The sequence below is a fragment of the Chroicocephalus ridibundus genome, chromosome 1, assembly GCF_963924245.1.
Source record: "Chroicocephalus ridibundus chromosome 1, bChrRid1.1, whole genome shotgun sequence".
NCBI classification, from domain to species: domain Eukaryota; kingdom Metazoa; phylum Chordata; class Aves; order Charadriiformes; family Laridae; genus Chroicocephalus; species Chroicocephalus ridibundus.
In genome coordinates this window covers 40,096,830-40,159,404 of record NC_086284.1, presented here as the reverse complement: position 1 = coordinate 40,159,404, position 62,575 = coordinate 40,096,830, and the positions used below count along the sequence as shown (strand labels likewise).

At 37.8% G+C, this 62,575-nt stretch overlaps 1 long non-coding RNA gene across 2 annotated transcripts; it reads left to right on the top strand.

Annotated features, from left to right (window-relative positions):
• The first annotated feature begins 5,214 nt into the window (after positions 1-5,214).
• Positions 5,215-48,636, top strand: LOC134519407 (uncharacterized). Of its 2 annotated transcripts, XR_010072211.1 has the most exons (5): positions 5,215-5,301; positions 5,545-5,630; positions 17,574-17,648; positions 41,154-41,397; positions 48,292-48,636. It is a non-coding gene; the product is annotated as an uncharacterized LOC134519407 (long non-coding RNA). The 2 variants fall into 2 exon arrangements; XR_010072217.1 differs by lacking the exon at positions 17,574-17,648.
• Positions 48,637-62,575: the final 13,939 nt, after the last annotated feature.

Here is a 62,575-nt window from a genome sequence, read left to right as displayed (position 1 = left end):
GGATGGATTTGTGCTTACACATATAAAAGTTGAACGTGCCTATGAAGTGTACAACCTGACATCAGAAGATTGCCTGTCCTGTGATTTATTTTTTAAGTCACAGTTCCTTTCTAAAGCACAGCAAAAAGTAAGTAGTTAAACATAAAAACTTATTTTTTAGACGTCTCAACTGTTTATGTTGAGTTGTGTACTCTTATTGAGTTTCCTAGCCATCTACAAAAGATTGGAAGCAATGAAAAGCACAATTTCTGGTACTGTTTTTATTAAGGTATGCGAAAAGAGCTTTTTAAAGAGAGTTTATCTTTTATTTATGCCACCAAAATAGTAGCCAGATTTCAGAAGAGTTCAGCAGTGAATGTGCTGAGCTTTAGGAAAAAAATCTGTACATAATGCAGCTCTGGACAAAATGTTACAATGAGAGTCACCCACCCATTTCAAAATAAGGCTTATAATATATTACAGTAGGGACTTAATAAGTCTGAATGAAGCCTGCCCTAGTCAGATCAATGTTTGTTTTTATACGTTAGTTTTGCCACTGAATTCACCAGGATGAGGATTGTACCTACCATCTTTTGTTGTACTTGAATCAAAAGAATTTGTCTTTGATGCTTGATGACACAGAAATATTCAGTCAATGGGATATAGAGATCCTTCTTCCGACACATCGCTTACAAGTCTTTAGTAGAGGTGGTGCGTAAACGTCCTACAGTCTTTCATGCATTAGACACACACATGCTCTTTACTCGTTCAGACGTCATCTTCCTTGGAGGAGGTTCCTGAAAAAAGCATTGATGCAAAAGATATGTTAAAAAAGATCAATGACAAAATGTCACTGAGAGTCGAACTCATGTAAAGATCCTTGGAGTGGCAGAATATAAAGTGAGAGAGATGCTGTCACTCCGCTTTTATCTCTTTGATCCGATGTTCAAGACTAGCATAGGCCTGCAGCAGTGCTTAAACTGTAACACTGTTACAAGAGCAGCTATTGACTTTGGCATTATTGAGAACCTAATACCATTTATTGAAGTCAGGTTTTACTGATTTTTAACATTGGCAAGATTTCTGTAAGGGCAGATGTAGTAAAGGCTTCATTTTTATTTCTCAGGAACTTCCCCTAATTCTCAAAACAAAAAACCCCCCCAAAACCCCCAACCAACGAAACCAAAACCAAAACCCTACAACTGTGCAAAGAGTATACATAGGAGCTCGTAACAGACATGACAGAGAAGTGGAAAACATATTCACATTTTTTAATTTTTTTCATAACACGATTGGAAAGAGTACAGATGAATAATGCTAATTCACCTTCTGATGCATGGAGATATTCTTAATATAATACTGTCTGCAAATATGGTGTAGTTTTAAAGAAAATATTTTATTTTAAAAATACCTGGATTTTATTTTTTGCAAAACTCATTAAAAAGAAAAGGGATTGATTACTAAATATATAGATTGGACTTTCAGAGAGCTACTTTGTTCTCTGTTCTGTGGTTATAAATTACATCTATGATTTGGTTTCTAGGTCAGCTTCAAGTCAGTGGTAATACTCAAGTGTTAACGTGAACTCCTATCTTAAGTTCAGGAGAAACAAGCTGCCAAGTTTTGAGTTGCAGAATTTATCTCTTAACTGAAATTAACCCAAAGTTAACACATCATGGTGAAGTGGCCTTGCCAAAGCAGGAAGAAGCACCAGAATACCACATGCTGGAGCCAAGTTTTGCCTCGTACAGGGCTGGATTCACAAGCCACGTGGGGAAACCCAGACAAATTTCTGACTTCTTTTCCTAACCTTGCCTTAGTCTGAAATGAAATTTCCAACTATGCATTTGTGAGCTGAAAGGAGAGAAGAAGCATGAGGTGCTTCCCTGCCACATTTTTCTGTGAATTGTCTGCAATCAGCTTCCAATTTTATGCGCCTCAAGTATCCCTGCTTAAGAAGCGGCAAAGCAGAAATCTCTCCCCATTCAGAGGTACACCTTTATAAATTGTGGCTATATGTCTGCTTGTAGTGCATTGGAGGGGGAAGCCAATGGCTGGTTTTTTTACATATAAGAAATACCACATACAAATTGAATGACTAAATGCGTGGTGGCTAGGAGAAGTCCTGTGAAACATGAGCGATCCTTTAAAAAATATGTGTTTGACTAATTTTCTGCTCAGTACTGTGTTTACCATTTCTATTTATGTTCTGTGCTTCATGGTGTTAGATTATAAAATGTGGTGGAATAGCATGGGCTTGACTGAAACAATGAAAACTTCTGAAATTTTGTCATGTATCTCAAGTATTTCCTCTTTTTGATCCAATTTAGCATGGGAAAACACATATATTCCAAGGATACTGCACTTTTTTTAAAAAAAGTATATATTTCTCCATATAACATCAAAAGTAAAAGTAGCATAAGCTGTAGTCTACACAGACTCACACATGCAGAGAGATGCATATATATTCCACTCTGTAGTGCGTATATGTGTACTGTAGAAAGCACCACTGAAAATCACCAGTCACTTAAAATGTCATAGTCTGGAGTATGCCTGAGTTGTGCTGTCAGTATGGGAAATGAATTCAAATAATAGGTGCCATTACTGTAGCATGAAACTATTAGTTAAAGTTCACAGTGCTTGCCTAGATCATTTAAACCTTTATTAGAAAAAAACTGAATTTTTGAATGTTTGAATGTTCTTCTTTTCTTCCTTAATTTGAGCAGGCGCTCAAACTTTAACCAAAAGCATCTGGAAATAAGTTCCACTGCCATCTTTCTGGTTCAAGTTCCAAAGAACAGAAGGCAAAACTCCCTGTGCATGGTGCTAACTAATATCACGGGGGTGACTTGAAATGGATTGACGTGTCATTATTCCTCCCATTCTTGTTTCTTTTTTAATGATCTGCACCTGAGCTCCGGTGTGTATTTTGTGACACTTACTAGCAATCTACAGGTCTGAGAAAACTGTTGTTTATCCATCTCTCACCTGTGAAAATGTTAACAAGACGAGACGTGCAGCGGTGTCTGGTGCCAGCTGTAGGTCATGGATAGAGTGAAGAAGCGTCTGACATCTGTCTCTCGCGGAGGGCATTGCACCGTTGTTTCACTGAAAGCAGCAGGCTGAGCGATCTCACACCATTAATATCAATGGGACCTGAGTGCATGCTACCTGCCTTCGTTCCTCCGTTCCAGGAGTGGAAGCGCGGAGCTATTAGCGCACCTCGTTCACATCCTAGATAAGAATGTTGAAATAGTTCCACATGGCAGATGAACAAAAGAAGTCATTAGGCTTTTTCTTGTCCACATGCACTCAAGGGCCTGACGGCAACTGCCCTTGCTATTTTAAATCAAGACTGAGAGACTGAAGGCTGCTGATTTACTGAATTTCAATCAACCTGGATTCATCTTTTCGTCCTCTTATTTTTCTTTTGTGAGGGGCTCCTTCAGAACAACTAAGTCTCATTGACTAAAACAGTTACTTTGGCTTCCAATCCTGCACTATTTTCACAATAGGCTAATATTAATGGTATTTGCATTTTGGAAAATTGGCATACTTCTTCAATTAGAAGTTTTTTAGGATGGGATAGATGCCTTACATGCAATAGTTTTAAATAAGCTTTCCTCTCCCTTTTTGTGTCTGTAACTGAATGGTTGCAAGTGAAAATATGCACCTATTTGTGAATATTCATGTGTGTGTGAATTACCTGTGGAGACAGATAGAAGCCAAAATAACTATGCAAATATCATAGAACATATATCTATATGTATACATTAGTGAACAGAAATTGATCTCTTACTGAAGTACACATAAAACAGTTTTGCAGGGGTACATATGAAAGTGATATCTCCTTTCCCTTTCTGTCTCTCCCCCTTCCTCTTCCCCTTCACGACCCCCTTTCCCTTCCCCCTCCCACCACCCCTCCCCTTCCTACCTTCTTCCCTCTGCCCCCATCCACTCCCCCTCTAACACTCAGTCTCCCTTCCCGCTTCCCGGGTCTCTTTCCTCTCCCCTTCTCTCTCCTTTTCTTCCCTCCTTCTTTCCCTCCTTTTTTTTTTTTTTTTTTTTTGTTTTTCTGTGCAGTGGCTTGCTTTCTTTTTTCCCCTTGTAACATTTTCTTTCTTTTGCAAATCATTCAGACACTTCAGCCCATGCTGGGCTGGCACAGCCACTAACAACTGCTCGAAAAACCCTTCCATTTCTTGTACAGCACATGAAACGATGCTGTTAGGCAGACAGACAATGGAAGCAAGGTGTTCAGCCCTTTCAATTTTTATTTATGGCAATGGGGAGCATATTGCTGGAGGTACTAAGAACAGGCTTACTTTCTGAAGGAGCCAAATTTGTCTCAATTGTCTCTGGATGGAAAACTATCTGTCCCAACAGTCAGTGGAAACAGCTCTCCTGATCTCCCTTTACCTTTTCCTCTGAATTATAAGGATGTTTTGTGAATGGTTAAACAGCTTCCCTCTTAATCTTATTAGTGTAAGACTCTCACTCAGGACCCACTGAAAATGGCAGAAATACATTCACAAATTTAAGTAGACTTTAGTCCCGACACTTACAAGTGTCCCATGGGCTTAGCCTTTCGTAAGTCGGACAAATTTAAAATAATGTTAAGCACTTCTATCAAAAATAAATACCAGTTGTATTCTGAGGTCTTTTTCTCAGCACTTCCCATTGATGCAGGCTATAGAGGGCTTTGGAATATGACCTTCTTTTATTGGCTTGTTCCTTTTGAAGCAAACTTCAAATCATTGTTTTATTTTGTTTTGTTTTGGGGGCTCACAAGCTCTTAAAAGGATCTCCCAATGTCTTGCAAGTTACAATTGTACTCATAAGTAGAGTAGTGGGCAATAAATAAGAAAGATAAGCATTGTGTAGCCAGGTTATAGTGGCACAACAACCAAAAAAAGAGCCTGCTGCATTCCTTCTAAACAAACAAAAAAGCATAATTGGAAAAAATCATTTTTATGTTCTCTTACATTAGATGGGACCACTGAGTGAAACATTCACTGATGAATTACTCCTCTAATCTGTGGAGGAAAAACAGCTACTGGCTAATTAAAGAGTCCTGGAACAGAGCCATGAGAACTAAATGGCTAAAAATGAAAACAGGCAAACATTTGAAGAGTATTCTACAGAACACAGATCTTTCAACACCTCCCCCTTTTCCATGGCTAATTCATTGTCATGGAAACTGAATTTATCAAAATGTTCTTGTTCACTCCTAGTGACCCAGTGAGTCGACTTACAGAGCTGGTGAAAGGTAACTCAGGCTGAAGCAATTTTTACAAATGATATGCAGCAGTTCATAAATCGGTAAATTTTGAATGGTACCATTGTGCTTCCCGAATAGTTTCCCCTAGTCTCAAAAGACTCTTTTTGTCTGCAAGCTAGAGGTGTCTGAAACCCTTACTAATAAGTTAGCATGGGAGGCATGTATGAGTTTAGCTTCTTTCTTCCCCTCTGCTCTCCTTTAATTTGTTTTTCGCCTTACCCTGTGAATTTATGCTAAAATCCTGTTATTTGTGTCTTTTTTTTTACTTCATGCATTTTCCACAGCATTTTCCTTTGCTGATCTGTAGCCCAAGGATGCAAAAATCCTTCATCACCTCATCACAAACATCTCTTCTTATCTGCTGCTGAAGGTAGGTGTTGACTATCAAGTGTAATACACAATGACTACTGTATGCAGCCAGCTTTGCCAAATCTGAAATAACCCTGGAACTCTGAGTGCTTTCATCCTGTCTCAGAAGGTGGGGTTGCTTGTATTTCTTCATCGTACAGGAAAATTGTCATATAATTATTTTGAAGGTTTTTCAGCTTCCATGTCACTGCCAAATTCCGTCAAGGTTGATTTTTACTTTATTTTATGTTAGCAATTAGCGACTTGTTGTCATGGAAACCACACTTCACATGATTCTTGAACTTAAATGGCTGAATGTGATCACACAGCAGCACTTCCTTCTTTAGCCTCAGTAGTTAAAGTCTTGCTTTTTGTGTGTGTGTCATCTTGATTACAGAATCACATAAAATATCTATAAACACACAAAATAATAGCAGAGGGCTACATCAATTAAAATGGAGTATTCAATAATTCATTCTTTAATTAAAGCTCTTCCATTTCCTATTGCTGTAACCTTTCAAGTGTTAAAGCAGACATAAGAGCTAATCATTTGTATGAAATATCTTTTCTAATTAGCTGTCTGTGAAACAATAATGAAGGAAAACAGAAAATGGGGATTTCAAATACTTTTGCTTTTATGCTTAATGCAAAGAATGACAACAAAAACACTTTAGAGAAAATATTTTCTAGGGGGTAAGTCTGTGAGGTTATAGATGGTATGTACTTAAGTAGACAGAAAGGGATGCATTCAGTTCAGCTTTTTGTTGGTAAACAGATGAAATGACACAGGACATAAGAGTCAAAGGATATGTCCCATGATACTGTGAATAACAGACACATTTGAATTTGGTCATCCACTAAATATGTTGTATCTGTGAATCTAAATCTTAAAACTTTACTTCAGAGGCTACATTTTTCAATAGCAGTCACACTGAAGGATTAGTATATTGCATTTTTTTCATTTCAATGATGTCTTTACCATTTAGAAATATTCCAGAAATATTCCTGCATCATAAAGATCTGTTTCCATTGAAGATTTTTTAGATTATATTGCTGTAATAATAGTGGCAGACTAAGATGAAATAGACAAGTATAAAGACCTGTGTGGAGTCTCCTATTCCAGAGTATGATACTTTGGGTTTGGTTAATCTGCTTCCAAACTATCTGGAGATTTTTATTTATGTGTGTATACACGTGTGTTTGTGTGCCTACTTGTGTGTGTATGTATGTATATACATACTTTATTTAGAAAAAAAGTTTTGCATGCAAGAGTTATGCAGATATGACTACAATATTTTAAATTCACAGCATGTACCATTTTAATTTTATTGTCTAGATAAATGGTTCGTGTGGTCGCATGTTCATGTCCCTCTCTGTCTGATTCTTGAAAAATGCTGAATGGCCTGTAATCAATAAGAGTTCAAGGTACTTGAACCTCATAGGAAATGATAAGAATCAGCCCTGGGCACATACAATTATAAATGTCACTCTAATGAATGCTAACCAGTAGACACAGTGATTTTTGAAGACTTTCCTGGTGCTTGAAGCATGAGAAGGCTCAGTCTTGAAAGGACACTGCATTTTTTATTAAACTTTTCAAAAGTCTGTTTGGAATATTAGAACTAAACTAAAATATAGGTTAGGTAGCTCTCAGAGATGTTGAATCATAGAATCATAGAAGCATTTGGGTTGGAAAAGACCCTTGGGATCATTGAGTCCAACCATCAACTCCACTCTACAAAGTTCTCCCTTACACATTATCCCTTAACACCACATCTAAACGAGTCTTAAACACATTCAGGGATGGTGACTCCACCACCTCCCTGGGCAGCCTATTCCAGTGTCTGACCACTCTGTCTGTGAAGAATTTTTTCCTAATGTCCAGCCTAAACCTACCCTGCTGCAGCTTGAACCCATTCCCTCTTGTTCTATCGCTAATTACCTGTGAGAAGAGACCAGCACCAACATCTCTACAATGTCCTTTCAAGTAGTTGTAGAGAGTGATGAGGCCTCCCCTCAGCCTCCTCTTCCTCAAACTAAACAGTCCCAGCTCCTCCAATCGCTCCTCATAAGATTTATTCTCCAGGCCCTTCACCAGCTTCGTTGCCCTCCCCTGCACTTGCTCCAGCACCTCGATATCTCTCCCATATTGAGGTGCCCAGAACTGGACACAATACTCAAGGTGTGGCCTCACCAGTGCTGAGTACAGGGGGACAATCACCTCCCTCCTTCTGCTGGTCACACTATTTCTAATACAAGCCAGGATGACATTGGCCCTCTTGGCCACCTGGGCACACTGCTGGCTCATGTTCAGCCGCTTGTCAATTAGAACTCCCAGGCCCTTTTCTGCCAGGCAGCTCTCCAGCCACACTTCCCCAAGCCTGTAGCGATGCATGGGGTTGTTGTGGCCCCAGTGCAGGACCTGGCACTTGGCCTTGTTGAAGCACATTCCATTAGCGTTGGCCCATCGATCCAATCTATCCAAGTCTCTCTGTGGAGCCTCCCTATCCTCATGTAGATCAACACTCCCGCTTAACATGGTGTCATCTGCAAACTTACTGATGATACACTGTATGTCCTTATCAAGGTCATCAATAAAGATGTTAAACAGAAATGGTCCCAACACCGAGCCCTGAGGGACACCACTTGTGACCAGCCACCGGCTGGATTTAACTCCATTGACCACCACTCTTTGGGACCCCCCATCCAGCCAGTGCTTGATCCAGCAGATTGTATGCTCATCCAGGCCATGAGCCGCCAGTTTTTCCATGAAAATTCTATGGGGGACAGTGTCAAATGCTTTTCAAAAGTCTAGGTAGACAATGTCCATAGCCTTTCTCTCTTCCAATAATCGGGTCATCTTGTTATAGAAGGAGATCGGGTTCGTCAGGCAGGACCTGCCTTTCCTAAACCCATGCTGACTAGGCCTGATCCCCTGCTTGTCCATTATATGACTTGTAATGGCACTCAAGATGATCTGCTCCATGACCTTCCCTGCTACCGAGGTCAGACTGACAGGCCTATAGTTTCCCGGATCCTCCTTTCTGCCTTTCTTGTAGATGGGCGCTACATTTGCTACCTTCCAGTCCATTGGGACCTCCCCAGTTAGCCATGACTTCAGGTAGATAATGGAAAGTGGCTTGGCGAGCACGTCTGCCAACTCTTTCAGCACTCTTGGATGTAACCCATCCGGTCCCATAGACTTGTGCGCATCCAAGCACAAGTAGTTCATCCAAGCACATGTAGTTCAAAGGCACAAAAAGAAAAATTCTTCCCTGAACTAACACATCTGAATTCAGTGTCATTTTCCCTTATACCTCCTCCCATGTGTTGGAGACTCATTAATTGGACTCATTAACTTTACATAGTAAAGATAGCTGTTTGCTTTCAGTGACACAAAAGCAAATATAATATGATTTCAGCATGTGTTTCCTGTGTTCACAGGTTGCCTACAAAGAAGCAATTTTGAAGTATTTTAGTGGAAAATTCAGTATGCTATATTAACGTCAAGCATTTGATTGAACACATCTTTTTTTTTTAAAAAAAAAAGGGAAGAAAAAACCAGGTAAAATTGTGGTAGTAAATATATCTGCCAGAAGGTAACATCGTTATGAAATTTAATGTATTTACTGGATGTTTTTATTTACCATTAAGAGAACAGGTACGTATTTCACTATTTGCTGTATGTTTCCGTGCTCACTCAAGTCCTAGGAAATCAAAGCAATTATTCTGAAAACCATGTAGAAAGCAGTGAGGCCAGAATTTGCCTCGTTTTAAGATAAGTTGAATTCCATGTTATCAGACTAAGTGTGGTATTTCCTGGTAAATTGTGAATTTGGGTTTTAGGCTCTTTTCCAACTGTTACCCTTTGTCAATGTGTGAGGTTACTCTTGCTTCCTATTTCTTTAGAATTACTTCAAATGTATCTTTCCAGCACTAACTTCTCCTAAAAAGTCTATACTTAAAACTTCTAAAATCACAAATCTAGTATCAATAATTGCACTGGTCCCATGGTAGCTACGACACGTATAGAATCTTTCTTGAACACTTCCAGTGTATGTTGTTGGTGTACTTTTATTGTTTTAAAGAGTTGTGTTAAATGAACACTTCTTACTAATTGTGCTCTGTATTTGTTTTCACAAATATGTGAAATTTTATCTTTTGTTTCATTAAAAATGCAGAGAATGAAAAGGATCAACTTATTAATTCAAGTTTATAATGCAGTGAAGCATTTGACCTTGCATATGTATTCCACAGAACTAATGCTATTATTACAGCAATTTTAAAGAAAATATTACGAAAATAAAAATACAGAATAGTATTCTTCAATATGCACATTAGGCAAACAAATACTCCTTGGAATAAGATGTAAGTATAATTTCAAAATAAGAAGCCATAAACCAGCTGATTTTCTTCATTGTGTGGGATTTCTTGGGGTATTATTTCAGTCTTGTAATCTGTTTAACATTTTTGTACTTGGAAAGACAATAGAATATGACAGGTTCTTTGACAGTTTGCTAACACAAATTAACCTCATTTATGGGAAAACTGACTGTGTGTGAACATCTACTTTTGCAGTGCTTTGTAAGACAATCTCTAAATTGCTGACTTTCTGGGAGGTCTGCTTCCTAAATTTTAGGCATTCTGATGAGTAATAACACCTATAATATAAAATGTATCTTATCATAGGCTTGCATATAGATGACCTTATGATATTTGTAGGGGAAAAGAAAGAAAAAAGACATGCTTGATACCTTCATTCAAGCTGATCGAAATTCCCAGCATTGCACCTGTAAAACACTACTGCTTTCCATAGGGTTTCACTGGAGTAACAGAGAGGGGTATTTGGCCATGGTTTATTCCTTAATTCATAAAGAAACCATTCAAACCAAGTTTAATAGCAAATATTTCATGACAGGAATTTATCACATAGAAATAATATTAGCCTAAGGGAAATGCTTAGGTTTATATTTGTTTCTTAATTTCTATCTAGTCTGACAAATGAATAATGATTGTCCTCTAGGAACATTGAGAAGAATACAGGAGAATCTGATGTCAGTGTAAACCCCTTACAAAATGATGGTAACCAAAATAACTATTAGACTTTTCTTATTTTGCCAAATTTCACATTGATTGTGGCTTAGAATTCTTTTATATATAGGTAAGAGGTAATATATAAGTTGGGTGAGCATGATGAAGAATATCTATGAAGTAAAATCAAACACCAGTGGACTTTACAAATAATTTTACAAATGAAAAGGTCTGAAGATCCTGCCTATCCACCTTATAAAAGCATGTTTATATCTTCTTTCAGTTTAAGATATACTGTTGAATAAAATTTTCACATAGCTAAACAACAGAATAAAATACAAAAAGTTATACAAAACCCCGTGTTTCTCATCAGTAGTTATTTTGTTGTGTAGAACTCCTAGTGCTGAAGGAAGGACCAAGAAACTTTCATTGGAGGGGAGGAAGGGGTAAATGGCATTTTTTAGTCTGAAATCTGCAATGAAAAAAAGCTGTATCTTTAAAGAGAAATATTTACTTTGTGAAATAAAAGGCTGACTTCTTCTTTAGTACTCTAAGGCCGGACTGAAAATTTTCGCTTTAGGCTACCTTTTCTGAAAGTCTTTGCTATCAGTTGTATTTGTTCTGGATGACCTACATTTATGGTGATAAAACCTTTAATGTATAATCATATCATCATATTTTCTGTACATGCCACATATGTTAGAAATAAACTATTTTAGGTACATTTCAAAGCCTTAAACTATGTTTATGGATAATCTCTTGTACTGTTAATATAGAGTTATATCCCTTGGTTACTGTAGGTCCACTTGTGTGCAAGTTTCAGAGGGAACCTTTGAAACCTCTAAATATAGCTTAAAAGAGTTTCTATATATCTAAAATGTCATGACATTAACATCCAGTATCTTGGGATACTCCAAAGTTAGAAACTGGGAAACTGATCCTTTCCAGTACCATAAAGCTCCAATTTCTAGCCTTAAAAGTCTTCAAAGAGATGGACTTACCTTCTGACATTTTAGATATAAAAAAAGGTTTTGTGAGTTTTGGTCATCCTGTATATTAGAAAGTCATATTTTCTAAGTAAAATTCACTGATTTGAAAAGACAAAGAAGTAATGCCTCCCTGTTATATTTAATTTAAAATAATTAAAAAAAATCTGTCCTGGTTCTTTACGGTTATTCTATAGTTCTGATTTCTATAGGAGGGGAACGAAGTCATAAAAGCTTTGCTAATTAATCACAAAAATATACAAATTATCTTACAATTAACTGCATATTTATGAATACATACTTGTGTAGCTCTGTGTGAAACTAGAGTTTGAAGATGCAGAAAGATATGCTTTTTATGAGCAAAGAAAGAAGATTTTATTTGCTGCTATTAAGAAGGAAGTTAAATTAAAGGGAAAAATACAGATGTAGTGTGTGCTTAGCTTTTCTTTGACCCAGTGCTCATCAGTGGTGATTGTCTATTCTGGGCTTTTTTGGTGGTGAGACTGAATCTGTAATTAATTGCAGACATGAATATGAAAAGAAATTTACTACCTCAGTTCTCTTCAGTAAAGCATTTCGTTGAGCTGGATGACAAATCAGCGTCTGAAGTTGTATGTCACGGTCAGACTACTTTTCCATTTAGGGCCTATTGCGCAGTGACTGAAAAATGGTAGAGTGGTTCAGCTCCATTTGCTGAATAACCTGGAGGTCCTTAGGGGAAAAGGGGAAAAATCTACTGTGTCTCAGAGACTGTTGGATCTAACCTGAATTCTTGACATGCAAGCAGCGTATTTCTCTTGCTTGCAATACCTTGTGTTAAGCCTGGCTTTGACGAGAGTGATGGGAATATCAGACATCTCCCCAGAGTAACATTTTGCAATACAGCAAAAATAATATGCAGTTATCTGTATGTTTGCACAGGAAATTATATATAAGTTTCTGAGCTGGATCAGTAATGCTCCTTGATATCACGGAATCACGGAATCTTCAGAGTTGGAAGGGACCTCTAGAGATCATCTAGTCCAACTCCCCTGCTAGAGCAGGATTGCCTAAAGCACATCCCTCAGGGCTGCATCCAGGCGGGTCTTGAAAATCTCCAGAGAAGGGGACTCCACAACCTCCCTGGGCAGCCTGTTCCAGTGCTCTGTCACCCTCACCGTAAAGAAGTTTTTCCGTGTATTTGAACGGAACTTCCTATGTTCTAGCTTGTGCCCATTGCCCCTTGTCCTGTCGCTGGGAACCATTGAAAAGAGCCTGGCTCCGTCCTCCTTAAACCCACCCTTTAGATACTTGTAAACATTAATCAGGTCCCCCCTCAACCTTCTCTTCTCCAGGCTAAAGAGTCCCAGCTCTTTCAGCCTTTCCTCATAAGGGAGGTGCTCCAGTCCCATAATCATCTTGGTTGCCCTACGCTGGACTCGCTCCAGTAGTTCCCTGTCCCTCTTGAACTGGGGAGCCCAAAACTGGACACAGTACTCCAGTTGTGGCCTCACCAGTGCAGAGTAGAGGGGGAGAATGACCTCCCTCGACCTACTGGCCACAGTCTTCCCTATGCAGCCCAGGATGCCATTGGCCTTCTTGGCGACAAGGGCACACTGCTGGCTCATGGATAATTTGCTGTCTACCAGGACCCCCAGGTCCTTCTCCTCAGAGCTGCTTCCCAGCATGTCCGCCCCTAACATATACTGGTGTTTGGCATTCTTCCTTCCCAGGTGCAGGACCCTACACTTGCTTTTGTTGAACCTCATTAGGTTCTTCTCTGCCCAGCTCTCCAGCCTGTCCAGGTCACGCTGGATGGCAGCACGGCCCTCTGGAGTGTCGGCCACCCCTCCCAGCTTGGTATCATCAGCGAACTTGCTGAGGATACACTCTGTCCCCTCATCTAGGTCATTAATGAATATATTGAACAAAATTGGTCCAAGTATTGACCCCTGAGGGACACCACTCGTTACAGGCCTCCAACTGGACTCTGTGCCGCTGATCACAACCCTCTGAGTTCTGTCACTCAGCCAGCTCTCGATCCACCTCACTGTCACCTCGTCTAGCCCATACTTCCTCAGCTTCCTAATGAGGATGTTATGGGAGACAGTGTCAAAAGTCTTGCTAAGGTCAAGGTAGATGACATCTGCGGCTCTCCCCTCATCCAGCCAACCTGTTATAACATCATAGAAAGCTATCAGATTGGTCAGGCATGATTTGCCTTTGGTAAATCCATGCTGACCACTTCCAATAACTTCCTGTTCCTCTATGTGTTTGGAGACGGCATCCAGAATGAGTCGCTCCATTACCTTCCCAGGGACAGAGGTGAGACTAACCGGCCTGTAGTTCCCTGGGTCCTCCTTCTTGCCTTTTTTGAAGACTGGAGTGATGTTAGCTTTCCTCCAGTCCTCAGCACCTCTCCTGTTCCCCATGACCTTTCAAAGACAATGGAGAGTGGTCTAGCGATAACATCTGCCAGCTCTCTCAGCACTCGCGAGTGCATCCCATCAGGGCCCATGGATTTATGAATGTCCAGCTTGGCCAAGTGGTCTCTGACCCGGTCCTCCTCAACTAAGGGAAAATCTTCCTCTCTCTAGACCTTCCCCCTTGCCTCCAGGGTATGGGATGTGTGAGGGACGGCTTTATCAGTGAAGACCGAAGAAAAGAAGGCATTCAGTAACTCTGCCTTCTCTGTGTCTTCCACCACTAGGGCACCTGTCTCATTCATCAGTGGACCTATATTTTCCCTAGTTTTCCTTTTTCTGTTGATATACTGGAAAAATCTCTTCTTGTTATCTTTAACTGCAGTGGCCAAGCTGAGTTCTGATTGAGCTTTGGCCCTTCTAATCTTCCCCCTGCATAGCTTTGTTATATCTTGATAATCCTCATAAGTTGCTAAGCCCCTTTTCCAGAGAATGGAAGCCTTCCTTTTTTTCCTGAGGTCCAGCCAAAGCTCTCTATTTAGCCAGGCTGGCCTTCTTCCCCATCGGCTCGTCTTTCGGGACATGGGGATGGCCTTCACCTGTGCTTCTAAGAGCACCTGCTTGAAGTATGACCAGCTTTCCTGGGCACCTTTGCTCTTCAAAACTGCCTCCCAAGGGACGCTCTCAACCATGCTCCTAAACAGGCTAAAGTCTGCCCTTCGGAAATCCAAGGTGGCAGTTTTGCTGGCTCCCCGCCTCCCTTCACCAAGAATTGAAAACTCTATCATTTCATGGTCACTCTGCCCAAGACGACCTCCAACCTTTACATCCCCCACAAGACCTTCTCTGTTAACAAACAGTAGGTCCAGTAGGGCACTTCCCCTAGTAGGTTCCTTCACCAGCTGTGTTAGGAAGTTGTCTTCCACACACTCCAGGAACCTCCGGGACTGTTTCCTCTCTGCTGTGTAGTATTCCCAGCGGACATCCGGGAAGTTGAAACTATCGTACAAGGCAGTTTACAAAAGAGAACTTGTTTTCTGGACATCAAATCCAAGAATTTCAGAGTTGCCAATATCCCAACTTTTTTTCTGCCTAGGTATCTTGGAAAAGCCTTGTTTTTAAAAAGTGTATTTTCACAGCATTGTGAAAATCATATCTTGGATTGTATGTAAAGAGCTGAGAGAACAAAATCCTATAGTTTGTGTTAAAACATGCAGTACAAAATAACCTCATAAATTTATCTACCAAACTACATTTTGGTTTACACCAACTTTAGTATTTCCTACATACTGTCTCCAAGAAATATTATCTGTAAGTATACACATACATTAACAAATGGTACATTAAAGGCATAGATCTAGATACATATATTGATTCCTCTGGTATACAACAGTTTCAAGAAATTCTGTATTGTAGCTATAATTGATTACACAGGAAAACAGGACTTTTAATCATCTTATGGCCTAAATGTTTTGTTTGCATCATATCCAACTTACTAATAATCCATACAAATGATCAGCACTGACAGTGATGACTCAGGAAAGACCAACAATTTCACTGGAGAAAACCTAAAATATTTAGAGACTGAAAACTCAAAAAACATTTGAATTTATGTAACTAGCAACTGCTTGCTAGATAGTGAAGGCATGCCTGGTTCAATATAACTCAGATGTCACTTGGACTGTTTTATTTTCCTTTTACATTTTCTCTTCTTTTCTCTATTTTCTTATTTCATGTTGTCTACTTTCTAAATGTGAGGTTCTAAACCAGTTATTCTTAGTCATCTAGCTATCAGAGAAGACTCTTAGAGAGATAAGAATGGATAAAATTGGATAGTTGTTTTTTTTTCTCCAGCCTTCCCTTCTCTCTGACAAATGTTGACCATGATCTGAAGTGAATTTTATCCCTAAAGCAGCTTTATAGAGCAATTCTGAAGTAACCTTCATATATTGAGTTGATTGTTAACAATTATAAACTCTACTTTCACATTATCTATCATGGCTTATCACAAAGAATCCCTGTTATTCTCTGTAGCCAATGCAATAGCCCTGACAGTTAGCTCTGTAGCGGTGGTGATGTGTGTTTGCATGTAATTGGGGCACGGAAGCATCTTTCACTGGTATTTTCTGTTCCTGGGAGGCCTTGCATAGAGAGAGGATTGATCAAATGGTCTCCTACAGGGGTGCCATTGCTGCAGGCTGGTCATTTAGGGTGGCCAACCAAAAAAAAAAAACAAAAACTGAAGCAGATAAAATAAAAAAGAACACAGAGGTAGCTAGAGGCAGAAAAAAGCTGTCAGTCCATTCTTTTGTTATAGCTGTGCTTCAAGCATCAGTGCTTGTAAGAAACTCCAAAGTGGCCCTAGGACGAAGCTTTGTAATTGGAGGCAAGCAAGGCACAGATGCTAGCTTTTATTAAATATCAACAGAATTTAACAGTGCCAACAGTCCAGCGCTGAAGGAGAAGGATGGGAAAGAAATTCCTTCCCTGGGCTAATTTCATGCTTACTGTCCTTCAGACCTACTCACCAGATCTGTCATTATACTTTGCGTCTCTGACAGAGTCAGGCTATCTACAAATACCTGGATAGCTTTATGCACTTGAGCCATGTACAAATAACCTCTGGCTCATGAGATGCTGCAGGCTACCCCATCTGGCTCCCAGCTGCCTCTTGTACTGAAGGGTACAAGTCCCTTGTAAGTCCTATGCGGTATCTGTTAGCCCTGCGTACACATCTTTATTCCTTGGAGTATCTCAAAAGTTGTCAGACACTAATGTTTAGGGAACTGAATCCTTCCCAAAATGTTAAATGGACTCCTTAAGTGGATGAAGGCATGTATCAAATATGTTGATAACTCTGCGCAGCAAAAAGTTCCTTTCTCCTGTCTCCTTCTCACTTTGAAATTATTTGAAGTTTTATAGAAAGAGGTAAAAACATTGGGTCAGACTACTCTGCTTATTGGCACCTTGGTGGGTTTTTTTTGGTGGTTTTTTTTTGTTTGTTTGGGAGTTTTTTGTTTGTTGGGGTTTTTTTTGGTTTTTGTTTTTGTTTTGGGTGGTTTTTTTTTTAATGAAAAGGAAGTGGTTAAGTTGATTTAGAGAGGGACTTTCTTGGGTCTTGGTAGTTTGCTATGGCATGGCTTCATCCAGCTGCAGAACGGCTATAATCCATTGGGCAGCAGTTACTGCAGCTCTCGGACTTCTCTATAGTCTACCCAGTGACAACAAATGAGGTTTAAGAATATCTCTAATTTGAGATCTCAGATGCCCTGCCTCTTCACTGCAATCACTGATGGAATGGAACAAACCAGAGTCATTTAAAAGTATCAGCCTTGTTTATTTAGGTTATCTCTCTTCCCAGATTATTTGAATAGAGCTGTGTTGTGCAGATCTTAGTCTAAGATCATATGGGAAGGAATTTTATATAAAGCTAATTTACTTTGCCTAATGCAGCAAATTACAACACTGAATTGAAAAGCATTCATGACAATTTAGTTGTTTTCAATTTGTTTGTCACTGCACCCACGCAGTTCTCTGTTTCTTCAGACTGACCATGTACAAGCTGCCTTTATGCTGAAGGATGCCACCCTGAAATGGCTACTCAAGAGTCATTACTCAAAGGTAACTGTAAAGCTGAAAGGTGTTCAGTGCCAACAGCACCCTCCCTCCCCCCTTCGCCTCCCCTCCAGTCCCTCAAGCTGCTACAGGAAATGCTAGCTGTATAGATAGTCCCAGGAGAGTTGCTTTGCTTTGCAATGTTCATGCCAAAAGACAGCACTATTTTTGCCTGAAGTTCTCTTTTATGACATCTACAGATCAGCATAAAGTACCCTGCAAAATTAATTGAATTCTCCAATAATTGTTTTAAAGCCAAATGCCATATAGAGCCTTAAGATATATATGCATTTTCAAATGTCTTTGTAGCCTGATTTGGGCCATTTACCTCATGAAATCTCAACTTAAGTCTGAGTGCATTAAAGAAACTGTGAGCCAATGTACATTTTTTCCTTCTCTGCTTTTCTTTTTTGATGTGGATGCCTTTGTTTTCTGCTACAGTGAACATGTTTCTTAGGTTTACTTGATTTGTCCACCTGTTGGTGACAATATGAGCAAGGATGGGGGAATAACAGTGGGTAGATATGAAGACAAAGAGAATTGTGTCAAAGAAGATTAGGAAGAAGTATAAAGACACAGCAAATTCAGCCTGATAGTTGTAGGAGATTTAATAGAGCAAGGAAAACAAAGTTTAGTTTTCCAAAGCTGTCTTTTCCAAAGTGTACTGCACTTGTTCTTGCTGCATGGGTTCTCTGATTCCCCCACACCAAGGGGGTCTGTTGTCATGGATGTTGAGTTAAAATTAAGGAATGAACTTACTGAACTACCACTTAGTATAAAAAATGGACACCTGTATCTCCTTCTACAAACTGAGGGGTGAGACTGGTCAAAACCAGCTTGGATCAAGGAAGATACAGTGAGGTGGGCATTGTGTCATTCACAGGATTGTAAGGAGTTGAGCACCTGCTGCCACATAAAATCAACTGATGTTTTCCTGCAGAGATAAATTCTAAAGTGGATCTGAGATGCTGAACTGTTGATTTGTGGGAAAAAAGAAAGAAGAAGAAAAAAAAAAAAGGGTAATTTGTGGACAGAAAGAGTTTTAGTGTGGAGAAGTCCCTGTTATGGTTATATAACACCCACCAAGGGCAAGAGTTTGAAAGTGAAGTGCCAGAAGTTATTGGCTACATTTACATTAATAAGCAGTCCAGTCCAATGGGGAGGTATCAGCAGAGTAAAGCAGGTCATTTATGTCTGCTGTACATGAATTCTGGAGTTTTAGCTTTGCACTGGATTTATCATGATTTCCTAGACTGAACATCCCTGCTATGTGTATAACTCACAGCAGTCCAAAGGACCAGCCACTGGTTCATGCACTTTTGTCCGTCATGACGTGGGCACATTTGGTGTGTACATGAAGTCATACTTTGTGTTTAGATTCCTGTTAAAGAAATCAACTTGCCAATGACTGAGACTACTCTGAGCTGAATCACATGGTTTGCTCTAGAACAAAGCACTAGGTATAATCATTGTTCAAAATTTAATAAATGCAAAAAAAAAAAATCATAAATATGTTGTCTATAGCAATAGAGTGGATTCTTCATATATCGCAGGGTGTGCCTAATTGTAGCTCCAAATTCAATGAATTTATTGCTAATTATATCTGAATAAATGAAAAGACAGTCAAGCTCCATTTGAAAAAATCGATCACCAGGGCTAAGAATTACACTGTGTATTCAGTTTTCCCTCATGTGCCTATTCTACCAGAAACAAAGCAGGTATTATATAAATACAATCATTTATATGAAAGTATTGTATAAATGTAAACTTTAATTTGTGTTATGTTAAACAATATTTTTTTTTTAATTTCCCTATCTTCATCTTTTTGTATGCATATAGGGTTTCAGTATATTATTTTTTATTAGTAATTAATTAAATTATTCATTTGAAACAAAGACTGTGCTATGTGGTGCTAGTACTGTTAAGTCATAGGTGTTGCTGAAGAGTAAGTGGTAATATTATAGATTCATTCTTTTTATTTATTAATTTAGCAATTTTATTTTTCACTGCAGTATGTTTCTTGCACATTTTGCATTCTAGATCTTCTTTTATTATGCCATTTCCCCCTTCTTTTTAAAGCACCACTAATTCACCTCAGTGCAGCAATAATGAGTAACTGGGAAGGAGTTTGGAAGGAGAGAGAGGGAGAAAGAGAGCTATTGAAGTAAATGAAGCATTACCCATGACTGCAGCACACGCCAGTGTCTGTTCCTGTACTAGCGTCATATCCCCTCTTCTGAGCATTAGAAGGATAACTCATTTCCCAGAGCATTCCATGCTCAAGGGCAATAGTTACCTTCACCACAGAGAGAATTAGCACTGGCTGGCATAATTTTGGAAATATGTGGCAATTACTTGCAGCAGAAAGTCGGATCTCAGAATCCCTTAATGAAGAATGACAATGAGCCGAGCTCAGAAATGGTGGCCCAGAGCTGCTAGGTTCGCTGTTCTACACCGTTAGTTCGCAGAATCCCCATGCAGATCATCTTCCTATTTTCTTTTTCTGTCTTTCCTCCTCCTTTCCATCTGTCTTTAGGATCTGATCAACTTACCGTCTCAGCTGTGTTACCCTTCTTGTCCTTTGCATTGAGTTTACCTATGATTGCATTTGGCTCATTTTTTTGACATAACTTAAAAAAATGAAAGCGTTTAAATGAACTACATTATACTGTTGCCTTGCATAAGCATGCACTCTTCCTCGTTTTTCTTGGTAGTTCTAGGATACTTGCCTTTGATTTGTTTTATTTGCCCCTATATAATTCACAATTAAAATTTATTTTACTTTGAAGGTTTTAAGGATGTATGAAAGCTATGTGTAGGTGTAAACTCCTGCAACTAGCCATGTATTTACACTGTTGGGGGTAGCATAATAGATAGATCTCATTTGTGATAAACCAAATAAAAAAGATGAGGTTAAAGCTCACTTCTAAATACATGAACTCTCTAATGGCATTTATTTTCAAAATGATTCCTGGCAAATATTAAGACTGAGGCTGATGCCTGACTCTCTGGATAAGTTCCATTTTTACATACTGTTAGGAAAATAGCTTTAGCTGAAAAAAAACTGCTCGAAGGAATGTCTGAGAAATATCGTAGATAAATAGCTACACTGCCTTGAATGGATGGTTGCTTGGCAGTAGTGCTTTTCTTTCTGAAGGGATCTTGGAGACTCTTCTGTTTGAAATACTTGTGATTAGAAATTATATTATCATAAGCACGCTGGTGTCTCAGGCACACAAATTTCATTGAGCTAGGGATGCACTGCAGGATGGCTTGCAGCTGGACTTCATGTGACTGATAATAGCCCTCTGATCCCAGCAGTTCAGGCAGTTTTCAGTCCACGCTACTTTCCATTTATCTCATCCATACTTCCTCAGTTTGTGTAGGAGGATGTTATGGGAGACAGCCTTGAAAGCCTTACGAAAGTCAAAATAAGCAACAGCCACTTCTCTCCCCTCATCCACTGAGCTAGTCGTTTTGTTGTGCAAGGATACAAAGTTGATCAGGTATGATTTCTCCTTTCTAAATCCATGCTGACTACACCAATCACCTTCTTTCCTTTTATGTGTTTGGAAAAGGTTTCCAGGGTTATTTGCTCCATCGCCTTCTCCGGGCCTGAGGTGTGGCTGACTGAACTGTAGTTCTCTGGATCCTACTTCTTGCCTTTGTTGAAGGTGGGGGTGAAATTTGCTTTCTTCTAGTTCCTCAGGAACCTCCCTTGATCACTATGACCTTTCAAAAGTAATTGAGATGATTGGATTCACAATGACATCAGACAGCTTCCTCGGCATTTGTGGATGCATTCTACAAAGGCACAGATCCCAGTGACTTGAAAAAGGGGAACATCACACCCATTTTCAAAACGGGTAAAAAGGAGGACACTGTGAATTGATGACCAATCAGCCTCATCTCAATGCCCAGTAAGGTTGTGGAACAGAACCTCCTGGAAGTTATGTCAAAACATGTGGAACACAGCCACTATGGCTTCACCAAAGGCAAATTGTGCCTGACTAATCTAGTGGCCTTCTACTGTGAAGTAAATACATCTGTGAACAAGAGAAGATCTACAGATGTCATCTACCTGGACTTCTGTAAGGCATTTGATATGGTCTCCATAACACTCTTGCTGCTAAATTGGAGATATGAGTTTGATGGATGAACTGTCAGATGGATAAAGAATTGTCTGTATGGCTGCATGCAAAGAGTTGCAGTCAACTGCTCAATGTCCACGTGGAAACCAGCAATGAGTGTTGTCCCTCAAGGGTCTGCACTGGGACCGATACTATTTAATATCTTCATCAATGACACACACAGTGGGACTGAGTGCACCCTCAGCAAGTTTGGGGATATCACCAAGCTGAGAAGTGCAGTTGATACACTAAAGGGAAGAGGTGGCATCCAGAGGGACCTTGACAGGCTTGAGGAGTGGGCCCATGCAAACCTCATGAAGTACTACAAGGCCAAATGCAAGGTCCCACACCTGGGTGAGGACAATCACCAGTATCTGTACAGACTGTGAGATGAATTGATTGAAAGCAGCCCTATGAAGAAGGATGTGGGGATACTGGTGGATGAAAAATTGGTTGTGAGCTGGCAATGTGGGCTTGCAGCCTAGAAAGCCAACCGTGTCCTGGGCTGCACCAAAAGAAGTGTGTCCAGCAGGTTGAGGGAGGTGATTATCCCCATCTACTCTGCTTTCGCAAGACCCCATCTGGAGTACTGCATCCATCTCTGGGATCCTCGGCACAAGAAAGACATGGACCTGTTAGAGCAGGTCCAGAGGACGACCACAAAAATTTTCAGAGGCATGGAACACCTCTCCTATGACGACAGGCTGAGAGAGTAGGAGTTGTTCAGCCTGGAGAAGAGAAGACTCCAGGGAGACCTTATTGTGGTCTCTCAATAGATAAAGGAGGCTTATAAGAAAGATGGAGAGAGCATTTTTGTAGTGACAGGACAAGGGGCAACAGTTTTAAACTGAAAGATGATAGATTTAGATTGGACAGAAGGAAGAAATTTTTTATGGGGAGCATGGTGAAGCACTGGAACAAGTTCCTGAGAGATGTGGATGCCCCATCATTGGAAAATTTCAAACTCAGGTTGGATGGGGATTTGAGCAACCTTATCTAATAAATGATGTCCCTACCTGTGGCAGGGGTGTTGGACTAGGTAATTTTTCAAGGTGCCTTCCAACCCAAACCATTCTATGATTCTGTTAGACGCCATGGACTTGTGTATGTCCTGTTTGTTTAAATGTTCCCTAGTCTGATATTCCCTCACTGAGGATAAGTATTCCTTGCTCTGGACTTTTGCATTGGTCTTGGAGACCCCATAACATCATAGCTCAGCAACTGCACACAAACCTCTAATTCCTCTTCTTTGTTCCCTGCGCTTTTTGCCTTAGCGTAGAAGTACTTCAGATGGGCATCTAGTCTTGCTGATTTTCCAGAAAACGTACAAGAGCTTTCCATATGGTGCAGTCCTGTAGGCACTTCCTTATTTAAGTGCACTTAACATTGGCCCCTTTCAGCCCAGCATTGTTGATTATAAGGTTTCTCCCATTCACATGATCTGGCACCCTCTGCTTGCCATTCCAATCCACCTTCAGAAGATTGTGGGTTATCATCTCTCTCCTCTGTCATTCCTACTTTAAAGGTCTTCTCATAGGGTTGACTGGCCTGTTGGTGAAGTTGCTTCTTCCCCAGATAGTCGTGTGGATCCTATCTCTTCCTAGCAGTCTGTGAACATCAAAGAAGCTGGACACAGCTGGACACAGGTCCCTGCCTCCCGTCTGCTACCAGGGCACTGACCCTATTGTGTAGTGGAGCAGGAGCCATCCTACTGAAAATTTTCTGCCAAAAATTACGAGCTTCCACCCTTTGCCATCCTAGGAGTCTCCATTTCCCAAGCCAATAAGCACAGACCCTTCTTGCCCTTCTTTCAGTGTGGCTGGTGGCTCAGGCTCTTGCATCCTGCAGGGTCCCAGAGAAGATCTGTTCAATCGCTTTATTGTTATCCCTGATGCTGCGCAGCCTGCTGACCTCCTCCCACAGCTCTTTTACTTAGTGACACAAACCCTTCCCTGTGCTCATATCCTGCAGGTGAGAAGCCCATCATCCTTGATCCCAGGATCAGTGAGAGGTCCCAGGCCTCTCTGCAGAACTGTGTCAGAACTCTCTGACTCTGTGGCCCCAGGTCTGCAGAACTGCATCCCTCCTCAGGAGCTCCAACTGGGTTGATGTCTCCATTGAGCTGGAATAGTTGCTCCAGTGCATACTGGGGACTCTGCTTTGTGGTGTGTCTACTGCTGCTGAGCATGTGTACACTGTCCTCAGCAGAGTTTCTTGCTCCTATCTGCACAAAGTGCTGTCCCTTTGAGATCCACTCTAGATCCAGTACTTCTGGATACTACCCTAGTACCTGTTGAAATGGTGTGTGACGCTCCCTAGGAGTACGTGACCCTCAGGAGTCAGCTGGAACAAGAGCTCAACACCCTTTGGTCAAATTTCTGGAGAGGCTGCAACCTGCCTTCTGACCTGCCTTCTAAGGATGGGTCTGAAATTACTGAAAATGCCCTGAATAGGAAGAAAAATTATGTACTTTTAATTCAAAATTGACTAAAATGCAATGGCTTGGTGTAAGAGTACTCATGATATCCAGCTACAACACACTAATAGAAAAATGAAAGAGAGGAAAAGACAGGGCTGATCACCAGGATTTGTAACTCCTTTAGGAGGGTTGATAGCATTGCCTTAGCATTGCTAATCAAAAGTAATTTAGACATGGTGCTAAAGCACAAATATTTACAATGTTTGTAACTTTGGTTTTAATTTTGAAAACTTCCTGTCCTTATATCTTCTATTACTAATTGTCTTACATGGTAGTAACCTTCAAGAAATAATTTATAAAAATTAGGCTGAATTTGAATGCTGTTAAATAATGCTAATTTGGTGTTCTCTCTTACACTTATGCTCTGCCAGCATTTTAATGTTTGTGGAGCAAATGAAGAATTTCTAAACAGTGCCAGAGGGGCATCGTGTTAATTCTTTGAGAGAGAAAATCCTTACAATTTTAGTATGCCTCGAGCACCGCTGGTTTATGATAAGGTCTTTGTAGAAGTACAATAAAGATGATGGCTTAGTTAAAATATTATCAATATACCTGGTTAGGAAATGAAAACCCCAGTCTTTCATGCATTGTATTTAAATGAGTGAATCTTCCTATTCTTCCTTTAAAGAATTTCAATGTATACACGAGTAATTTGTTATGATTTTATTTTGGGGGTAATTATGTTTGAATATAGAAATATTGCTGGAATTAAGAGTCAACCCTCTTTGAAAGAGTCCTGTTCCGAAAAGAGGGTGAGTATACATTGGGATGAACAAATACCATTGCAGATATCTTTAAATTCAAGGGTAAATGCAAATACCTATGCTCATGCAAAACATATAAAAATATGTTCTACTAAATAATCTTTATGCTTTGTGAAAGGAGTCAATAATATGCAAACCAGAATAGATTATTAAATAAATAATCAGGATAAGTCATTTAAGATTCTTATTGCAGATTTTATGTTCCATTGTGTGTTCTTTGTCTATAGGTTTCAGCAAAGGGTGCTAATGCCATGTGGCATTAGTATAGAAAAAGGACTACATAGTTTACTTTCCAGTGTCTGCTTTTGACTGCAATAGCCCATTTGAAGTGTATGCAGGTAGTAAGTGCAGAGGGAGCACAAGGATTTATTTGGCTGTCCAGAAAAGAGGAGTTCAATTATCTTTTTGTGGATCTCTCATCACATGTGTAAAATATGAGTGTAAAGTAATTTGATCAAAGCTGAGCAACAGAACACCAGCAGCACTGTGACAGGAGCTTTAGATATAGCAGTATGTTATGTATCATCTTTTCTTTTTCCCCACTAAAACCTAATGGGATGGTATAGCTTTGTATCCCTGCAGATAAGGCCTTGTACGCATTCTGTATGACAATGTGTATTGTGAGTGTGTTGTGCTTCTGGGCTATATAAATAAACATTTTGAAGGCAGACATGAGCGTCCCCATTTTAAAAGTTTCCTTTCCAATAAGAACATTTTTTCAGGAAGTAGAGTCCAGGGTTTCAGACAGAGATGATATGGTGAATTTTTGTGATGTTTGCCTTACTTATGGTAATGTCAATATAGTAAATTGTGGCTATGTTGACTTGTACTCCCACATCATTTGAATGCTTTAAAAAAATCCCACTCTTGATATATCTAAAATTTTGCTCAAGATTGTTATAGATTCTGTCATGCCTCCCTATAATATTTTTTAAAGTCACTTAAGTAGTCAGTTACAATATGAGTTTTCTGTACCCTGATGTTTTGCACAGATGATGTTGGCTCACAGTCATCCATTTATAAGGGTATTGAGTCTGCAGACAGATATTGAACCTGGATGTTACCTTGCTAACAGTTCCATTGGCTCCTACAAATGTTGTCATTATTTTCCTGACTTCTCTGGCGCCATACCTTTGACCTTCTATTTATTGGGTATATTATAATGATTCTGCTACCGTAAGGTAACAGCTACTGCTATTCTCCAGATATTGTCAGGTAGAGTGTTTTTCCACATGACATTGTGGACAATATTTTCCTGTGACAAGATAACAATTTTATTTTTTCACCTCTTATAAAAGGGCTTTTTGTGAACCAGAATGACAAAATTAACATCTGAAAAGCTGGCAATTTTTTTTCAATGTCCCATTAATCTTTGTGAGATAAATGCTTGGCAGATTCTGAAGACAAATTATGTTAAGACAGAGACAGTTACAATATTAATATAAAATGCAGTCAAAATGTAATTTATTTTTTTTAAACATACATGCAAGTGCCACACTGAAAAAGACAAGTAACATTAGGTTCATTTTACATGCAGAGAAACACGTTGGAGAAGTAGTGGGATTTGCACAAGTTTGTGCATGGGATTGTAAGGAGTCATATTCACTCTCCTAATTTTCTATCAAAAAGATAACTTGATGCTTAGTTAGCTCTGTCACAGAATCACAGAATTGCTGAGGTGGGACGGGACCTCTAGAGTTCAAGTAGTCCATCCCTGTGCTCAAACGGGGTCAGCTACAGCAGGTTGCCCAGGAAGTTTAAACTCACTAGTCGTTCTTTGAGGCTAATGTGATTTTCCTACCTGGAGTTCAATACTTTAAAAGATTAGACTCCGCTGTTATCAATAATTTGTGCTATTACCACTCCTTCCTATTCTAGTTAGATACGGCTAGTTTTAATATTTCTTCTGTGTTTGTCATCTAGGAAAACTCATTGAGCACAGAGTGGCAATCAATTAAAAGTAAATAGGTATTTCTGACAGTTTAAAAGAGTCCCAAAGAGGATGATAGGAGAATGGTACAAGACAATAAATAATTTATAGCTGGAGAAAATTAATCAAGAACCCCCAATTCCCTCTGTCCCCACACGCAGGTGCTCAATTACAGTACCTCTAAGAAGAGGCAGGAGACCAATAACCAAACATCTGTGACATAAATGAATTTAACTATTAGGGAAGAAAGTCTTGAAATATATAAACACACTGAAGTAACCAAACCAAATTACAATACAATGTACATTTGCTTTTTATAATGCCTTTCATTATCCTATTTCCCAGAACTCTTCACATAATTAAATAATATAAATGCTATAGTGTATAACTGAAATACAGCAGCAGCAGAGATTTTTCAGCAGCAGAGTATGCAATCATAAGGTAATTGAAAGAGGTGAAAAAATTGGAAAAACAAAGATAGAGAAATTCAGACAAAGATTAAAAGTTAGTAAGTTAGGCCTTGGCATTGGACCATTAAAATGAGTGGAAGTTATTGCGTTGTCCTCAACAGTAACAGTATAACTCCAGAGGGTAACAAGGAGTTTGCCGAAGGCAGTGGAAGCATTGATGGAGAAGAGTAAAGACAAATACAATGACAGTGATTGTTCAGAAGAGGGAACAGGAAGAGGAGTAAATAGATATGTGAGATCCCTGTAGAATTTTGGAAATAGTTGCCTGTCTCATTACTGGTTTTCTTCATTTTGATGCCTGCATACTGCAGATGAAATAAGTGAATTGAATTAACAGACCTATCCCAGTTTAAAGCACAGAAGGGACCTAACAGTGCAGTTCAAAATGGTTCCTAAAATGACTGTTGATCCATATACATGTAGGAATAGTCCTTTCTATTCCATTTGTACTTCTGCTGTTTTATAAAGCAGCAGTGCATGAATCCACCTGGAACAGTGCTTGTGACTTCTGAGACTCCCAGGGCTAATTCAGTGGGTTGCTCATCTGGTTGCTTCAAAGTTAAAACACAGTTTGGCTGATGCTACTGATGTTGAAGATCATTTCTGTTTGTCTCCTGGCAAATGAGGTAGGTAACAGCTTATGTAACACAGTTGTATTTACTCACCTATTTGATTTTTTTTTAATTTAAATTGACTAAGGAATAAGATAGTTATATCTATGGAGGTTTTTTTAATGTATCTTGAATTTATATATTGAGAGAGCTGGGGTTGTTTAGCCTAGAGAAAAGGAGAAAAGGAGGCTGAGGGGAGACCTTGACGCTCTCTACAGCTACCTGAAAGGAAGTTGTAGAGAGGTGGGGGTCGGTCTCTTCTCCCAAGTAACAGGTGATAGGACAAGATGAAATGGCTTCAAGTTGCGCCAGGGGAGGTTTAAATTAGATATTAAGAAAAATTTTTACACCGGAAGAGTTATTAAGCATTAGAACTAGCTGCCCAGGGAAGTGGTTGAGGCACCATCCCTGGAGGTATTTAAAAGACGGGTAGACATAGTGCTTAGAGATATGGTGTAGTGATGGTTTTTGCCAGTGTTAGGTTGATGGTTGGACTCCATGATCTGAAAGGTCCCTTCCAACCTAGGCAATTCTATGATTCTATATAGACATACATATATATGTAATTAAATTCAAAGCTTATTTCCTAATTTCTTTAGATGATGGCATCTATGATTTTACCTCAATATTGTTTTGGGCAGGTTCTTCAAAAACATTCCATAAGACTCAGTCATCTGTCATTTTCGGTTTGCATTGATATTCCTCTGTCCAAAATACTTTTTCATGCTCTTTCCCTTTTTTAACTTAGTAATCACATGGAGGTGGACGATTCACTTCTCTGGTGAAATACAATTCTTTTTCATTTCTTTCTAAGGATCGCAGAATGAATCATCCCTCTCTCTTCTCATTACAGCTTATAAAACTATTATTTTCCTCTTAGGCAAAACAAGGCCTTAGTTGTTGTCATCAAAACCTTACTATCGTTGTATTGATGAATTCACAAGATTTATTTCTACACTACGCAGTTCATGAATCTTAGTAATAGTTTCACTTGAATGAAAAAGGGTTATGACCTGTAGCTGAAGGTACAAGACCCAATTCCCTATTGTTTGACACAAATGATAGCCAAAACCTACAGAAAAGGGATAAACTGCTATCAGAACAGGTTATTTCTGAGGAATGCAAGTGACCACCTGGGATGAGATTTAGCAGGCACAGGTCTTCTACATTAACAGATTTCATGTACACAGAAAGATTCCAGATGACTATTTTGGCAGAGTTTTATTAAGTGGACTTTCACGATTTCACCAGTTTTGTGATTAATTTGTACAGGTATTTTAAAATATCTTTTATTTATAATAAGAGCTTCAGAATGTAACTAAACAGGCTCCACATCTCCTTTACTTTTTCAGCATAATTTATTTTTACCTGTTTTAGTAATGTCAGTAATATTGCTTTTTCTGAATACATATCTCTTACCCTTCAGAATGTGGATATACTTATACTGCATTTGTTTCATTTAAATGATATTTTTAAATTTCTTCATCCTTCCTGTTGGTCTGTGTAAATTGACTTCATGTTGAAGAGTATGCAATTTCACAATTAACCTGTTTTTAGCAAATTAACAGTAGACCAATTTTGCTGATTTCACCTAAATAAAATAAAAAGGATCTCTGGATTTTATTTGGCATTTTCAAGCAAAGCTTTGATGCCACTAGGGTATGAAAGTAAGGACCTACTTTTGCTTATACGTAGTTAGAGATTATAAATGTTTGTTCAGCTACAGATTTTTTTTTTTTTTTTTGGTACGTGAGTACCTTTCAAAATTAGTCCTCAAAGGTCAGTTTCAAGGTGTAATAGACACCTAAAACAAGACTCAGGAAGCCTCAAAAAATGCGTGTATTGTGACTTAAGTGTGGGTCTTGCCATTTCATTCCTCTTCTTGTAGCACTGATGGGCCAGGCGTGGCATGGCCCTGAATTTGCCACTTTCAAGTCTGTTTTATACATATATTCCAAAAGGTCCTTGGGGTAATGCCATATGGCGAACATGGGCTATTTTGTAGAAGGACTGAATACCACATGCTGCAAGTCACTTTGAATATGCATGGAACTGATCAATAGGTATTTTAGGACTAATTGTAAGTTGTATAGAGTGTAATCAATTTAAACTGTACAGAGTGTTTGCCAAGGAATATACATTAGCCTTCCTGTGGACCTGCTCTCCTCTGAGCAGTGCAAATGTACACTACAGCCAGTATTACTATATAAGGAAATCTTTGCTTAGTATCTGCCTATATGTACAAATGGTTAAAATTCAATGTTCGTGTCCAGCCTGAAATGTCCTTACTGTCCTCAGTTCTTTTTGTGCATATCCAGAACTGCCCAGGCTAAGAGCACCCACCTACACCTTATTGAGATCTAGAAAGTAGTAGCTCAAACAAGTTGAATTAAGCCTATAATAAAATGCAGTTGAATCTGCTTTCTTTTTAAAGTCTGACTGGAATAATTTTTTTCCTTCCCTGCTCACTTGTCTCTCCCCTGGTAGGTAGGGCAATCACTGGAGAAATAGATCTTAGTCCTTATGATTTTTTAGCACAAAGGAGATGAAACCCAGCATTGCCACCTGCCAGGAGTGCCACGTGCAAACTCAATTTACAGCATATACAGCAAAGGGTGAGTCAAGTGGGGTTATGTGGAGATATGGATCCATGTTCTTGTCGATGCTGTACCACTGTAATGCTGTAGAACCAAGGAAATGCACAGGATCAGGAAGAGCATTCTGAGGTAGAATAGCTTCATATTCCAGTTATTGAAGTAGTCCCCTACTAGCGGATCGTCATAGGTTCTTGTCTGCCAGCTTTTGTTTCTGTATTTTATACAGAATAAGCATTGGGCAACAAACAATTCTGAATGTTTTTCTCATGGCAAGCACTGTTTCTTCTTCCAAAATATAAATGTACCTTAAGCCCTACCTAGGATATCTCATTCTTTGAAAGAACAATAACTGCAGTCTAGGCCAAGGGGAGAATTTGAGACTTGGATCTAAGATGAGGAGGGGTGCCTAGGTTTTTGGGACTCAAGTTCCAGAAACCGCATTGAATTTCAAGCAAGTTTAGTGATCAGCATTCCTCTTATTTTTGGTTTCTTGTTCATTGTATCGAGTTTTTTTCATTACCCTTCTGAGATGTTCTTCATGACTTGTACACAAGTTACATGTGCTTACTTAGCTCTGAGATTTGAATTTCATTCTAGGAACCAGGCTTAAAATTGAATGTTACTGTGTATTTAAGTTAGATAGGCACTTAAGTCTTTTATTGCACCTGGTTCTCGATAACATGGCTTAGGACACAAAAGAAGTGGTATGGAAAAGATTACCCACACAATATCTTGTAGAAATAGAGTATGCACCCCCTGTTTCGCAAGGGTGATTCATAATATCTAGTTTGTGTATTTAAAGTTATTGAATTACAGCTTGACTCCTCTGCTTGACAGAGTATGTGTTTCTGATCTGATTAGGAAACAGGTTCTATTCTGAGAGCTTTTCTGCCACCTCTTCAACATTTCTCATCAGCTAATAAATTTCATTGCCTGATTTAAATGGTGTGATTCAACAATACATATCCATATTTATGATTTCCCAATCAAAATTCTAGAATTAGTATCAGCTGTAGTTTGTTCCATTTACTTTTTATCTTCAAGGTATTCCATATTATCAACTTAGTTTTTACGTCTCTTCCTTTGATGGATAATTTCTATTTGTTTTTTTCTTTTTTTTTCCCAGTCGACAGTCAGATAACCTAAATTAATTTTGTGCTTGCTTTAAGGAGCTAGACAAAGAGCTTGTAAAAGTGTCGGGATTGGACCCCAGGTAGCCAAGGCCATGGAGTGGAATTGCTCCATTCTTTCTTTAATGAGAGAATACTAGAAGATAACAAATGCAATCTTTATATCTTCAAATATTTAAAGCTGTTTTTCTTTTTCAGAAATATAAAAAACAAACAAACAAAAAAAATAAAGTCAAACTAGGCAAAAGGGTCTTGCTTTTCAGCCAGCAACTCTTTAGTTCAGCAATTTCTATACAGTCTGGATCCCCCTTGTTCACCTCTGCTGTGAGAACGTTCCTTGTTTTTCTTATAAGTCTCTTGGCTCCATTTATATTTAAAATTCCCCATTTTCTGTGTTTTTCTCTGCCTGCTTCACTGTGTATTTCAGATATTTCTTCCAGTGGAGCTTACTCAGTTGCTCTTGAGAAAAGGCCAAGTCTTCTGGGGCAGGAGTCAATCTGGTCCCGAGTAAAACAGGCATAACAAGGCACAAAGGAAAACTTCCTCACTTAGCCCCAGCTACTTCAATTTTTAACAAACATCATAATGCTCACATAGTAAGTAATAACAAATAGACAACATAAATATCCCTTTTGTTACAGCAGCTCACACATTTATCTACAAATCTAGTGATTTTCATTTGCTTTACTTATGATTGTTTGTGGAAAATAACTGAGCTTAGAGCCTAAATTTGTCCTATGGCACACACAATTTTTTATTTTTTATTTTTGCCATAAAATAATAGAGAAATTTACTTACATTTCTATTTCTGAAAGAGGACTGAAAAAGATATGTTGTGTTTTGTTTTTTTTTCCCTAAGAATCTGAAAAGAAGGAATTTCTGAAAAACAAAAAAAAAACACTGAAAAAGGAAATTCTATAGGTGGAAAGAATTCTACTGTCAAAAGATTTTTTTTTACTGAATAAACCACATTTTCTGTATGTAGAAACATTTCCTTTTGTTGTTGCAAATATTTGTAATTATATTCATTGTGGCAATAGCAAATATATATTGTAGCTATGCTATATGTAAGCAACAAGATTCAGTAGTGTGGTCCAGTGTTTTCAAAATGAGAAGCTATTTGGATAACACAGACCATGTGCTTTTCTACTTAAGAAGATGAAAAACGCATTTTTAAAACAACTTGACTCTGGTGCTCTCTAAAACAGCATTCCTTTATATTTCATGATCTTAAGAATTGTGTCCTTAGAAACAGAAGCTTTTGAAAGTCTTAGCCATGTTAACCAAACCATTTTTCATGGAGTAAGGGGTAAATAAAAAAATTGAATTTTTTGGTCTGAAGTTGTTGCAACAGAAATTTTCTGCTTTTTGCTTTTGCTTATGTTCCCAACATAACTTACACCAGGTAGTCTCACACTGAGAGGGTACTCTGGGTACAGTCTGGCCACACAAAAACAGACATGGCACAATGTTGATGTTAAGCTAGTAGGCACGACCACTTAAATTGAAGACAATGGCTGCATATAGACTTGTGTTGGAAAAGACTGAGTAACATGCTCTGCTGTGTGATGTTTCTGTGGGAGATCAGGGTATTGGCTAATCTGAGCATTGTACCCCAATTTCTGATGTATACTTACTTATTGACTCCTCCAGAATCAGCAAGAATAGCTGAATAGCATTTACAGGTCTCTCGCCCAGCACTCATTCCTTCCTATCACCAACTTTAACATGGCCTGGCCTCTCTATAATGCAGATAAATCAATTATCCTTCCCTATAGCAGATTGTAGCTGTTCAAGGAGACACATTTCCTACCACCAAGACAGCATGCATTCCTTAAATGCGACATACACAGAATCATCTCGCAGCATAAAACTCCAGCTGTCTTACTGAAACTATGGAGATAGATTAATTTTTCCTCCCTCTAAATCAGATAGACCTCACCAGGGTACCCATTATCTTTGAGGGACCACTCTAAAAATAAGTTTTGTTATGTTGGTTCTCACTCCATTTCTGCCATCAATATGGCGAGTGGATCAGTGATGTTTTGTCCTGGTTTTTTGTCTCCCAATTATGTGATTGAAGCTTGCAAAATTTGTTGTGAGAAGGGGAAAAACAAAGACCAATTTTACTGAATTTTCGAAAATGCTAGATTCCAAAATGATGGAGTTACAAAGGATTTTTTTTTTCTTGAAGTATGGATAGGCAAACTGTCAAAATTTGCTCCTGAGCATCCTACATTTATGCAAATAAAAATATGAGGATCTTGACATGAATTACGAAGTAGGGATTTTAGAATCTGAATACACATCCAACTTCGCAGATGGACGCCAAACTATGATGAGACTAGCTCAGATCCCCAGAATATAACATCTGAACTTTGTAAGGGGAACTACGCCCAGATCTGGATTTGAGTTTAGCAGGTGGAGCCCATCTGTATTTTGAAATCACATTACAAGGGTGTACGAGGTGCATGTGAGAGTGGAATGCTTGATGAGGATTGCTCTCACCCTGAAACAAAATACATTTTATAAACCTGTGTGCTCAAAGAAAAACTTGACAGGTGGCACCCTAATGGGAGTTTGAACCTGCACAAATTTGCTGCCTCTAACTTCCACACTGTTTGCAAAAAAAAACCAACAGACCTGACTGGCTTTTCTTGACATAGCTTTAAAACAGGGCATTGTTTCAGAGTGCATTAGCATGCACATGCAATGGCATGACATGCTTGATTTATTTTCTTTTTTTTCTGGGGTTTTGGGTTTGGTGGTTTTTGTTTTGTGGTTTGATTTTTTTTTCTCCTTTTTTTTGTCACTGATGGTGCAGAACCTGCTCCTGCTCATCATTCTTTTTTAATCTGGCCCAGCGATGAAACAGACGACTGGGGCAAGCTTGGCAGTTGAAGGATCCAGATGCTAAACTCCAGGATTAATTTCTCTAGCAGAGGCATCTGGGAGTCAGATCCTCTCCCCTGGCTTTCCTGGCAGCTTGGTTTAACCCCCAGCAATCCAAAAGGCTCATTTTTCTGTTAGACTGGGAGTTCAGTTATCCTGGCAGGTAAAGGACTGCCAGATTGACTTTGTCAAATGAAGAAATTTGTATTTAAATATCAGTGCCTTGATTTTCCCAGCTATGGGAGCTCAGTCATTGAAGACTTCTGTATTTGCTAATGATGCTTTCCTTTGGCATCTTCCTCAGAATGTGACAAAAGGAGGAAGCTGACATTAGCAAGTGAGAACAATGAAGAGGAGGGGAAAAAAAATCCAGCAGTGGTACAGTGGCATTAAAACAGGGAATGCAATTCTGATCCACGAAGAATGAAAAATTAAAGTAGCTTCATTCATGTAGAAATGTAAAATCAGTGTAAATGACATCAGATAAGCATCATTTGACCTTAACTTTTTGCTCTTTTTCTTCTTCTTTTTTTTTTTTTTTTAAAGGAGCGACCTTCTTCTATACTTGATGACAGGGAAATAATTTGCAACAGAACTGCAGAATGAAGAAATTTTGCATTCTTCCAGTAAACCGTCTCCCCCTGTAGCAGTAGTACCTCACGAAAAGTTAGCCCTAAATATTATACCTAATTCAACTTCTAAATCGTGTATACTGTAGTTGCGTTGACTATTAGTCATCAGAAGCCCTAAAGCAGTATAAACACAGTTTGGATTTCCAGTGATAGTATGAGAGTAATGCATTGGCTATTTAAAAATAGCTTGGTTTTATTTTTTGTCAAGCTATACAGGTTGAAGGTGCATTTACACACTAGGTGACAAGCATGTCATTTCACAACAATATAATTAGGTATAGAATGAAGAGTGGGAATGAAAGTGTAACTACCACAGAAAAATACTTAACAGCACCTATATGTAATACAGTGAAAGCTCAGTTTTGAAAACAGTTCCCTTTATACGACCTTTTATATGACCATATGTAAACTAGTAGCATGCACTTTTGTAATATCACATCAACTACTGGTTAAAACAAACAAACAAAAAAACCCAGCCCCAAATGTAGCGTACATCCCAAAGCCAGGCAGAGTTATGTTCAAATATTTTTTCCTCTTCCTGCTATATGAGTCACTTAAGCTCATTTTACAATATCTACTGATGAATACTAACTTAAAAGAGGAAATTCACCCAGCTCTGTGTAACTGTGGGAAAAACTGGAAGTGAAAAATGAGAATTAAACTCCATAGTAAACATTTTTAGGACTGAGACAGAGGTGAACTTAGATGTTACATTTATTTTAAAGATTTATTCTGCTGCTTCTAAAAACATTCTTGACCAAACAATCGCCAGAGGTGCTCTGTGGGAGAGGAGCTAGAATCCAGCTCCAGTAAAGAGGGAGAAGGCTACAATTTGGGATTTCTCGTTTGCTTTCCTGGATGCGTACATTCTACTAAGAGTGTAGAAATAAATCCCTTATCCTGAAGGCAACGAATGAACTTATGCTCATTGTTTCCACATTTGTGCTGTGCACACAGTCAAGGTCAGACGGATTTTATTTAACAGATGATAATTATGTGTATGCAGTGTAAGTAGTGCATCTGCTTATGTGTTGATCTGAAAAGTGATCTGAGTTTTTTTGGCTGCAATCAAGCTGTAATATGATGCCAAGATCCATGACCTATGGTTCATTGGTGGGAGCATGGGTCTTAGAGTCATGCATGAGCAATCAATTATATGCTCTTGATTAGAGAGTTTTGGAGTATGGCTTTGGTCAAGGCCTTGTCAAGTGAAATAGACCCAAGAAATGATGGATCATCAGGGGAATTAAAGTCTGGTCTAAAGAAATACATTGAGGTGTCTCTGGGGATAATCAGACCTTTGCTCCAATTAAGGGAAAGTCAGCAGTATTATATATATGAAAAGAACATGAATAGTCTCTAACCTATGTTCATGTCACCTTGTAAAATTAAAGTTTTCTGGCCTGGGGCAGGATGTCTTACAGCAAGTACGCTACAAATTGGTATTAAGTCACCTGACAGCATTTCTTACAGCCCCTCCAAGCAATGTCATTATGGGTGAGATCCTGACCCCTGCGAAATCAAAGACAAAATTCCCACTGACTCCCTTGGTGCCATGATTATAGGGTTTTACCTTACTATCAAATTTTATTTGATTTGCAGTAAATGTGAGTCTTTGCAGATGGTATTGAATGGGGGAAAGAAACTCCGATGCTTCTCATTGAAAGGGGTTTAATAGTTAATTGTTTAGTTTTACATAATCTATAGTTTTAATAATCCATAACCAGTCTCAGGTATAGGAAAGCAGAGATAAGCAGTTACAAAATTTTGGTGGGAAAGAAGCCCCATGACTTAATTTTTAGGATTTTTTTTTTTGTGTCCTTTCTTTCAAAACTGCTGCAACTCACATTGATTTTCTCTTTAGAGCATCCTGGCAATAGTGTCAGAGAAATTGCAGAGAATATAAAGCCTCAGAAAGAATAGTCCTCTTAAGGAGATCATTTTTGCCAAATAAAACATGAAAAAGCCTTGTCACATTTTAAGTATCGGTTTTGGAGTTTACAACAGGAGGCACGAAGTTACTGTGAATGGTTCATCGTGTCAAGCTAGTGAATTATTCCAGACATTTGAATCACTGAAATAACTATTTAGAAGTGAGGTTCATAAAAAAGGACACAGGTGGTGATATCACAGTAGAATTATTTAATTTAGTCATACCATTTTTAAAATAAGAATTTGAAGGTATGTTCATTTATCATGTCATTAAGGCATATAATCTCATTGTTTAATTTAGAGTTAGAGATTCTATGTTGTCCCTAAACAATGTTGATATTATGCTTTTATTCATTTATATGGGTACTGACGATATCCTTGCTTGGCAAATTGCTACTGTGAGAGACTCTGTAGATCAATTTAATTTTCAGTAAAACCTTGCTACAAAAAAGAGCTAGCATATGATTATTCCATGGAAGCCTGTAAAAGCTGTAGGAACTCTTCTTGAGAGACATAAATTACTTCTTTTATCCAAATACGTAAACAAAATGGTTTGAATAAAAGAACATTCAAAACAATAGAAAACAAACCAGTCATTTTTCATTGAAAAACTGTAAAATTTTATGCCAAACTAACTGACATTTATCTTATCATATTCATATCTGTTCCTAAAATATTTGAGAATCTCAATATGTTTTTGAATTAGATGCTTGCAGATACTGGGTTTTGTCATGCTGATAGAAAAACAATAGTTCATCTGAAATAGCAGTTATAGTAGACTACGTTTATAGAAGAATTGGAAGGTATGGGGGATGAACATCAGTAAGTAGGCCTGATTTTTGTGAAAAGAAGCCTTACACATCTCTGTTGGTGCTCAATTGGTTCTTCTAAGGTTTTGTAATATTCCCTACAGAACACTATTTGTCTTGTCTTTTCAACTTTTTATCAAAATGTAAAGTTTTTTCTGGATGCTAAACTAATATAATCAAGTGTACCCTTGGCATCTAGAAGCTGGAGGTAACAGCCTTAGAGATGAAAAGCTTTTTCACTTTCTTCAGTTTTATATTCCAGAAATTTAAAGGGCCCTTGGGTGTATGTTTTAATGGAAAGCTCCTTACTGAGTTGCACCTGGGAGGGATTGTCAGTGAAAAATGTTAACTTATGAATTATTTCTGAGCAAATAATTACACTGCAGCTCCTTCTGTTTCATGGGTTTTATTTGGAATTGGTAGACTCCCTTTTGGTCAGTCAAGTGATGTTGAACTCTGTTTTGGGTTCTGTATGCTCTAAAAATGAATTTCTTTGTTAATTCTCTTGAAATACGCGATCAGCGGTGGAATGTGAAAATAGAAGTATATAAGATATGTATGGCATGTTTTGTCTTAGGAAAGAGATATAAGGCCAACAGATTTGACAGTAGTCAAGGAACGTTCTTTGCCTGTGGAGCCTTGATACCATTTCTCTGCATAACACCCTTTAGTAAAATTTTGAATTGAAGCTTGAGTCGAAAACTTTTCAGCAGAGCTTGTGTCCTTATGGGGTTTCTTTTGCCAGAAATCTATTCTAAAGCTATGAAGCTAATCAAATTATTATTTCTAAGGTTGTTACTGTGCTTCCTACTCTATATAAATATCAATCTATGGGAAATAGTGCATAAGTAGTCATGAGAAAAATTATCATTAGTCCCATGCCCATATATGTCCAGTCATTGCCAAAGTATTATTTTTATTTTTGTGTATGTGTTTGTGTCTTTATCTGTCATTATTAGGGTATCTGTGTTACAGTAGTGCCATTTCTAAGGAGCGAATATCTGTCTGAATAATCTGAAATGGTAGTCTAACAAAATCCATATATTATTCTAAAAGATCTTTTTCACTTAATAAAAGATATATAATTTTGTTAAGTGTCACATTAAACTAGTAGAAGTTAGGAGCTTGTGGCATAAAAATACAAAGGTAAACCTTTCAACTGACAGAGGCAGCTTTGTCCTAATGACAACTTCCATAAATTTATCTGTTAAAAAAACAGGGGTTTGCTCTGCTTTCCCCCTGCATTTCCTGTTGAAAAGGTCTTCCACAGACCAGGTCCTCTGAGTTAGAAACCTTTTCCTAATTTTCAAACTAAATGTATTCGTAGCCCGATTATATGCATTTGTTCTTGTGCCAAGATCATCCTTTGGTTTAAGTAGTTCTTATCTCTCCCTGGTGTTTACCACTAATGTATTTAAAGAGAACAGTCATAACCTCTTCTGGCCTTCATTTTGTTATAATGAACACTGGAAGTTTCTCTCAGGAGATGCTCTCAATACCCCTGATGATCCTACTAATCCTTCTTTGTACCTGTTTTAACATGAATGAATATATTTTCTTAACATGAGTGGCAACAATTGTACACGATAGTACATATAGGTCTTTACTAGTGTACTGTACAATGGCATTAATGATTACTTCTCTTTCCTGGAAATATTTGGTCTACTGCATTTTATCTATGATTGCCTTGCCTGTTTTGCAGCCACTTCATCTCCATGGTCCATAGTTAACCTATGGTCAACTGAATGCAGTTCTTTCCCTTTTATCCCTTCAAACTGATGAAATCCCAGTTGATAGCAATAAGTATTGTTATTAATATCAAATTACATGACCTTGTGCTCTATACTATTAATTTTTATTAGTATGATTTATGATATCAAATTCTTTATTGAGGTCTGTATCGGTCATTTCTTCCTCATTTCATTTATCTACTACTCATTTAAAATCATCTGCGAAGGGCATCTAGGTAGTCTGTTAGCCTGGCTATCATAATTTCAACAAGCTCATGTGGTTTTTTTGTTGCTGTTGGGTTTTTTTGTTTGTTTTTTGTTTAAATTATATTATCTGTTTACTTTTAAATCTTAACTCATTCTTTTCCTTCAAGTTAGTTCTAAAGCATTACATAAAAATAAGTGCCTGAATCACATTTTTCTTTTCACAGCTCCAGTGGTACTACATGAACTGAAAACAGAAGCTACATTGAGCTGAAAGACTTAAAATTACCTGAGATTGATATGATATGATATGATATGATATGATATGATATGATATGATATGATATGATATGATATCATCTTTTTGATAGGGATTATCATGTCCCCCAACCTGAGTGTGTTGACTATCCAGAGAAATTTTTTTTTGCATCCTACTTATGGTAATTTACATTTGTAGACCCTGATTTCTACAAGCTAGCTTGTTTCTTCTATTATGCTTAATGCCCTCTTTACTGAAACTGAGGCAAAATACTAATTCAGGTTTTGGGGCCATATCTAGATTATATTTAATCTCTTTCCTTGATCTATTTTTAATTATGTGGATAAGGAACTTTTCAGTATTTGTTTTAATATCCTTTGCAAGATCTAATTTAACTTGGCTTTCGCAGTTCTCACTTCTCTAAACGTATTGACCTGTAACACATAACTCTCACTACTGATTAAACCCTTTTTCCTTTTCTTACAGCCTTACTGCTTTTCTCACTTTTGAAGACACTTTTTCATCCACTTACATCTGAGGCCCTTTTCTCCAAGTTTCTACTACTTTGCTTGTAATGAAAACCAAAGAAAATTCCTGTACTTTTGACTTAGTCAGATTCTAGTCTCTGCCACATTCAATTCAACTCCTGCAAGTTTTCTCTTTTGAATTTAAACTGTTAATTATAGAGGAGCTCTTATTTGGTTCCCCTTCATTTCAGCTGCGTCACTCACAACCTTGATCCAAAGTTACACCACTTACAAACACTTGACAAAGAGTTTTTAATAGCAGTGCCTCATATGAGGCTCTATCTTAGAATTCCTGTTAGGAAATATAATTCACACACATTCATATGAATTTATTAGAAACAATCAGCCCTTGGATACATAATGCTAACTTCTACCCTTGATCCAAGACTGATCCTATTCTGTTTTTTGTTTGTAGGAATAGCCCGGGGGAAAAAAAAACACACACACAAAACCACCAAGAAAACCACAAAACAAACCCACTCACCCCTCCCAATCATGCCCCCTCCCAAAACAAGAAAGAACCCGAGGAAATAATCACTGGCAAAGTCTGGAGATGATACAGTAATTGAAGAAAAACAGCCATGGAACAGCGAAGAGAATGGATTACTGCCACCACACTACCTGAACTGCCCAGGCAGGCTGGCACTACAAAATAACAGGTATTTTATTATGCCCCAAAGTAATTAGAAGGAAAGAACATAATTATAAAAACAAAGAAAAGGTCCCTGGAAGAAGAGAATAAATTACTTAGTATCTAGGATTGGATCTTAGCCTGAGTTGTCTATCTCAAAGCTGACAGAAGAGTAGGGTCAATGATTGTTGCTCTAAGCCAGCACTAATTATTCCATAAAAAAGTGGAATAGCTTCAACATGAGAGAGTGAGAGACCCTCTCTCATGAAAGAGTCAAAATATATGCAGGACATGGATTTACAGGGTGGATTGTATCTTTTCATATATCATGAAACCCCCCCAAATTAACCTGTTATTAAAAAGACAGAGTTGTTATTTCCTTCTCCACTAACTGAATTTTCCGAGATAAGATGGGCCTGGAAAGGTAACAGCAGGAGACAAGAGTCAGGGTTGCAGATACCCTGCTTAGATGTACCATTTGTACTGAAGAAGTTTGTGAAAGCTGTTCTCAGAAAGAGGTGGGAGGGGCGATCCATGCTTACTGAGGCTGGTAACATAGCGATGATCCCAGCAAAACTCTGTGGGACTTAGATTTTCGATTTTCAGATTGGAAAAAAAATATCAGAAATACTTTAGTTCTCTGTGTTTCTTTTCTTGCTTGGACTTCCACTACCAGGAGAGATTCTTATTGTTAATTACGTAATCTATTGCATTGCTGAGAACGGCATTTTTTGCATGGCTTGAAGACTGACATCCTTCTTAAAACGGGAAGATAGTGGGCTACACGTGCTATATATTTTCATTGGAAACTGAAAGATTACCGTGATGGATTTTTTTATGGGATGTCTTAGTCTCTAGCTTACTCACACATAAAATCTCTTAGTACTTAATCAAATATGTAAATAGCAAGTCAAGCAAAAAATCTCTTGCCAGGCTCCTATTATTTGGTACCAGATGCATGTGAGACTCTTGTCCCCATCTGCCTGTTTCATCTTAGATATGAAAACATCATATTAATTGTGACTATCATATTAATTACATCTGATTGTTAAGGACATGAGTTACTGAATGTATCTCTCAGTGCAGGTGGCACAGTTTCCAATATGATGAACTGTAGCAATCGTGGAAAACTAGACAATTTATTTATAATTTACACTGAAAGAGGGAAATTTAGTTTTTAGGCAAAATATGTAAGTCTCTCAATCATTAAGGAAATTACAGTCACTTTTGTTGTAGTAATTTCTCTTTTATAAAAATTTGTTGCTTAAGGAAGAAAAATGACTTGACTGTAATTGATTTCTACTATATTTTATTCTTTTATGCTATACCTGTCATCTTATCTGCATGTCTCTCAGATTTAGGACTACAGAAATGACTGTAGCTGAAGGTGATATTTGTGATGTGCTGTGGATTGTCTCGAAATCTTTTGAACTCATTTAGACTATGACATTCTATGTCAGATTAATTAAAATAATTCACAGTCACTTCAGCCTGGGATGGAGAAGGGGAAACAGGTCTCAGATGTGAAATGCACTCATCAGCTTCACTCACTGCTTGATTACTCTTGTACCCATCATATTTGTTCTGCGGTGAGTCAACGTCAATATTTTGGTCATGAAAAAAAAAAGGCAGATGATTGCTCCCGTGGTAAAAAGGCAACTCTTTTCCCACTGGTGACACAAACATGTTTTCTGTGTGCCTCCAGAAGTGAAGTGAACAACAGAAAATACTTCCCTAACACTCTATCAAAGGCTCGGCATGATTTGCCCCTGTGACCTGTCTGAGCCTCTGTTCAGCAGGGAAGCCAAAGGCTTGGGTTTGACTCTCTGTCTTGGCCCCATGCTCTCACGGCACGCTGCTTCAGCCCATCTACAAGGCTGACCATAGACTGCTAGAGGTGATGACAGCCTTTTATTTCTCTGGGTATTTAAAATTCACTGCAGGAGGCAAGAAGTCGTTCAGCTGTCTTGCTTCGTTTTATTGTGTCCTTCATAAAATGCCCAAATTAAAGAGTTTTTCCCACTTACCAACAGTTAGCAATCTTTTTAGCTTTGCCTGCCAACAGTTTTGAATTTTATAGGGAGGAGCATTCTGCTGTGAACAATGAGGAATTAAAAACTCAGCTAGTAAAGCTGATTTCAAATGTCTTGATATTAGGAAAGAAAGGTTTTCTCTGCGCTTAATGGTGTCATATGACTCAGCTGGGACTTCAATTGATCTTTGTGCTCATTTTCCAGCTGAAATTCAGCTAGGGCTGGAACACGTTGTTACTGTGTTTACCTTCAATGCCTCCTGCTGTTCTTCCAGGGATGTGTGATGACACATGTCTTCATCCCTTCGTTCCTGTTGTCAGAATGAAAATGTGTGTTATGTGCATTTCAGACCCTTGAATGTGATAATGACCTTCAGGTCTAAGAAGGGTACAGAGATGTCAGAACTGAGATGTGATGCCTTACATCCGTGTTTTGGATTCATGGGAATATTTGGGAAAGTTTCTGTAGGGGAAAAATAAAAAAAAGAATAAAAATTATTGTTTTACAAACACAAATAAGTTGTCTGAGCATGCCAAACTTGTGAGCCTAGGATATGTCTAATGAACTCAGCAGAGAAAGACACACGCTGTGGGATCCATCTTCCCTGTGTGGTACCTTGTGCAATTTCCATGAAGTTGTAAGCCCAAGAGCTGAATTTGGTACTGAGGCTACAGTGAACCTCACAGCTCCTTGAAAAAGTATTTTCTCTGCTTTACATTCTGGTTCTAATTCTTTTAGTAAGACTAATTCATGTTTTACATATCCATAGTACTGTTAAAATGTGAATCATTCTAAGCAACTCTTTATGACAGCCTGGCTATGGACTCTGAAAAAGGGGTGGGAGGGACGAAACTGTAGCAAAAAAAGATCAGAGAAGAACACTGCTAGAAATTGTAGTACAATTCAACGTTTTCCAGATATTTGCTAAAGATGTGAGCCCACATTTATGTTTTGAGAAAAAGAAGCTAATAGGGCTTTTGTATTCTAGCACAGAGTACTCCGAAGTCCTTCAAAAGCTTTATAGCCTTTTCTAATTTTTCACTGTCATTTTGCTTTGCTTTTCCATTTTAAAATTAAGATGAAATAGGAAAAAAAAACGTTTTGTACTGTGTCAGCAGCTAAAGTCTGTACTCAAAATCATGACTCTATTGGCTAAGTGCAGTACAAATATATAACCAGACATACTGTGTGTCACAAAAAGGTGGCGATCTCATTTGGCACACTGAACTCCAAGTGAATACAGCAGATGTAGGGACCCATGTTGGTCACACTAATTAATTAGGTGTTTGTGTCTCTTGGCACCAATATGTTGTCCTGTGATCTAAGTGGCAAAACCCATGCTTGGAATATTATGGGGTCTTTCCATTGGGAAGAGAAGTTCCTGATAGAGACAGGTATTTATTTCTTGCCACCCTGCTTATTTACCAAAAAAAAAGTCCTCTTTCAATGAGCACAGTCAGGCTCCAAGAACAGGCAATTTCTTTGCTCAGTTGCTTCCAGATCTTTCCCAGCTCAGTGCTCTCCTCCCAAACTTAACGCTTACCACAGAACTGCTGAGATACTTGACTCGGTTCCTTCTCCAGGTGTGTGTAGTAGAAGTATGGTGTGATGACAACTTCTGCCTTTGGTCTTTGTTAGCTGTGGTGTTTTGTAAGAACTATTGTTCTGCCATTTAACTCCAGAATAGACTGACCTGCTCCTTTCCTCTGTCCCCAGTGACACAAAGCTCTTTGTTCAAGCTGTGTAATTAGCTAAGCTGTGTTATTAGGTGAACATTAGTGAAGCTATATGTTGCTTACACTAGGTGTGGAAACATTTTAAAGCTTCAACTCTTAAATTTTTTTAAGCTTCAAAATGACCTTTTTCTTTTTAATCACATTATGGATATTTTACGCACTGTGATATTTTTGTCCCAGAGTGTGACTGGATTGCTCTTTCAGGCCCTGATTCAGCAAAGCACTGATGTATTTCCTGCTTTAAAAATCAGCAAAGCACTAATGTATTTCCTGCCTTAAAAAAAAAAAAAAAAAAAAAAAAAAAAAGATTAAAGGTCTTAAAGTAATCCTTGGAAATTCTGTCCCAGTTTATTGAGAATTTTATTTAAAAATTCAAACAGAGGCTGTTATTCTTCAGACTGTATCATATCTTAAACACATCTAATGAAGGAATATAATGCTTTTCTTCTCACTACCTCTCTTTGTTTTCTATGGGAAGGTTCATAAAGCTGTGCTGGATTATCTATTTGAATTACATTTTGTATATGTAAAAGATGGTAAGACCCTTACATCAAAAGCCATGTTCTCCTGTAAGTTCAATACACAAAAACACACGGGTGGTGTTGAAGAAATAATTAATAATACTTGCTTGTCCCTGTTAATTACATTATTTATCTGAAGAACAGAAAGAAGATACTGGAAATACAAATCTCAAAAAGGAATTTAATCGTCTCATGCTTTTGCAGACACTGTAGCTTTTGAGAAATTTGTTCTCCCAAGATGTTAGTCACTGGAGAAGTTTTGTTTTATAAAACAGGTGTCCTATAGAATTGATCCCACTCTTGACCACAGTGCCCCCTATTGAAAAGTACATAACAGTATTTCATAAAGAAAGTTAAAGACTAAATTGTTGTATTGTGAGTTTTAGCAGTGGCACAATAAAGGGGTTGCCAAATCAGCTGCATGACTCCCTGCAGAAAAGATGCCACTTCAGGGCAATATTTAATTGATGCGTAGCTGGCATTGCAAGTGTAAGAAATGCATGTGGACAGAAGTAAGCTTGGAGGGATTGTCCCTTGCTGTTCCCAACTTGCTCTTTCTATCAAAGAGCTACTGCAGGCACTGTTTGGATTTGCATAGCTAAACTCCTCTTGGAAGCTTGTTCTTGCAACCTAGATAGAGCAGCATCACGGTCAGGCACTGGAACAACATCACAAGTGTTACAGCAGCAAAACAGGGATCAAGAGCTACATAATAAAGAGGTTTCACGCAGCCAGAGTAGCACCCATGAAATACAGCTAGATAGAATGGACCAGGCTTCAGTGTCCTTCTTTCAGCCAAAACTCTGTGCACTTCAGCAGAATTAGTTCACATTTAACACTGCTGTAAATGAGAATCCTCTAGTTCTGTTTAACAAATGAAAGTATAAAATGATTCAAGTCTTCTTTTATTTTGGATTATGTGCTCCTGGCATAACAGCAAAGTGAACAGACCTGAGCCTTCTGAAGACAAAATAAGCAGTGAAACAATACTGTCACAATCTTTTCCTTTGCAAAGCCACAAATGAGACGTTTGGGAATGGAAAACTGTTTTGAGGGAACATTAAATCGGCCAAGAACAAATTGCTACAGAAAATGACATCCTCTTCTGAACATCCATTAGTTTCTGATAATCAGGAATTCTCGGATGCTTGAACATTCCATTAGTACGAAGCAGCGAGTTAATTGTAATAATTATCAGCAGTTTTAATTGTTTGGTTATAATGTATTTTGCAGTTTGTTTGACAGTGTGAAATCAATATGCACCTCTAGGAAAAATATCTAGTATAATAAAATTAGGCTCCATTATGCCTCCCAACCTTAGAATTAAACATTGTGCATAAATATGTATTTCTGTTTGTGTACATAGAAGACTTATACTGAGAGAGCAGAGATGCATAAACACATTGGACTTCATTGTTAAAGGGGAAGATGGAGTCTTTCTTTAAGAATTGTCTTTCAAACCTTTACATTTCAGACATGAAATCAGGAAAACACTCCTATCTGTCTTCAACTTTATTGAATATTCTTTTAGATTACAAAGAAGTACTTTACAGAGCTTTTAGTAATGATTTCTACAATACCTTTATTGATGTCACATTAAAAAAATGTGTTGAGGTATGTGAATATAAATTGTAATAATGATTTCCAGATGGGGATCCCAAAGCACTTAGAGACTATGAATTCTTGTGAAGGTCCTACTTGCAGTTTAGTACATCTGGTGTAGCAAAATCAGAAGAATTTGAAAAATAATTACCCAAATTTACATAACAGTCTTCAGTATAATGAGAACTAAACCCCAGACATTTGAATTCCTATCCTGCACTTTAACACTAAAATAACATTGACTCTTTCATTACACATTACCTATAATTCCTCAATGTCTGTCTTTTTTTCCTATGGTCTTCATACTGTTCCTGAATATTGTAGTGGGGAATTTGATACTGCAGCAAGATTCAGTTTGGGTTTACGTATTTTGAAGAAGATGTTAAAAAATTGGAAGTGGGGCAGAAAAGAGCCACAAGAATGATTTAAGCAGTGTGCAGAGATAGACTCCAGTGAGATATTCTGACACTTTTATCTGTCAAAAGGAAGATTTACAGGCAGTTTGATTACAGTGTTTAAATATCGTTTTGTGAGAATACCCTGTATACTTAAGTGTTTTTTAATCTCGTGGAAGAAAGAAAAAATAAGAACCAATAGCAAGATGCTGCTGTGAGAAAAAATCAAGCTGAAAATACACCTTTGTGTTTAGCAGTGATTTTAATGGATGATTAATTGGTGGAACAAACTACCAGCAGAAGTGAGAAATTCTACATTTCTTTATTTCTTCCAGATATTTTTTGAGAAGATTTGTTTTAGTCAAATGCAAGTTATTGAGCTCTGTAAAGGCATAAGTGGGATGAAGTGTAATGGTCTAAGTTATAATGGATTGTGATATACGAGATGTCAGGCAAAATAATCTAATGATTCCTTCTGGTCTTATACTGTGATCCAATTAAAAAAGATTATTACCTACAGAATTTCTGTGCAGCCTCCACATTGAAGTCTCTTGACAAGAGACCTAAGTGTCTGTCAGTGTCTTGGGAGTGATAAAAACTTCATTATTCTTCTTTTTGTTTGTCTGTGGAAAAAGATGGACGGTGCTGTGAGTCCTGGAGAGACTTGGGAGAGGCAGAAGCTGAGCTGGATCCTAGAGGAAGACAGGAAGTCATCCTTCATCCCTCTATGGAGACAGAAGTTGGGGAAGACAAGAAATTAGTGAAGGAAAAAGAAGACAGACAGGATGGGGGTGGGGAGCAGTGAGGCCGACCTGAAAAGATTTGTGATCACTACACTAGGAAATAGATGAGATTTTGGAGCTAATTTACTACAGTCTAATTTACATGTGAAATCTGAGGTAAGGGTCAATGCACACTCTAACAAGGAACAATATGAAAATGTTTTCTGATAATCTGCCCCAAGTCTCTTTAAAAATCACCTTCAGAATACATTTGTTCTATACTTACCTTATTCTGAATAAAGACATATTTCTGCTGGTTTTGCTTTTTGTTTGTTTGTTTGGGTTTTCTTGTTCTGTTTTGTTGTTGTTGTTGTTGTTGTTTTGTTTGTTTCATTTTTGCTTCCTGCAGGCAAGTCTGTTTCTGCTTATCGTTATATTTCTTGCAGAGGTGCAGGGTTGCTCTGGAGTTGGAGGGAAAGACGCCCCTCTGTGCCCTCTGTGGAGCAGCACAGCTGAGAAGGTGTTCAGCACACCTTTGCGCAGTCACCACCGTGACTGGGTACTAAGAACATCCTTGGCTAAAAGCCTGTGTGATGGTTCAACTTTTAGGGATACAGTTTCAAGAAACGAACGTGAATAGTGAGTGTACTGTCTCTCACTGCTGCTCTCCTCTTGTGATCTATAAATAAAGAGAACTTTGACCTTTTGTAAGCTCAATGATAAGCTATTTATTGGAGCAGCAATGTGTCAGACGCTAGCTGATTCATAAATGACAACTAAGGAGCAAGCAGACTATGCTTCATATAAAATCCAGTTGTTGTGCCGTCATTGTAAAGGAGGCTTGAGAGCTCTGTTGTCTTTTCAGTAGCTGTCATTGCCTCTGTCAAGGGCTTCATCTGTATTCAGAACATATCCCTTTATTTCCTTATAATGACTAATGATGATTCACATTTTTTGCTTTCCGCTGTCTTAGATTCCAACAACACATGTTTTTATATCTGCTGTCTTAAATCCCTCTATTCGCTGTTAAGGGAAACTTCTAAAGCAAGCAGACTCAGGTCTTCCACATACGCTCAGCCTTCCAGAGGGTATTCGATAGCTCCTGAGAATTCTTCCATACTGCCCCATGCTGTTCCAGCTATTCTGCAGTCTTTGAGATTGTAATTACTATTGTCATTGCTGTAGCTAGATGTCCACTTGGGCAGTGCTCCAGAGAGAAGTGAGCTGCACCTCCTCCCTCTCCTGAGTCCAGAAGGGCAGATGCTTCTCATCCCTGCTGGTCCCAAAGGCAGGAGTCTTCTGGCTGTTCTTTAGCCCTGACCTCTTGCTTTGCAGTAGATGGAGCTGAAGCTGAATCACTGAGCTGACAGTATATATAATGTCTTACTTTCTATTACCAAATTTTGAAGTCCTGAAGCAACTTTTCAAATTTTAGCAATGATGTTGTTAGTTTTTGTTGGAACTTGTCCTTTTTTGTTTGGTTGTTTGGTTGTTTGTTTTTAACTGTAGCTGCTGATCGTGATTGCAAGTGACTTAGCACATTTCTTTCTATAAAGGCAGCTGATACTATCTACTTTCTCTGCCTCTCTCTTCCAGAAAATGGAGTTAGAGCTTACTTTTAACTGTGACGGCTTTTGCTGAAATTATTTAAGACCCTCACCCCTTTTCTTTTTTTTTTTTTTTAAACTGCTGGGAGGACACATCTAATGTACTCTCTTTACATTTCTGAAACTAACTTTTTTATTCTGAGGCTGCAGCTTTGGTTTTATTTCAAGGTGCTGTTGCTTTCCTCTGGTAGGGAAAACCCACACTGAGATGCCACATTGTTTGGAGAAAATAGCAAAAATGCCTGCAGAGGGCTGCTCGGGAGAAGGAAGGCAATGTAAATGACACGAGTGGTTGTATTCAGAGGCTGGCTAACTCTCATATGTACAAGATGCAGACTAATGGGTATGAAGGGAAAAAAGGAAGGTATGCTTTAGGGGAAAAACAGTGTTTTTCACAGAATGATTTTTGTTCCACTTATTTGTAGGAATGGATTGATTATATATTCCTTCACAATCTAGGTCTTTGCAGGAATAGCCTGTGCTGGCACCATTCGATGTCAGAACTGCTGCAGACTTGAAAGGATCTTCAGTGCGTTTTATTATATGCTTAACAAGAACAGAGAAGTTTCCTTCCCATTCCCAAGAAAGAGGCTACTACTTCAAAACCTTTCTCTACAAATACACGAGAGCAGGGCGGAACTTCCTTTGGACTAGACCCGATGAACTAGTGTAACTCACTGAGGAGCAAGAATGAGCACCACAGGAGTATAACAGTCTCACCAGGTTGCAGTATATCCATTTATTTTTAGACTTCTGTGACACAGCTGGAGCTGACAACTCCGGGAATAGTAGTTCTGTCCATGAAAAGTAGAGAGAGCTGTGTTCACAACCCATCCTCTGAAAGACATTAATAATAAAAAATAGAGCGATGTATGAAAGATACTATTTAAAGGAAGCTTTCAAGATGGCCTGTGTACTGGGAGACTGCATGTAAAGGAAAATCTCTGAGACAAATTTCACTAACAAGGTATAAGGTATTCAGAATGTCACACGGGTAATATCCAAGCCACCATTTCCAAGGGTGGCTTAAGTGAGAGAAAAACAAAATGCAGATGTGCCTTTCCAATTTCTTTTGGCTGTATTAAGTGTCCCTGTGGTATTTTTAAGTGCATTTTCTGCATATTTTTGCATTAAAAATATTAGGTTATCACATCCTTGTGTATGCTCAAAGATGAACAAATTAGGAGGCTTCACAGGAGACTGAAATCTTTGTACAAACTCTTAATAAATCATCTGGGAAGGAAAAAAGAAACCTTTCTGTGTGAAATAAAAATGTCTTTCTACTTTCATAAAAGGGAGAGGTGGTTCTCAGCCTGCTTACCTAAGAGATCCTAAATAAAACTGAGACTGCTACATCTCCAAGTTAAGAATTCTCAAATCACTTTGTCTTAATTGGGAAAGCTACAGCTTTTCACTACACCTCCACAAAGAAATCAGGTACAATTTTCTTTTCCCCGTTTTTACCTTTCTTGCAAGTTACCTTTCTTGCAAGTTACCTTTCTTACCTTTCTCACTTATACCATTAATAAACATGCTACGAATAAACTATAGAACACAATTTGAAAAATACCATAACCATTACTCACTTGTGACTAAAGCAATACCAAAGATGTGCTAATTCAAACTACAGGCTAATTCTCCTTAGCATGACACTAAGCCTGCTCTGTAAAATCTGCTACTGTTGTTATAAAGTTAAAAGGCATTTCTACAGATTTCGCCTATTGGATGCAGTTCTCTCATACACAGTAGTTTGCTTGTGACTGATGTGATAAAGCATCAAAAAACTGACAAAATTGTAGTTTTCAAAGGAGCCGTTGTGGAATAAAATAAGAGTGTGAAATTAGAAGATTGAGGCTACTGATTTTATCATTCCTGACTAGTAAGAGATGAACATTTAGGTTATTGAAGCATCCAAAACACTAGAATATCATTCATTGCACATGTGAAATCGATATTTTCTCTCCCTCTTCCCTGGTAAGAAGCTGAAGATATGCTTACTGGGAAATGTAAGATGAAAAATTTAATGGCTTTATTTATTTAATTATTTATTTGTCAAGGAACACACTGATACCAAAGACAGCTTAGAAGTTAATTTAATGCTTTCTTACAATATGTTTTTCAAAATAATTTTGTCCCAAATGCCTAATATATACATCTTTTAACACTTCAAAATTTACAAACTGCAAAAATTTATCATAATGTAATTACATTGTGAAAGCAGTGTATTTCTAAAGGAACATTAAGCACCTAAAATCTATCTAATTTGTGTTTTAATGCTTCTCTTCTCTCTTGAACACCAAGAAAGAAGGATGATAGGTGGATATAAGAAAAGTGGAAGTATGTGAGAGAAGAAAGATTCCATTATGGTGAACTAATCTCAAGAATTATATTTTTTTACAAATACTGATTATATATGAAGTTCTTACTAAAAGGTTAAGAATAGGTTATTACTCTTGATGTTTCATGTTTGTAATGAGCTGCAGCTGTTTTCCCACTGCAGCTTGTGCATCCTGTACTCACAAAAAATGAAAAATAAGATAAATGTAATGTATATTAATGTACATTACATGTTTTTATAGAGGTTTTTAGCTCATTGCTGTTACTGTGATGTTTGATCACTTTTCAGGATTTAAAGAAGTATACTGTAGCATTTGCTATCAGTACAGTTTCTTTTCCCAGCTCCTCAGGAAAGAATATGCCAAATAATGCTCATTATGTGTCTGTTTTCCAGAAATGCTGAATTTCTGTCCTTAAAACCAAAGTAAAAAAAAAAAAAAAAAAAAAAAAAAAAAAAAGTGGGGTTTGCTTCTTCTGAACCTCACATCTGTAGTTTCTGCAATTATTCTTGGCTTTTCAAGAAATTAATTCCAAAGAGAATATTATCTTGCTAAGTAAGCACAGCAGTTGCCCTTGAGGTAGATCGGCTTCTACATCCACAGGAAGCAAGCAAGAAAAATTAAGATTCTCAAGAAAACCACTCAGACGATTAAAACTATTTACGTGGTGAGCTTGAACAAGGCCTAACAAATCAAGTTTCATCACCTGTATAAAGTAATGAAACAGAGACACTGATGGCACAGTGGTATTTTAGTCAAGGTGTGCATGAAAGCACATATTTCAGCCCAACAAAAAAACCCAATGCTTTTAGATCCAGAGAAGAGACAAAGTAGATAAGGAGAGAAAGAGAGGGGGAGGGAAGGAGAGAGAGATCCCTGCTGTTAACAGATAGATTCTCCTCCCAAACCTTGCTGGCTCCCTCCAGATCGGCCATGTGATGTGCGATACTGGATACTGGTTTGAACATGCAAATGGTATTGCTGTTGTAAAATGAGTGATTTCTCAGAGTTAAATCTTTCTGTATTTGGCGTAAACTTGGTGAAATTGCAGCTACCTTGGACAAACCTTGGCATTTGCAAACATTTTGAAGCCAACAGAGAACAGAACTAGCCTGAGTTTGTCTCAACAGAGGCAAATTGGAGAGTTTTGAGCAATAGGATAATTGAAGGACCAAGAGCAATAAGGAAATGGAGTCAGGGAAAATATTTTTTATTTTCTTTAGACTTCTGTTTTCCTTGTATTAGCTAAAGTGCAAACTGAAAAATCTGTACTCTTTTACTACTGCAGGTATGATGATGTCTGAGAAAAAGGATGCTTAAGCTGTATGAGTATCCACAGAAAGTCCACACTAACTAGGGGTGAAGAGAGATGGGGCAAAGGGAGAGGTAGGGCATCTGGGTCATTACATCTCATTTCTGTGGAGAATAACAGACAGAGAGCTATGTTGAGAAAGTGTGAGAGTAAATTAGAGAAAAGAACAGAGAAAGCCTAAAAGGATTTGAATTCAATACAATAGAAGCCAAAGGTGGCAGCAGCCTGGTGAAAATCCAGCTTGGGGGGTATTATCTAGTCTGTATAACAGAACCCATGTGTTAATAATCGATGGTGGCAGATTCAAATGAAATGAACTCATAAAATATTAGTAATATGAACCATCCCTACAAAATGAAAGGAAGTTCTTAGCTAAAATGGACGTAAGAGATCATTCCTCCCTACAAGATTCAAAAATATTTTTTTTTATCCAACTCTGAGCCTGATTATTTAAAGAGGGGTTGTGTGGAAAACTCTTTCTATGTTTTACAGAAGAATAGAGAATTAAGTCTGTGAACACAGTTTTTTCTGTTTTGCAGTATGTTCTCTTAATCTTTAATACAGCTAGCAGTAGTAGAGAAAGACAAGGTGGTGCTGGTTGTTGGAGACGATAAAGAAAAAACTGCACTACCTCTTTCCAATAATTTAATTACCATTTCCAAACTGCTAGTTTGCATATGCCTGAACGTTCAGAATAGGCATCAGTATTATTTGTTGAAGCCAGTAAAGCCTACTTTTTTGGATAGGGTACTTGTCTGGGAATCCTGCCTCTCACAAAAGATGGCACTACTTTTTCCACCACTAAAACACATCAGTCAGATCAATTTCTCTTTATTTCCATTTGGTAGATAAAATAGCTGTTCTTTCTCTACAATTACTCGAAAGTGCAATTTCAGAGCTTAAGTTCAATAAAGAACCCAGACTGTAGATGGAACTGACTAACGTATAAAAAATTCCTGTGATCTCTTCAGCTTTTGAGATTGTAGCAATATTGCAGATGTTTAGATAGCAAACACATTGCTGAGATTTCTTTTCCTTTGTTCTTGGGAGGTCAGCATATTGGCAGCCAGGGCTTGCATGTCAGTCACTCTGGGAAGGAAGCAGCAGCAGCAGCTCCACTGAAAAAAATTTTCTTCCATGTTAAGAAAATTTCAGTTCTATGAGTATTCCCAGTCTTAAATTTTCTCTGTCTTTGAAACTACAGAGAATCCTTCAGACTAACAGGAATTTTGAAAATATGACTGCTGGAGAAAAGCATCAACTCCTGGCTCCTCAAAACCAGGAAAGTTGGAATAAAAAAGAGTATGCAGTTGTGTTTCTGGCAACACTTCAGAAAGCATAGTCAGTAATGATGAAATAAATAAATGAATGTAACAAAACTTAGCGGAAGAGAAATACAACCAGAGTTCTAAAACTTTCATTAGGAGACACCAGATACATCTAACAAAAGAAGAGTTCCTGCTAACTGCCACTGCTGGAGACCGGATACTAGGAATAGATGGATTACCGTCTCATCCAGTATAACACTTCCTCTGCTCCTCTGTTCCCTGTTGTTACATTAGCATTTTTAAATGTTATTTTTAAACCCAAGATAAACTGTATTTAAATATAGGAAGTAGACCGTGGAGAAACAGTTTATTCTAAGAGGTGAACAAATTTCCTCAAGTTTTTGATGAATGTGCCATTTCCTGCTCGAGGATCTTCCTTCTTGGTAACTGGAATGCATTTAACCCCTTCCAAGTTGATTGCAGTAGATCTTTCCTGTGCTCTAGTAAGATTGAAAACCTGTAATTTGTCATGTAGTGATGTCATCAGGTCATCTTGCATAGAGAAGAAATAGTTTTATCAAATAAATTAAATAAGAAATGCATTTTCCCTCAAGATGTAATATTTTGGATATACTTCTCCTTACTTCAGGTAGAAAAATGCCAAAAGTTGTGTTTCCTGTTTCAATCTACAGGTACTTTCACCACCACCATGGCTGCCTGGGTCTGCGAATAGGTCTAGCAATCAAATTTCTTTTAGCTCCTCTGCAGGTAACGTCAGAGGAAAAATACTGGGCACTGAGAGTGATACATTTTGGTTGCATTTTGACTACGTTGAGGCATCGACAATTGAATCATGGGTGACACTGACTATTATGCACCATGATTTAGGATTCAGGGTATTGGTCAAATTACTATTCTTTGAAAGGGGAGTTTTTAACAGAAGTTACAATTAAAATCCAGCTTCTTTTGTAAGTCAGTGGGAATTAGGTACCTAAATGTCTTCTGTGCCTTTGAAAATCTCTGCATAAGTTTATAAATTTGATCACAACAGTCCCTTCTGGCCTTCTAATCTATGAATCTCTTAACCTTCCTATCATGGGAATTAAACTAATTTTCAGCTCATAGATTGGTTACGCTGAGATCCACTTCATTTACTTACTGATGGGATTTATTTTTCCCTGTTTTATGCTGAAGGAAACGTAAAACACTTTCCTAATTCATGGTAGCTATTGCTGATTTTGTTTGTTTCCTGGGAGTTTATTTTGAGGGGTGGATGACTATTTCTGTATATGTTGTTTAAGATAAACAACATGGTTTAAATTAAACAGTTAAAGTTTTTATTATGTGTTTTTAATATTATTTCAAAAGTAAAGAGAGCATGTAATCAGCAAAAAGAGAAAGTAAGCACACTGCAGGGCTGGAAGAGAAAGCTTACTTTGATTTTTCCCTCCCCAGTGATGCATGGATGAGAGGACATTATGGATTCATACACGATTGCTGTATCCCAGGAGGACTGCAAAGTGACTTTCTTCTCTCTCTATAAGACTTACTCATGAAACAACAATGTGAGACAAAGAACAGATAATTCATTTTTTTTCTGTATATCTCTTGTCCTTCAAAAGTATCTTGAAAAATATTAAGATTTTTCCTAGGAACTTAGTGTCCCTATGAAAAACGAGTGTTCCTTCTTTGTGTAATGTAGAAAACTGTTTTCCAGCAGGAAAACTAAAAAGTTGGACTAAGACGACTAATCCGCAAAAAACTGTATTGCATGTATCTTCAGCTCACCACCATTGCTGTAATACTGCAAGATACTGTGATTAACAAAGCTGGATTTATCTAAAGTATAAGCAGTTACTTAATTGTTTTTAATTCCTTACTCTGCCTCCTTTTAACACCTTTTAGTTTGAAAATTTATGGATCATGGGAATAATACATTCTGAGATGCTTGTGAGTGCACCCATTTAAGGATATGATCAGCCTCGTATTGATAACCTCCCCTTGCTCTAAGTGGATCTTTACAAGTGCAAGAATCTTTACAATTTACGCGAATATATTTTTACTGGTGAAAGGAAAATCTTCATTATGTTTGTGAAATCTGCTTCCCTGTAAATAAAATCCTCACTAAATCCATTAGCAGGCATTTTACTGCTTTTTAGAATTTCATTGTAAGCTCCTGTGATTATTGTCAATAGTATGCTTTTGTGATATATTGGGGGCCAATTGTATTGACTTAGTATGGATAGTTTTCTTTATCATCAACAATAATAATCATGGAACTAAAATCTAGACCTGCCTGCATTCTGCTCTGCTTATAAAGGTCCAGAAACATTTTTCGTCAAAGCTTTTCAGCAAGACACTATAGGCTCAATTCAGTTGCCTAAACACAGCTGTCAAGTGCCACCTGAGATACCGTAGAGTGCCCACCTGACCTTCAGCAGGTGCAAACTTTGAGCGTTATGTTTGCTGCTTTTGCATGAATGCCTCAGATACTCTGGTTGTCTCAGTGGTACTAAATACCTACGTGTCAGCAGCTGAAACGAGGACTATGTTCCAGTCTGTATTTAAGAACACCCTGCCTGCATGTTAGCTGGGTGTTCATCTCCCATTATGGAAACTGATCAGTACAGTCAGTGGAGAGCGAGCCTGTGACTGAACTTACTGAGACTGAAATTAAGTTGAGTTGCCTTATAAAATATGAAAATGACCAGATTAACAGAGGACTAACTTTAAGGACAGTTTCTTATAATGAGAAAACAGAGGATGTGAAGTTTAAGATGATTTAGAGGAAAGTAGGTACAATTTAAAATATTTTATTGGGTAATCAAAGTTAGGAAAAAGAGCATACATTAATTCCCATGGAAAACACAATTTAGACCTGCTAGGATCTCCTTCTTCCCATCTTCAATTCCTTCTTTTTCATAAGGCACTGCTAGTTAAAAGAAAGCTTTTCTGTACAACAAGTTCGTGCCTAAGTTATATTAAAAATCCAAATATGTATGTAAAAATGGAATTGTTTTTCATCTTCCCCATGACTTATATATCATTCCCAAGTTAATAAATGCTTTGGGTAAAATTTAGTGGCCTAAACACAGACATTTTGTGCCATTTCAGGTATTCTGTTTCTCGGACATTCACATGGGGCTGACAGATATGACACAGGATCCACTGGGATTCTTCTGAAGTGACAGATGATCAGGTGCAATATGAAAGCATGTCGAAAGTGATATGGTTTATCTCTAGTTGAATCACATTTTTTCACACACCTTTTAAGACAGAGAACATGTGTGAAGTCAGAAGCAAAAACTTTCACTGATTTCCATGGAGCAAGAATTATATCCCATGGTCATGATAGCTGCAAAATGTTAATCATGACATCCTGTCAGAGGTCCTCAAGGGTCTCATTAATAGGGACCTTTTCCTCCTCCAAACATTAGCAATAGAAGACATTTTGTTGACTTTTACGGAAGCTGATTCAGGACATATGGGTCAGTCTTAAGAATATCTGCTGTGAAATACATAACTGAGGTTTATTAAGACCCTTGCATACTCCCAACAAACATGCTGTAGACCCTGCTTGCATGACTAAAGCAATTGAATTTACCTACAGAAAAATATAGTGACCAGTCTGTATTTGTTCAAGTTTCTTTATAATAGAAAACTCAGGAAGTTTCCTATTTCTCTGATTTTCATGGCGGTAAAGCAGTTGCTGGTAAAATTACATTATTATTTAAGCAGAAGTATCTTTTTGATCATTTAAACACTAATTAAAGTCACAATTTGAATTATTTATAAAACTTTCTTAAGAAATGACACACTTAAGAATGACTGCCTATGAACATAATTGTTTTTGTGAATTGTGCAAGTTTTGTAGACTGACAGCTTAGTGAAAGGAAATCATACCACCATGTCACAATTTATTTCACTTTGCTATAATAGGAATTTGAGCACGATCTTTGCTGATATGAAGTGACATCCAATTCAGTCTGTCCTAGCACGGTCCAGTAGCAACCTAGTTAAAAGAGGTATATATATGTATATAAAACTACATGGGCATATTTTGTGTGTGTGTGTGTGTATATATATATAAAAAAATAAATAAATATATATATAATAAAGGGGTATATTTATGTATAATACAACTTCAAGTGGATTGCTAGCTACTGTGAAGGATTTTGTAGTACCAGAATTTATTCTGATGAAAACTATAGGAAATGTGGCACAATGTCAACAATTCTGAAGTAGATTATTTGCTTCTTTCAAAAGTAAACACTTAGGCATGGCATATTACGTTGCCAACCAACTTCTATTAAGGTGTTACTGTGCTAATAAAATGGCAATCAGTTCTGAGAATTAATCTCAACGTAGGCATTAGGAAGTCCTTAAAACCTTCTAATGTTCTTTAGAAAACATCAGTGAGAGAAGTACCAAAGAAGTATACTGCAGTAGTTAGGATGACATCAAATAAAAGAAGGGTGAAAAGAGGAAACACATGAACTTTCAGCAGAGAATTGTGATGCTGAGAACAAAATTAATCAAGACACCAAAGGACGAAGAGAGAAGAAATTCTTTAATCTTTAATTGCCTATACACCAATGATAGGAGCTTGGGTAATAAACAAGCAGAACTGGAATTGCTTATTTATGAGCATAAACACAACCTGGTTGGTATAACAGAAACCTGAGCGGATGATTCACATGACTGGAATGTTAAAATCAACATTTATTCTTCTTTTAGGAAGCATCATTTAGGCAAAATAGTAAAGGGAGCGGCATTTTTTCTTAAAAAAAGGATTCTATCTTTTTTGAGCTAGGGACAATTTGTAAAACAAAAAAAAAAGGATGATAATCATTGTTTATATGAATAAACTGGGAAAGAATAGCATCCACAAATGTATGCTGCTCAGCAGATATGCAGATAGGGCAAATTTACAAATACCACATTGCCAAATCACGCTGTAAACTGGATGACTGACTCCTTAACTACCTATAAAATTCAGGAAGAATTTAAAGACCTGAAGTGGCCTTCTGTAATCTAAGGGACTACGTTCTTCATGGCATAAAGTAGAAGCCCCAGGCTACCACTGTTAAAATATCACTGGAAACTCTTATTATTACATAAGGCAATTCTCAAATGTCCTCTCAAAAAAATGCCATGAAGACAAACAGGAGGGGATTCAGAGAAGTACCACAGGACTGACTAAACACGGTTGAGGGCCACTGCAAAGTGAAAACCTCCTGTTAGAACGATGGGTCATTAAAAAATAGGCATTAAAAGATAGTGTCTCAGTATATAACGGAAGTTTATGTTCCGGTGTTCAACACTTCCTTTGGGTACCTAAAATATATTTTATCCATAGAATGTGTAAGTAGTTCCTGGAAGACCAAAGCAGATCCCTCTGCTTCCAGCTAAGTAATTGTGAATATAGATTTTGCCAATGAAAGGAAGATTGTGATCCCAAAAGTGGAGCAGCTTAGAAACTACTGGGTTACCTTTTCAAGCAGTTTTAGATTCCTTTGTCACTGTGAGATGACAACACTGGTCATTGCTCTCTCTTTGATTTGTAGGTTTTGTCCACCTCTGTGAGAAGTGTTTCTCTTAGCAAAGTAAATCACATGAAATGCTATTGGGTACTGAATGTATGATGGGTATAATCTCCGGACAATTTTAACTATAGTACAAAGGCAATGGGTGTACTGTAGTTTGGTAAGGAAGACAGTAAATTCGTCATCTGTCTGTTGAATATTAGTTTATTACAATACATTTTATGAATGGCGTTATTTATGTTACGTAGATTTCATGCTTTTTTTTACATGAGGCAAATTCTTTGTCAACTGCTGTAAATTTCATAGCGATGGACGGGTAATGAGACAAAGTGCCAAACTATATCCTGTGCCTTATGTAAAGAGCCTGTTACTGCTCAAAGGTTCTCATGAACTTAAACCAATTGTCCTTAAATTGTAGAATTTAAATGCCAGAGGCTCTATTCAGGGTGAGTAAGCAAGTCTGTATTTCCATTAAGACAAAAAAAAATTCTTCTAAATTATAATAGGGTTATGACAAATTTTTCTGCAATCTTTTCTTTAAAAAGTCAATTGCCGAGATATTTCTCATAATTTAAAATTTTTTTTTCCTTCTTCTTCTGTGGTTATAAAAAGCGACTGGGTATATGAAATGCTAATGGTAGTGTAATAAAAGGGATTATAACTCCTGAAAAATGCTCATATATATTAGAAATAATATGAATTGTAATAAAGAATAATTATCAACTAGACATGTAGGTTCTGTCTGGATGATCTGATAACCTAGTTACAGCCACAAGGAAATGTGACTCAGCATCTGAATACAAGAGAGGCAGGAAACTTTCTAAACTTAATAAAGTTGAATTCTACAGTATTTTTTTTTTTTGTACATTGCATAAATATATAAAATCTTGACCATATAGCCAATTTTTTTGATCAGCAAAACATGCATTTTGGACCCTGAAGTACTCATGACTCTCTTAAATTTGATTAGTATAAAACTCCTTTACTTACCCAAATTCTTTCATTGTGGTTAATTGAAGTTCCTTCATACGTATGATGTCAGACTGCAGAGTACAGGAAAGTTGATGTGTCACGTAATGAGTACATTATCCTGGATTTCAAGGGACCTGCACTGCATAGATGGAAAAAATGTTAAATCATTTATGTGAGGATTGTTCCCATTACTCTTTCTATTTTGGACTTACAGCACATAAACTCCATGTTTAGTTGCTTAAAAATAAACTGCAGGTCACCTTTAACTCACATCTTTGTTTCATTTGTAAGAAAATGCTCAGTTTTCCTCATTTTTACATGTAAAACACTAAAAGATACAGAATGATACCTACAGAAATTTGATCACTGCTCCTAGAACAGATATAATCATAATGCAGCATTTGTCACATAAAATGGATGTAGGGTTTCTAATTACAGCTGTATATCAAAAGGACAAAAAAATATAGTGACTTACTCTCCTTGGAATAGTGTCTCTAAGTATTTGTTGTGTGCTCTACATCTGTTACATGACAGGTTGTTAATGATGTGTGTGTTCATTAGAGGTAAAGTGCCTCCTGTGTGTTGTAGTCCTTAAATCTGTCTCTGAAATCCCTACTTGAGCAGCCATGATACATTTTCCCAGTTTATGTCCTCTGAGAGGTCCAAAGAATGACTAGTAGCTGTACCATTCTCAATCAATTTTTCTATCAATGGTCACCATTTCTTTCAAGTCACGTAAGAACATTCACTGTAGAGTTATTTAAGCAAAAGACAATACAACCACCAGTCCTGATATATGTTATTAAACATTATCAAATACAGCCTCATGGATTTCTGTCATCTGCTTTGCTTTAACAGTCTTTAGGCATATTCATAATGTAAAAATGTATTTGTTATTTTATTTTATATTTTACTACTTTATCTGCCTACTAATGGAATTGCATTATCCTAGGAAACTAGCTGTGTGCAAAGCATGAATAATCTAGACTTCTCCTTCAACTTTTTTCTTCATCTTTTCCAAATGATTTTCATCCTCATCCATTTCATTGACTAAAGTCACTGCTGGTCTGTTCTTTAGCTCAATCAAGGAAGTGTTCAACAATTTCATTCTTCTTCTGGCTTTCGATCTTGATGATTTTTTTTTCCATCTATACTT